Raw genomic sequence first — 58,216 nt, forward strand, 5'->3', positions numbered from 1 at the left:
TTGCTGATGCTGTCAGGAAGGTGTAATTTTTATATGAAACTATAGTGTGTGTGTGTGTGCGTGTGTGTATCTGGATGTGTGTATATATATATATATATATATATATATATATATATATATATATTGATAATAAAAATGGATTTTCTCTCAATGGCTCAGACAGGATCCATTACGTTTTTTTCCGAATTTCATAGTGACTCCCGGCTTCAAATTGTGGAATTGGGATTCTTCGGTTGGCCTTCAACTCAATTAAAGAGCTCTAAAGGGCCTTGAGTCAATAAGATTGGTCGCAGGTCCCAAAAGGCACACACTGCGATTTGTTGTTGACGCCCACTTTGGATGGTTCCTTCCTGTCATTGGAAGCCATTCGTCATAGATTGTGCAGCTTCCCCCCCCCCCCCCCCCCCCCCCCCCGGAGCCACAAATGGCCTTTCTTTAACCTCCATTACAACACAACCTAATACCTGTAAAATGACTTTCTGTTTGTGCCGGCTTCCGCAGAATATGTCTATGCTACAAATAACAGAATCTACATGAAATGAGGGTTGCACTTGTTTAATGCGCTGTACTGAAAGCAATGTGCGGAGTCAATGGCCTTTTGCCGTTCCATTTTAACTGGATTATAAAATCTATGTACTGTCAACATTTAGGCCTGGTCACTAAAATAATCCAGGGATAGAATTTTAGGTTTTTTATTTCATTCGTCTACTGAACGAAAAGGAAAATTCCCTTATGATCTCGTAATTGATAAATTTGCATGTTTAAAAAAATATACTGTATATCAATGAATTTTTGTTTGTACTGTTTTTTTAAATTCATAATTAGTCCAACAATATTTCTTTTCCTATGTAAAATATTTTTTTCTTTCGTTGAATCATTATTTACATATATTTGTAAGTACATTATTTATTGATTCGTGAGTGAAATTTGATGAGATTAAACAAACTTCATAGCACGGGTCTGTGCATCCGTCTCATAAGGGAAACGGATTAAATTGGTTCATGAAGCTTCCTGAATAAATGAGTTCATTTTATGATCATGTCCATCTGTAACACCTCTCGGCATGTTTTTTTTTTTTAAGATTTCATGCCATATTTTATCTTTTTTTTCTCCATTTTCTTTCCCTTCCTCTATGGATGCTATCCGATTTCCATTTTGGGACCCAAAGGCCTCTCGCCATGAAAATTTGTTATTCGGGGACAGTTTCATGAATGATTGATTCGTTTCTGTTGCAGGAATTTCATAAATGGGGGCGAAAAAAGGAAAGCTATGATATGATGTATCCTCTCCCCCAGACGATGTGCACGACAATACTATCAAATCCTTTTTTTTTTTAATATATATTTTTTTATCAGTCCCTTGAAGAGAACATTAATTTTTATCCATTCAACATTTGTGTCGATGCTTCCAGTCAGACAGTAGCAGTATTAGAATTGGGTCATAATTCATCCAGATGGAAATAAAATATATATGTTTTAGAAAAAAGGGACAGCACTGGCATGACATTAGGGAGCACCAAAACCTCTGGTTCTGCTAGGTGTGAATTTGATGTTTACCACAAAAACTTAAACGGTGGTAGCACGGTAATGACGAAAGGAAATCTAGTCGATTTGGATGTTATGTACAAGGAGTGTAATACTTAATATGTGTAGATTTATGGGTTTTATTTACATATGTTACACTGCTTTCTTGACGAAAGGTAAAAAAATAATCCTTGTTGAATTTGTGTAAATCAATGGACAACATAATGGGTTTTATTTCGGTAGGAAAAAATACATATTCTACATGATTCAAACTACTAGTAATATCATCTGGGCATTTTTTTTCTTTTTAGAAATGAAATATGAAGTCTTATTTTTGTGCTTTAAATCACAACTTGCAATTTACAACAAGCTTTGATTGTACATTAAGCTCCAAAAACAACAGTTAGATATAAATGTTATCTGCTGCTCTGAATGCATTCTCTCTCCAAATTGTTTTTTTGGTGTTTTTTTTTAACACATCTTTGAAAAAATTTGGTTCAGTTAGATGTTTAGATTGCCACTCTAGCAAACAAATCCAAATGATCTTTTATGAATGTGTATTATTCAAAAGTGAACCTAATGATGGCGCCTCAAGACATTTCACCTCTCAGCTCCATAAGCAAACTGAACAGGCACTTTTATTTCCATTTTTCAATTTCAGCATTCCAGTCCGGCGTGGGTAGTAAGGGGGGAAAAAGTGAATTAATTTGGTCAAGTTATTGGAAAACACATGGAATGCTTGTTCTGTCAATAGTGTTTTTGTCAGGTCTCATTCATAACTGTAAAAAAGAACCACATATCGGCGCTCTCACCGCAGCCCTTCGTCAATAACTATTGATCGGCTTGTCAACAATCAGGAAAAAACTCTATAACCATCTGGGGAAGTAAGTAAATGTCCTTTTCGCGCTATGTGCTTGCTTAACAACTGCACAGTGTTTTGCTAACCTTATGAATATTGAGTGTCTGACATTTTTTTGGTGAGGGTGCGGGGGGGGGGGGTGAATATAATGTAACTAGTCATGAACATGAGTAGAACAGAAGGAAACATTTGCGTGGGTGGATGTGGTGCTCCATCAGGACTTTTATTGCACCCGTGTATTTCTCTATGATTTGACCATCAAAACCTTCGCTTTATTGCCCATCTCGGAAATTGCTCTGCAGGAGCCAAAGCAATTCACAGCGCCGCGATACACTCGTGGGGTGGAGGGGGGGGGGGGGCGCCTTTGCAATAGAACTCATATTAGAACAGGAAAATTAATTTGGGTCGCTGATGAAATCGTAACATTTCCCGCCTCTGAAGTGCGCAAAAAAAACAAGACAGTTTGTGCGGTACCCGAACAGCACCACTCGACTGAAAGCGCTATCAAGAGAGTTTTATCAGGCCCGGACGTAGATAGCAGTGACCTCGGGTTCGAACTAAATGTGATCACACATACGGGAGGTCCTCGATTTACAACAGACCAAAGCTATAAATGTACGAAGGGCGCCCGATGATCTCGTTAGCATACTGTAAGAGTACAGGCACGGTCACTTTTCAACATATTGACTGTTATCCATTTACATGTTTCATATTCATGAAACATTCGTGTTTTGTTTGAATATTTGTTGTAATTACGACTGTGCTACCAAGCTAGCATAGATTGGTGACAGGCTACAGCGCGTAAACCGAGGACCCCACATAAATGTCTTGATGGTAAGCCGTTTATTTTCAAGGATAAAGGTGTGAATGTAGGTGTATTTATGTAGTTTAAAACAATTAATACGGGCAATTTCATGAAAGGGGAGGGGCGTCAATTGCGCACATATTTTAGCTATTTGCGTAAGGGGCGAGAAGGACAAAAATATGGAACACCTATGCCAACTCTGAAACAAATTGGGCTGTCCTGCCTCCAAGTGCCTTTTCACATGGATATTTTCAGTGATTTCAAAGTAACATTCTGTTTTTGTGAGGGAAATGATGAGTTTGTGCTTCTCAGTACCCACCATCACCCCACCATGTCGCCATTACCGATCCACTTCCAGGTTCATCTGTCTTCCGGCTCACTTTGGTTCGCTCTTATTCAAAGCGGAGAATCATTTGAGCGAGGTAACAGTACATACTCAGAGTGAGCGAGGAACTAAACGCACACACATACTACATACGTTACGTCAATAAGAGAACAGTCTGTTATTTTTTTTTTTTTTTTTTTTTAATGCTTCTTTCGAGCTTCAGTTTGTCGCTGTTCAACCAACTGGCATAATGGTGAATGATTGAGTTGAATTATCTTTGTCGCCAAAGTCTCGCTGGACAAAAGGTGTAAACAGATCCTTGGCCTCAGCAGCCGGTTTACTGCGTGCTCAGAGGCGGTACTTTCTCAACAAGTCCGCTTGCCACATGTACTTCCGCTCGGGAAACCTCTCGGGAATCTTGATCTTGCGAAAGTCCTGAATGCACCTATCTAGCTCTTCCTCCACCGTCAGCTTCTCTTTGGGTGGCCTCTTCTTGCACGTGTTGGAGTCGCGGGAGCCAGAGGTGAGCGTACGCAACAGGTCGCTTTTCCGCCGTTGTTCCGACTGCTGGAGCCTGGCGACCGGCCCCTTTTTTAGAGGCCTGTCCAAAGTTTGGATGTTAGTGTGGGGGTGCGGCTGGCGGCTGACTGGGCCGCAGATGACCGTCCCCTGCGGAGAGCCGGCCTCGGACTGGCTCTCTGAGCTGGAAGTGGAAAGCTCGTTGAAGGAGGTGCCGCTCTCGCCCTCATTGTCGCCCTTGTGGTTCTTGCAACAGCAGTCGCAGGGAGGCGACGACCAACGTGACGCGCCACCTGCCGAAAAACATACAACAACAAGAGGGGATGTTAAAAATGGTCAAGTCGAGTTTGTTTTATTCACATACCGTGTTTGCCAAGGTTATTATAGTTAACAGAAATCATAACGGCAAGTGGAACAAATGAAAATAAAAATGAAACAGCTATTACAAAAACGAAAAGTAACAAAATCTTGTTCCGACCGCAGGTTGTTGTGGCACCGGACGTTCAAGGTACCGCTGTATTCCTTTATAAAAAGCAAAGCAGCCAGTCGGAGAAAGCCAAAGGAAGGCTCTATGGCCAAAACCACACAATGGGGAAAAAAAGTCAGCCAGTTCCTGCTCTCAAACAAAGTGAACCAACATTGAAGACAACTGGCTTTCTTCCAGTTTAATCATAGAGGGGAGCTGGCTGACTAGATTGCATTGTTGAGAAAATTGCAATCATGTATCCACGCTGTCGATGGAAATGGGCGTCAAACACACAGCGCACGGGCCGTAAATGTACTGGAAGGCACCAGAGGCTAGTATGCGTCATGGAGCTGTGTTTGTATCGTACAAGTGGCAGCAATTTTAATGCTCCAGTCTGCAGTAATTTAACATAAAACACGAGCTTTGACATTATGGCTTGTGTCATTGCTATTACAGCACCAGATTGCCTACTTTAACCTACTGGCGAGGCAGCCGGGATGTCATTGTCCACGTTGAAATTACCGTATTTTCCGCACGGTTTTCATATGTAGGGTGCACCGCATTATAAGGCGCATAGTTACAATAGAGGCTGTGGTTGTGTTATGCATCCACTAGATGGAGCTACGCTAAAGGGAATACAATACAATACAGCTTGATTGACATCGAGCTTTCACAACCACTGCAGCTGTAACAAAGTGCTTAACAGAACATTTAAAATACTCCGTCCAAGAAATCAGAATATTAATTGAGATATAAGGTGCATCGGATTATAAGGCGCACTGTCAGCTTTTGAGAAAATGGAATGCTCTTATGTGCGCCTTATAGTACGGAAAATACGGTAACCTTTTAACTCTCCACCAGTTATATAACACCAAAGTGTTTTGCAAGTAAATTCATTAATACTTTTAGCTTGGGAACATGAATTTTGTCACATGAATTTCAGGAGAAAGAGCATAATTAAAGAAAGAACCATATCCTCCCATCTATTTAACTAGGTCATTGACTCACCCTCTTGCTAGACACACTGTGTTAAATGTTGGCTGTCTTTCCGCGCATGTCTAGTCCGGTAAGTGCAGCGTATATGATGGCCATTATTCGAGAAAACGCAGTTTGTTGCACCAATTGGCTCATCAGCATATGCAGCATGAAAATGAATTGAAGAAGATCCCCTAACTGCTGCTGTAACATCGTGAAAATGTCATTCTGACATATCCGTATGTGGTGCCTGGTTGGGTGAAATGTCACATGGGCTATCATCCAAATCGGTGGTTTGTGAGATGAAACCGGTTGAAGAGCTCAGTGTGAGCAAAAGGAACAATGAAGCACACCTGGCTCTCGGAAACAGCCATTTATTTTTCATACCAACCTCCTGCATAATTAAATGGGTATCTGCTGCTGATGGACTTCTCTGTTTAGTAAGGAAGTGGATCAAAACCATCACCCGCTACAATACCATCTGTACAAGCTTTTCATGCCGTCCACCGCTCAAATGTTCAATGGCGCCGTTGGTTCCTTTTTCATCTGTTGACGAACATTCACTTCAGTCAGAGTGACGCTATAAATAAACTTGCTCAAAATAAACACACCGCATGCACTACACCACCAAAGACCTCGCTTAAAGCTCCAAAGACATAATTCATCGCTCAAACAATATTATGTATATGGCTGGGGTCTTAATTAATTGTAGGGAGTCCTCGATTCACTGCCGATTGACCTTCCTAACACGATTATATGTCATTATGCCATCCGGGCATAAATACAAAACCATCAAATGAAAAACAGCAAGTATATTAGGAAGTGGACGCATCTTCTTTGTTTATTTGTGCACCGTTCATATGCTCCTAAAACCAATACCATCAAAGACCCTGGAAAGCGTCATTTGTCGATCAGGGGTTATTGGAGACCCCGAGGCGACGTTCAAGTGACACAATTCCAATTTCCCGGATGGACTCAAAAACAGGCCTCTTTCTTTTCGAAAAAGTTAATGGCCTGTGCAATTGCTGTCATTTTCGATTCATGCATTGACCGTATTTCTGCGTTATCCATCGCGGTTTTTGGATTACACCGAGCTCATGTTGACTGTATATCTGATCCGTGCATTGATGCAGAAGATTCTTTGCGGAAGAGCCCCGATTCTGATCTGAGGAAATCCATTTCCACCCCCCCCCCCCCCCCTTTGCCAGCCATGACCCATGTATGAATTGTCACTTGAACCTTGACGTGTGAATCCATTTGGACAATTGTGCACTTCCAACTCTGTGGCCACAGTTTGGAGAGAAGGCCTTTTGTGTTCCAGCATGACTGCGCCAATGTGCGAGGTCCATAAAAGGCATGCTTGAATGGTGTAGAAGAGCTCCAAAATCTTGTAGAAAGTCTCCCCAGAAGACGGGAATCTGCATTTTTTCCCCTATTCACTCAATAGTTTTGTTACAATGCCAATCAGTGCAACCCCCTGTGCAAGTTATAAGCCAGCAGCACTGTCGTGACTCGCTTTAATTACTACTGACACTGACAAGCAACCAGGAAACACTTCTGTGCACATTTCAGTGTCGGAGAAATCTGCAATTAAAAAAACATCAGTTCAGAGGTAAACAACACATTCATCATATATGTTACAAAGTATTATTAGTTTGTTGAAGTCGTACATGAGTTCATTATGTCAGCGTTGGGTGAAAAAGAGGCCCCGCGCTCGATGCGCTGCAGCCCAGTAATTGGGGTTTTGAAAAATGGCCCCGGACTCATGTGAATTGCTAAAACTGCCAGGAGCCAATTTGCGTGTCCAGACCAAATTAACAGGATGGGATCTGTCAAGCCTCGCTAACAAACTTGACGAACAATGCACTGAACAAGCCTCAGCGTCGTTTTAATTACGCTCACCTCGCTTTAACTTTTCACATCTCGGGTTCCGACCGCGCTACGCCACTCGAATCGTAAATGGACGGTCCACTCGTGGGGATCCGCTCGTATACGTTTTGGATTTTCCATCAAAGCTTTAGTGGATTCCTGACAAATTGACTGGAAATAAATTCAATTGAAGACATTTGTGGGGACATTAAATCTAATCAGCGCTAACTTAGACATGTTAAAAAAAAAGGGGGGGGAGTGCACATTGGTGTAATTAGGCTGTGGAGAAAAACGCATCATCAGTATGCGGTGTTGATACATCATCATAGCACGTCACGTCAGCGTTAAAAACAATTTACACAGCTAATTGAAGTGAATGTGTGCAGGCTTTCTCATTGCCATTCACACTATACATTCATAATGTCGGGCTAATTGAAGTGCAAATTAGGTTACTGTGTTTGCTTCAATTATTGAACTTTTACTTTCTGTATTTTTTTTCTTTGCGCCCGCGACTTATCAGCCACATTGATAAACCGTTAAATGGCTTTGGCGAACTTTTGCTTCTTGTCCACATACTCGCTCTACTTTAGCTCATTTTGTTCAGCCCCTAAGGGAAATGAAGTCCAGTTAGACTTGGGGGGGGGGGGGGGGGTGCGTTTACGGCTTGAGAACATCTCGGACCTGATTGCAAGAAATTAAATAAAAAGGTCCATCATATTTAGAGGGTGATTGACGGTTACATCTGATTAAACTATTGGTTAATTGTCTGCTGAAATGCATTAACAACACATACAATGAATTTTTTTGCCCTCATCATGTTCGGAATGTTACTTTCCAAATATTATGTCTTCTGTATTACTATTTATGAGAGTGTCAATGGCAATCAGACATCTGGTCCTAAGTACAACCAAAAAACAAAAAAGAGGCCAAGATGTTGATTATAGTATTCCAAAGTCACCAAATGCTTTATTTTTGGCTCGACCCAAAAATAATCAGTCTGTTTTTATGGAGGACAACACAAATCAGAGAGTGTTGACTGATGAGAGGCTGAAAATTTGAGGATTTAAGCAATTTTAAATTAGAAAAAGCTATCTAACCGATTCATTGTTTAAAAACAATGAATGAGAAGAGGAAGAAACAAAATCACCATTCGTTTACAAAATCATCCAGCCCAAGAGTAAGCGTACCTTTACCGGATGTGTGTGTGTGTGCGTGCCTGTGGCCAGCCCTCCGTGTGCATGTGACATTGGGTGCCCCGCTATTATCTGGATGGCTCTGAGCGCAGGGAAGGAGGCCGGTGTCAGTTAGACTTCCCGCTTGTGTCTGTCAAAGGTGCCAGAGTGTTGGCCACCCCTCTGGCCGCCATTTTTTTAGCATGTGCGTGTGTGTGTGTGTGTGTGTGTATGTGCAGCAGCTGATCTCATGTGATCTCATGTTGCTTCCCTCTCTATGTGGTGGGCAAGGGGCCTGATTGAAGTCGAAAGACTATAAAACGTTACACACAGGCACACAAAACCTCTGATGCTTCCTGACAGATGTATTGATCTGAGCTGTAAAATCTGCCATGTGCACTCCATCTTTTCCACAAGTGCCATAATAAAATGCAATCTGCACATCACCAATTTTTTTTTTGGAATCGGGAAAGGAATCCATCGTCCATTTATCAGTTTTAATCACACAACTCAAGAGCTTGTAAATGGTTTTGAATAAACAGGTGGGAAAGTAAAATGTCTTCCATTAAGTTAATGGGGTTTATTTATGCGAGCCATACAAAATATACTACTGCAGACATGTTTCCTTTTTGTAGATTTTTCCTCTCAGGCTAGTATCGATTGTCCGACTGCATCAGTAGAAGCATATGGACGATTGGCTTCTTGATTGATTTTTGTCATGCAGCCAGGCTCTGTTCACCGGGGATAAATGATGCCGCAATACTGAAAGCAAATAAATCCTCTGCCCATCTATCACCCCATTGAACATCCTTTTTCTTCAGCGTTTTCCTCGCTTCTCATCACTCTCATTGTCACTCTCCGTCTTCTTGAATCTTCCGTCAGGATTTATCGGCAATGTGTTTCGCATCGAGTTTATGCTCCGTTTTGGGGCTCGTTAGCCTCATTTGTACATTGTATGCACAAAAGTGAAGCAGAGCAAATTTTTTTTTGGTCTTGCCAGACATGAATCCTGATCTGCAGCAGTCTTTGGACCCACAGTCGTGTCCTATGAAACAAGATTTAACCTAAACAGGTTGCATTTGAAGTTAAGGCAAACAACGGCAAGGCTTTCGCAATCAGTGATTTGTTGTATCTGCTGCCTGTTTATTTAGAGCATAGGTGTCAAACTCAGGTCCTGGAGGGCCACTGTCCTGCATGTTTTCCAAGTCTCCCTGTTGCAACACACCTGATTCAAATGAACAGGTTCAATGTCAGGCTTCCACAGAGCTTGCTGATGATCTGGTCATTTGAATCAGGTGTGTTGCAACAGGGAGACTTGGAAAACATGCAGGACAGCGGCCCTCCAGGACCTGAGTTTGACATCCCTGATTTAGAGTGTCATTCCAGGCAGCCAATAGATCGGATTCTTCGAAAGAAGAAGAGCGAAAACAGGAAGTGCTTCAAGATCAGATGAGTTTTGGCTGAAGATTATTGAATGTGAAATCCTTTTTAATCCTGCGCTTTACGCCAACAGGAAGCAATGGCAGTGGGTTCATTTTGTAATGTACATCTTTGGACACGGTTAGTGATGTATTTTGTGAGATGACGAGCTAAAAAAAAATAATTGTACTTGTTTCCTGTCAACATATAGAGGGATCAGTGAACCGTTACACCGTGTCCGTTTTTATCTAATCCGTTGGTCTTGCTTGATTGACATCAACCCAGATCTCCACTCTGGCACAACTACTTTAGGTAGGATTGACTTTTGCCTTTGCTTTTGTCCTTTTCAAACTATCCATCCTGAATGAGTTTTAGTTACCCGCCTTGTTTTCCCACACCATCCAAAAATAAAGTCTCTATTTTCAGAGATGGGACAGGCTGGTTTCGAGGCACGTAAATCAGGGGCTCTAACTTACAAACTTAATTCCTCAATGGATGAAAATTGTAAGCCACAAGCTGTCTGCATAAGCCTCATTGTCAACACCACATAAGCTCGGGATCATTCACACTATGTCAACTTGGTGTTGCAATCAGACGAGTGGAAGATTTTCACTGGGGAGCTTGAAAATGTTGAAAATTGAGGTTGGTGCCCGTGGCCAAAGTGCTGCTTCACTTTGGTTGGTATGGAAACAAGGAAGTGGTCCCATTCAGTATTTTGATACAAAATATTTTCTGATCTTGTGTACCCTGCCGGTCAATGTTTTGGGAGCTTTTCCGATAAGTTGTCTATTGTAAACTGGCTTTGAAACACTCATCAGTCCCTCTTGTTGTTTAAGGTGCAGGAGCGCAACCCGATGCCACGGCAGGTTAAATGCATTGACAAAACACTAATGTGTTTATCCTTCCAAGGGCGCAGACCACTCGCTTACGAGAGGTTAAGGGAACCAAAATGAAAGTTGGCAGTGATTTGGCTTCTTGACCAAGGGCGCCAAAGCACAACAGACACGCCGCCTTTGTCTTGTCTCCGAGCTGTCAATGGTCAGATATCGATTTGGCGCTCCCCGGCCCAGGAAATGAGTTCTGGACAAAGATGTCAGCTGTCCGATAAAAAATTCCAAACGCGGTCGGCGTGATTGATGGCTTCGCGATATCTATGCAAGGGTGGTATAATTGATATTAAGAATGAGGCATTTATCCACCCCTCCCAGCTCTGATTTCTCTAGCGACCGCATAATTACGCCGTTGCGAGACACCGTGAAATTATGTGTTTAACAGTTGAGAGGCTAAAAGCTGCCACGTTTAATACGTCATCCCTGTGTTCAAGGAGCAGCATTAGTGTGTTTTGGCAGTCATCTGCTGGCTCCGTCGAGCAGCTTTTCAGGTATCCTAAACCCTTTAGGGGACAGCGGCTACTACAGTGGACATGTTAAATCATGTTTAAAAAAAAAAAAAAGATTATTTTATTATGATGGCATTTTGAGCCAAGAACTCAGTCATTCACTTATTGTAACGCTATTTTCCGTGGCAAAATCAGTTTTTCAATTAGAACAAACTTGGAAGTCAACCAGTGTCACAGATGGATTGATTTCGACTTTGGTGGTTGCACTGTACTGAGACAACAAACGTTAAAGGAGCCATTATTCATGTTTTGCACACTTGAAAACGGTTCCCACTTCCTGGATTTTTAATCTGCGCATCCAATAAAACTCAATGCGGCTCTGATTACAATTTGGCTTTGGTATGGTGTTCCAGTCTTTAGAAAGTGGCTCAGGATCATTCCCTCAGCCTGACTGCCAAATCATGGGTGGACAAAATCTGAATTATTATGTAAATTAGGTTATGTCCCCTTCAAATCCTTGGCAGAGGTTGATTCAGTCGGTTATGTTTTTTTCTCGAGTCAACAAAACTTCTTCCCCAAACTTTACACGTCAGAATTGGAGTTTGGCGACAGGTTGAATTTGAATCAGTACATTTCCATTTTCTCTCCTCTGTCCATTTGATTTTCTTCTTTTCTCCTTCTATGCTTGAGTCTGCACTGCAAGCCTGTGTTTTGTTTGAGGCAGCAGGGACCTAACCAATGTCAGCGTGCTTATATAGGAGGATGCCGAGACTGGGGTGCATGGTAAATGCAAATGTAAAACTAGCTTTCATGTTCGTAAGAAGCATAAGAAAACGAGAGCACTCACAGAGGAGTTTCTTCGACTAGCGATTGGAAATAAATATAAAATAGCGCATATTAAAAAGAGTTTCTCCGGCATGCCAGAGTTCTGAATAGTTTGGAGATGAATGAAAATGTCCAATTAACTATGAACCCGTTGCATTCCCCTCTTCACATATACAGTAGAAGCGAATGTGGCGTCTGAAAAACGGCTTCAATCTCTGCAGATGTTGATCGAGGCACTTACATTCTTTTCACAGCTGACTGTTAATCAAGCCTCTTTGCACCAGTGGGTTTTTTGTCTTCTTCTTTTTCTTTTTTTTTAAGTTAGCACTCTAATTCATCATCTTTCTGCTGGAGACAGCTCAACTGTTTTGCGTTCTGTTTTATCATCCATCACTCAGTCTAATGTCATTAGTGGAATGGCACTCAGTCGATCCCGGAACTCCATCAAGTGAGGCTGTTTAGACTGAAGAATATCCGAGACCTTTTATAAAGACACCTGGGAACGGTTTTAAATTGTGAAGAAAACCAAACAAACAATTAATGTCTGCTTGGACAAAGAGTGAAAAACAAATCTCAGCTGCGGTCACATTTTCATCTGGATCGCCTTATAAATTGCCACTGTATTGATTGAGAGATAATGCCTTGGAGGAGGTCATCAGAGTCTTACAGTATAAAACAATCCATCCCCTCCCCGTCTGATGACCGATGCCTTCTGCGTGCTGATTCATCCGTCGTCAGCGCACGCTGCATCGTCACACAAAAGGTGGCTCAGCGCACAGTGGCGACTGATGACTTATCTGCCGCGAGCGCAAACAACACCGAGTAATGGGCAAACAACCACACGGCCATTATCACTCCCCTGCAGAGCGCCTGCCAACCGCCATCTCGGCCTTTTCCGTCACACTGGTCCGCTAGCTCTATGCTTCTCTCACACACACAACACCACCGCCGGATTTGGATTAAGCTTAAAGGATAGCGAAGGTGTCCTGATGACTGCTGTGACCGCGATGGTGCGCTGATAATGGCATTCTTTCATTAAATCAACTTTCAATCCAAGATAATCTGATTCCTGTCATTTATTTTTGAACGCCACACCCCAATCCTGGGGGTCAGAGTTAAGGTTTCGGGTTTAAGTTAGCTACTAATGAATCTTATTAAGATTAGCGGCTAAACATAGCTAGCATAGCAAGGCTGACCGTGGTGATGTGGACCTCTTCAGACCGCACCATTGGGTTTGTAAGGTTAGGATACGTTTAAAAATGGATCTTGTCTACAGATACAATTAAAACAAACCAAGTGACACGGATTAGTCGACTCGTCTGTTCGGTCACTACTGCAGTCATCATATTTTCCACCAATATCAACACAAACAAAGAAAAACGATATCGATAGCAATAGATGTTGGTTGAATCTTAGAATTATTCATGTCATGTTCTCTACACATATAAGTTATCTACTAATTACATTTTTTTTTTTAAACTGCAAAACGCCTTGTGGAACGGCATCTTTTCTCTATGACGTTGGTGACTGAATCCACAGGTCTTGGAAGCTACTTGAGGTACCTCAGAATCCCTGAAGAAGCTTGCCACTTTATGAGTGGCGATGGAATTACCTTCTTCAGTTAATTAAGACGGCAATCTCATGCCACTAAATGTACTTTAAATGAGACTCAGCGGCGTGTGCGTCAATGACTTCATCACGAAGTCGATCGTAGCAACAAAGAGGCGTTATAAAGTGGTCACTTGGTTGATGAGCGTTTTCCCCTTTTTTTGACTTTTAGAAATAAGTGGATCAAACCTGAAAAAAAGAGAGGGCAAGTATTTCAAAGGGCTGCTTTTCGGGCCATCTTTAAAATGGAACGATCAGCAAACCTCACTAGACCTCATTTGGTTCAGCCAAAATCCAAGGATGAACTCCTGTGTGCCTTTTTCTTATTTTCAATGTGGGTTTTTGCAGGACCGCCTGCAATTTATATATATATATATATATATGCACCACGTTGGCAGATACATCGTGCCTAGACATCATGAAGGGGTCCAAGGCAGCCTCATGGATGTGACAATTCTGGGTACGGCTCCTGATTTCCCCAGTGGTATGTACCCGATGCATGGCTTCATCGTCACAGAAAGTGGATGCAGCTCTTCGAGGAGGAGGACTGCCGTGTCTGATCAGGCTGGACTCGATCAGACACTCTTTGGAAAACAAACATGAGCGGGGTGGGGGGTGGGATGGGATGGGGATGCCGGCCGGGGGACGGGTGGGCTGATGAAATGATTTCATGACACAAGCAGAGGCATGTTGAAAGGTGTCCGATCAATGCGGCCTGATACCGCCCGTTAAATTTACTCGCGCCCTGACGTGGCCTCTTTATCGCTCATTCAATCATGCTGTCTTTCTGCTCGATATTTGTGTCGTCTCTGTGGGTGGCTCACTTTTTATTATTTCATTACGGCGAAAAAAAAGAAAAAGCTTCATTGGGAGGTTTGGTGAGCTGGCAGCAAGGACCATCTCAGTATGGATGTTCAAGGAGCATTTTCCTCTTGCATCGTTTTGTAGGCTGTACGAGTGACATTCAGTCATTGCAGATTTTAGTGCATCTTTTGGTGGAGGATTAAAAAAAAAAGTGTATTATTGTTTCCGAGATGCATATCTCTAAGGGGTGTATAACAAAAAAAAAAAAAACGGTTTGAACTGGAAAATAGTTTTTGATTGAAAAGATGCGAGTGCATCGAATGGAACTGAATCGTTCCGCTTTGAAATATATCGAGATACACTGTACGTACTGAATCGTCTCGTTTGGGAGCGATGTATTGTCAAAGGAAATGGCACATATACATTATTGACGGGTTTATTCAAATGTACGTAAAATAACAAGAAAGAAAACATCATACTCTCTTGAACTGAGCCGGACCATATCGAATCGTAATCCTACTGAGTCTAACCGAATTTAATCGTCCCGCTTTTGAATATCTTCGATCTAGTAGGCCAATCGACCACCGCCACCGTTAGTTTTACAGCTATTTATTGTATTGTATTTTATTCTTTTTGAGTCATTAAAACGAATGGAGGATTACAGGGAAAACAACCCGAAGGACATGCAGGACAACTCCGAGGAGGGTTAACGTCATCAGACGTCAACTGTCATCGCGTCGATGAAGACGGCAAGGAGGGCGGACATCTGGCGGTTCAAAGGTGGCGCAGCCTTGAAGGCAACAGCTTTCCTTGCCCAAGCAGTGGAAGATGTGCAGAAGCTCCCTCCCGGCGGCTTCCCGTGGGCCTCATTAAGGACTTTCGCACGATAGGCTGGATAAAAGAAGTGGGCCACGGCTACACGCGACACGATAACTCAAACACTCACTTGCATACCGTACATATTTTTCCACGCGTTTCCATGCATGCTGTGATTCAGCACGAACAGGACGATAGCAGCAGGCTATTTTCTTGTTGTTTTGAATTTCCAAATTAGATGACCTGAGGGTTGTTCTATCATGGTCTCTATTTATGTTGACATTGTTGTGAATAGATTTTTTTGTTCACGTTTTGCCTGGGTCACTTTTTTTTCCCCATGTCCATTGATGAGGTTTTTACTTTCAGCTGTCTTCGTCAGCTGGGTTCCTTGTGTCGACCAATCAGCTCCCTCCAGCTACTCATGTCCAGGTGTACCTCGTTGACTCGTCACTCTGCTTGTGTTTAGTTCCCTGGTTTTGTTCAGTCGTTGTCAGTTTGTTGTCGCTGTCGAGGGTCACTGTTGTTAGTTACAATCATCTAGTCATGTGATGTTTCATTTTATGTTGCCTTGTTTCGACCTCTTTTTGCTTTGTTGGGTTGGACTGGACGCAAAATATTATTTACTTTAGTTGGAATGTTTTTTTTAAAGATAAATATGGCGCTAATAGGCGCTATATATTTGCCTCTGCTATGGTGTCAGTTAATTAGTTTCCCCGTTTTCTTCTTTGCGTCGGTTCGTTGGTTTTTGACTTTTGCGCGCATCTCATCGCTTGCAGACTGTGTCGTCAAGTCTTTTGCGACAGCTCGTGCTGAAACAAACTTTTACGTGTGTTTACATACAGATTGGCGCTATGACACCATAAATCACTTTTTTCCTTCATTTTTTTGTTTTTCCTCCAGCATGACAGCGCCATATGGCATCGCCCATTTCCCTACCTCAACCACCCATCCCATAACGTGATGTATGCTTATTTGATTACAGGCCACCTCTCACGCATTTATCATACCAGGAGCAGCTACTTATGAATGATGCAGTGAGAGAACGAAATGTTGCCACTTTCCTTACAATGTGTGGGCGCCTTAACAAAAATATAAATCCATAAGATAATGCGAGTGCGGGGGAGAAAGTAATCACAATGCCATATGTGTGACAGGGGGGAGATGTTTGGGCTCTAAAAGATGATGTTACGTGCCTCAAAAAGTCTCCAATCATCAACGTCAAATCAGGCCCCAAAAACAGCCGTGCTTGCAAATGCGTTGACGAATCCCTCGAAGCAGTTATTTCGAGAGACTCCCCGAAATGTCTTGTAATCAGCCGTGAGAGCCAAGGAGGATGATAAGAGTGTTGGCGGAATACACCTGGCAGCTGTAACACGGAGGAAGGCCACATGCAAATGTATCGTTTAACGCCAAAAAAGATTACACTGACAGCATCAACCTTTTGATGACCCTTTTCTGGAATATTCTGTTTCTAAGAGTGTTTCGAGCATAGTTTGTGCAAGGCGCGATGTTATGTCCACATCATGTCGCCTTCAAAATATCGCCGCATGAATTCTTGTCTTGTTTTTTATTGGTCTTCAATATCAATGGCGTAGAATAGTTTTGAACATTTTATTGCGATTCTCAGTCTCATATCCATGTCGGTTCCTCAAATGGGGCCATAGTGTGGACAATTTTGACGATGCGTGTGTATCGTGTGGGTGCCGTGTTGGTACAGTTTGCATGCTGTTGGAGAGGAAAACGGGCCCATTGTTTGCGGGCGCGTTTGCATGAGAGGCCCTGAAGGATTTCACATGCCAGATGCTAGCTCCCTTCAGGACACACGACTCAGAAATGTCCCTCAATCCCCCCCCCCCCCCCACCACTAATTATTAACCATATGTTGTTTTTCACGTTGGAGTCCCAATGTTTCAGGTCCGTATGGGCCTTAATCCCAAACACAATTCTCCTCCGCAGCTGCTTGAGTGAGATAGCCCCGGTCGCTAATCTTCTCTTCGCTAGGTGCTGTATGCTATTACCTCAGCGACCATTGGCTGGAATCAATCATAAGCGCAATCATAAACGGTGCGTCCCACAATTTCTCTTTCCTTCTGTTTTAAATCCTCCGTATCCAAGGTAGCAGCGGTCGGGTTGCGCCGCCGTGGTGAAATAAACAATCATTGAATTTGTTTTGACAATTTCCCAGGAGCTCTTTTTCCACGGAGGGAGAGCTGTGTCGAACGTTCACCACGATCGGTATAAGCTTCGAGATAAATCGATGATAACTTGTTTCCCAATCAATAGCGCTCATTTCCAGTTTGGAGGCGTCGTTCGACATGGAAGGCGCCTTTGTATTTTGCAACGTACACGTCGCTGCCTTTTTGAATAAACCGGTCCACGTATGTGGAAAATAAAGTCGCCCGCCTTGGGGCCACCTCTGGAAAATTTGCATGTGACACAAAAGCAGAAAATGACTCGACTCACCGTGGAGAATTAAGCGCCGGGTTTGAAAATCCCATTTGAAGCCCGCAGTGAGTGGTCTCGGCAGATTATGTTCCCTAAGCGGAGTCGCCAAAATGGTAACAATCAGTGATTTGGAGCTCGGGCGAGAACTTCATAAAGTGTCGTCGCGCTCTGGCAAATGGCAGTAAGCAGCAAAATAAGATGATGGATTCTCTCTTGCATGGCATCCAAATGGAAAACATGCAAGTGGAGGTGATGGGAAAATGTGAGGTAAACATTTATAAACTTTAGATTCGGGTTTGATGTCTTCAGATTTGTCAGTGTAGAATGAGTAAAATCCAGAAAATTGCGCGACACCATATTTTTCGAACATATGATACATATAAGTTTTTACCTTTGAGTACTCCTCGATACCAGGTATCAATACTTCTTTCGTTGTATTAAAAAAAATAATAATCAAAAACACAAACTTTTCTTGAACATATTTACGACAACAACTCGTCATCCCTGGCATTAAAACATCTAACGGCGTACTTTTCATCACACTATCGCCACACGTTTCGCTCCAACGTAGCCCGTCAAGGCATTTGAGTGATGCGGCGTCTCAGTCTCAACACTAGGGTGCGCTATTTAAAATGAAGACGATACATACAGTGGATAAGAGATGAAGAAGCCATGTTACCTCGGTGTAAAAAATGTCGTGTCAAGTCCTGCATGTCAGGCTGGTGAAAAGGTATCAGTGTATCGGATCATTTTAGGAATATGTGTACGAGATAGATATACAATATCAGGACAATTTTTTTTTTAACAGTAATAGAATCACAAATAGCATGAGCAGAGGGGACATTTTATCAGCAGAAAGTATAAAAGCGAGGAATTGAAGTGTCATGACACCGAATCAGTAAACAGGTGAGGACCAGCGTGCACATACAGGCAAGGTTGTTTTTTTTTCCCGTGCTGATGGATAAAATGGCCTGCAGAGGACACGAGTCCTCTGACATTGATGGACACTCTGATATTGCCTCACTCGTTTTTCCTCCCACTCCCCCCCCCCCCCCCCACACTTCCATCTTTCTCACTCTCTCAGCTCTGACTCATCCTTTTTGTCTCGGCTCGATCTCGTTTGCCTCGCGTGGTCATCTCCCACTTCTTCCACTCGTCTGTGGTAACACTCATTTTGGATTCCAACTCACATTTTCTCTTCTCTCAGTTTTTTTTTTTTTAAATTTAAATCTTGTACGCCGCTGATGCTGTGCTCTGTGTCCTTGTTTGCTCACATCAAGCGTATCCCGAGCACACACAGACCCCTGTGGTCATTTAAAAGATAAGTAGATAACGGAGACGCGTTAAATAAACCTGATTTGCAAAAGTGTATTTGGACTTTACAGCTTTGTATAATGTGGAATTAAAATCCATTCTAGGTTCAGTCGCCATTATAAAACCATTCTTAAGAGTACGCAGTAGCAACTTTCACGGCTAACCGTTTTGAAAGCAGAGTTCCCAATACTGCCAGCCTTTAAACTGATCTTTCAAGGACCCCCAGAATGTGTTCTGCGGCAATTTACTGTTTGCACCAAACCTGCCCAAGGAAAGAGTAGAACAAAGTTAGTTTCTACCTCTTTCCGTTCTTTAGTAATCAGCAGTCGAATAGTCAAAAGGGTTAAAAAAAAAAGAAGTTTTTTGATTCTGAGGCTATGATATCACTGCAGTACCTGCTGTATAAATGAGTGCAAATTTCCTGCAGCCGATGGCCGTTCCAAATCAGAACATGAAAGCTTCATATATAATTATGTTATTATAGTAATTTGCCAGCTACTGAGTAGAGGCACATTCACTACAGCGGCCGGAGTGACTCATCAACAATCCAAGCCCGCGGTTGATATTATGAGTCTGTTTCGACGCCATGTTGAAGGACACGACCGACTGTACTCCCAACATCTTTTGACGCCGAAACAGCTCGTGTCCAAAAATCTGCATGAACGCGATTGTCTGCCTTCACGATGGAGCCTAATTATGAATCCCTGCCCTTTTTTTTTTTCAAACCACAACTCTCTTGGCAGACATGGATGTCCACATTTATTATTCATGACCGTCATGAATAATGAATGCACACTCTCGTTTCTCCTCTCACGTAGGCCTAAATGAGCGCACCAAAATATTAGGAACACATCTCTGTACATTGCGGCGCACGACACTGACTATAACACTGAAAACTGCAGCGACAATAATTAGTATAGCGTGACAACTCAAAACGGGTATGTCTGTCTTTTTTTCGTGAAATTTAAAGTGATTCAAAAGACAGATTCATGTTGGCACCCGACGGATTAGTTCAGTTACTTTTGTGGTATACTTGATAGTGTTCAGAAAAATAGCAGTCTGTTCAAAATCCTTCAATGAGCTTTTGATGCTTTGGAAAGACTGCGTATTCTGCTTCAACTCAAAACATGCAGAAAAGGTCTCCAATTTGTTCTCTCTTATGCCAGTGATGAAAAGGGAATGTTAACCCACAGCATCTGCTTTTGTTTCTTTACAAAATGAAACATCACAGTGAGTTGCGAATGATGAAATATACGCAGATTTGTTTTCACAATTTAAGCTCAATAAAAGGCTGATGACTTTTTTTTTTAATGTCAAAATACACACGGATAATGAATCACAGTACACATTCGTTACCCTGACATCCGGGGGGCAGAGCAAAGCTTTTCTGACCCCTCTAGCAAACAATTTTTAAAGAAAGCAAGAAGCATTAAATTGAGTGAATATCAAATTCTATGTTACAAAAACAATACATTTTTTACACTTGAATGCTTGTTTGTGGTGTTAATGGAAACTTTGAGTTTTCTTCCAGAAACGTTCACACCTCCGTGCCCGGATTGCAAATAAAAAATGTGTGTGCATTGGCTGTTGTGACCATATTCAACCATACAAAAGATATATTTCAAGCCCAAATTACAATATTTGCCTTTTACTATGGGCCGGATCATCAACCGTTTTGCAATAATAAGAAATCCTGTAATAATGGGCAGGAAGTGAAGAGCAGCTCTCACCGAACCGTTTATTTTATTTTATTTATTTTTTAAATAGGCAGACAACAAAAGATTTACTTGGTTGTTTAATTTCACACTTGATTGGTGGGCAGGCGCTCCCGAGAAGCAATGATGTGTTGGCAAGCTATTAAAAAGCCAATTTTCCACACACGTACCCTCTAAAGGGTTGTGCATGTGTATAAATGCAGGCTACTGTATGTCCGTATATTTGCAGCTGCTTCGGGGGGCATGGCGTGTACAAATGATCACATGCACAACAAGACCAAGCAAGTAGTTGAGTCAGTGCAAAGCTACAAACAGCATATATAATAGATACAATGTCTGACGATGGGCCGTGCAGAACGCAACTTGCCGAGTTTTTTTTGTGGGGGTTTTTTTTGTGTTTTTTTGCAGTGAGCACCGTTAGAAAAAGCACTATTTAGCTGAAAGACAGCATCAGCCAAAAGTGCGACCTGCGGTTGAATGGAGTTTTGTCACCGCCTGCTCTCTGACTTCCTGTGGCCTGACCTGCAGCTCTTTGACAAGCCAATAACCTGTCACTGGTTTCGTTGTCTCTCTTGCCCTGGCTCCCTTCAAAAATCTTCGGCTCGGTCGGAAAAATGCGGTGCCATTCAATGAACACCGCCACGCCGTATTCGTTGGGCTATTTAATTCCAGCAAACCAAACGGATATGGAGTGTGCGCGTGTGTGTCCCGCGTGCGGCTCATTCAAAGCTAAACAATCACAAGGACCCTTCAACACACTTATCACGCCACTCGTGTGCTCTGCTGAAGATCTCGTGGGAAGAGAATGCTGCTTCCTCTAAGGACAAATTATTGACATGCCAACATGCTCCAGTCCATTCATCAGCATACATTTGGGTTTATACAGTCAGAGTAGTGTTTCACGTACACGTACAAAAAAAATTTCAATACTGTACTGAAATTAAGCTTCCATCGCCATTAATATAATGTATTAAAGAAAAAGTAAATTAGAAAAGGGGTTATAGAATGGTGCTCTGTTATTTTCACATTCGATATTTGACTTCTGTCTAAAACAAATATTGTTTAAGATTATATTCAAATTATCATGAAAATCTCTTGAGAGGAGGAATCCTGCCCCGAGGAATTACCAAGAGATTAGCATGGATGGAGCTCAATTTCCCAGAGGTGACACGTCAAGCTTTTTTTTTAAACAGCAAAAGTAATTGAAACTGACTCAGAAGCGCCTCTGCTGGTCACAGACCAGTAGTGCACTTTGTTTTGACTCAGTCACTTCATGACCTCAACACACATTTCCTAAACTTATCCAAGAAAGAAAACGTATCCTCATTTTTCTGTTTTTCCAAGTCTGAACAGTTCTGCCTTTTCAATTACCATTCTAATAATGTCGTAGAACGTAGAAGTGTATTATTCGTCCACAGGAAAGAAGCCCAAAAATTTCAGGATAATAACAATGCGTAGGTGTACCTAATGAAGTGTCCGATGCATTGACACCCTCCACCCAAAAGCTAAAATGACAAACAAAGTAACATTCACCTAAACTGCGACCTGGTTCAACGACCAGCCATTATGTCAGCACTAAATGGCTCAATTAGACATCCCTTTAGTGACACTTGAGGTCTCGCGTGGCGACGTAATCATTTTTCGCACTCTCATTATGCCCGCGGATCGACAAATACGGCGTCAATCAGCCGCGTTACCTTTGAACCCGTTAAATGCTCGCAGGCGTCGTCATTTGCATAAACGCTTTGCAAAAACTCTCTCGTAAACTAAACTATTGATGCGCAATCCGCTGCAGGTTTCTATGGAAGCACTTTGCTACGTTGAGGTGTGCACTTAAGATATTTTGTGCGCCGAGGCGAGACCAATAGTGGAAAATTCAAAGTTCAACTTGACTTTGCGTTGAAGAAGCGAACAACCTCATCACCTTCATTCTTCCTTTCCACCTCATCTTCCTCCTCCGCCTATATTATTTCCAATTACTCGCATAAGTCGATGCATCATCTCTACCTCTCCGTACTAAATTTAATAAATCACATGAAACTGGCCTGCTTATGTTAGCCGTCGAAGGAGCGGGAATAATTTACGCCTGCGCTCCCTCAGGAACGTGGCGACAAGCGGGCTTTTTGCACTCAATGTGGAGCTGACGTCCTCCCTCCAGGAGGGAGAAAACTTAAATGTGGAGAGGCGTGAGGCCAAAGATGAAAGTTTTATGATTCCTTGATGGAAAAAAAGTACAAGCGGCTATACGGTGCATATGTAATATTAAAAGAAGGCAATCAGTGAACAGATCTACGGGGGGATGTTGAACAGCCTAAAATGTTGCATTTTTAAAAGCGCTTTTGCTTTAAGGAGCGGCTGATGGGTTTACAAACAGAGTAGTCCAAACGTCGTACGGGGGAGAATCGTATTGGGGTGCTTGGGGATTTCCTGAAAATCGAAAAGAGACGAACGGGAGAAGACAAAATTGTCATTATAAAACGAATGCATGCGCCCCGAAAACATGATAAGATGTCCACTGTGGTAAGCACTGTCCCCGAGAGGGTTAAATCTTCATTTGTTGCAAAAATCACCCAACACCAAATCTCTGTCTAAGAAACCACATTCATTCAGAAGTTGGTAAGATGTGAAGAGATCGTTTGGGATAAGGAACAGTGTAAAATTAGAAGTAAGAGAAGTCAGGATTTGCTAGCTGTGAAGTCGAGTTCCATTGAAATCGAATCAGTTCCGCCTCAAACATAAACGTATGGATTTGACTGATGGACTTGCCAGATGTCAGTCAAATTTAAGTCAGTTTGTGCACTGAAAAAAAACCACGTTATTTTCCGACTAGAAGTCCCACATCTTTTCATAGTTTGGCTGGCCCTCAGCCTCAGGTGCAACTCATATGCATATGGTATTAAAATGAAAGCTTAGACAGGCACCCACAATCCCTGTTCCCTCGGTTGTGTTTGGAAATTCGTTCTGATGCCCAAACGCAACTCTGAGAACGGATGTGTTCGGAAATACTCCGACAGTGGGAAGCGTTGTTCAAAATGAACCGTGCAGTTATTCAGAGTGCCCCTAAAAAAAGAAGTGACAGAGCCCAGAATTTGTTAAAGATGGAGCAGTCCGGATTTGTTGACTGGGAAGTCAACGTGTTTTTGATCAGTCAATAGGGAACTGAAGAATGTTGTCATTAAAGGTGTAATGAAGATTTCGTTTGAAAGGAAATACTGCTGTCACAATGATTATCTATCCAGATAAAAATGTAATTGCGTGCGGGTCATAAGTCAAGAGACGTGTTGGGATTTAGAACAGCACAAAAAGTGTTGTTCTTGTTGTTGTTTTTTTAAGGTTTTGTTGCTTTTAATCGAAGGGGGAGAGCACAAGTACTTTTTCAAAACTTTGTTTCTAAAAGATCTCCATTTTATTCGTTGGAATAATGCAAAGTGTCAAATGGTATACGCGAGGTGAATATATAAAAAAAATCGGGCTGGGTTGCAAGATGCTGGCTGAAATGAAAAAAACAAAACAATCCTTTTTGGCAAGCAGATTTTCTTCAATCCTCTTCAGGTTTGCGTACTTCATTAAAAAAAACAACCCCCCCCCCCTCCCCCCGAAATATATAACTAAAGTTACAAGCTTAGTCAAAACTTCCCCAAAACTTGACGTCTAGGAAATGTTGATGCCAAAAGAGAAAACGTTGAAAATTAGCATAGCAAAGATGTCAATCAACGATCCCCGTGACGGCACACCCCATCTGAGTGTTGTCATGCTCACTGTGATTTATTTTATTTATTTTAAGTCATGGCAATGGCGGCGTCTCCGTGACAACACATAGCCTGTGGGAAGAGCTGCGGCTTTGAGGCCTCGCTCGTCACATATCGGCAGACGCGCCGAAATGGATGAGGAGGATAAGAATGGAAGTTTGGGATGAGGAGGAAAGAGGGCAAGATTTCAAAGAGGGGGCGGACAGGGAGACCTACCCGGTAAGGAGTATCTTTAACGAACCAGACGAGAGCATGGCCGCATACACGTTGCAGCCATTATCTTTATTATTAGTCTTTCATCTAATCCAATTGGCTGCCAGCCATCACAAAGCCCCCAAAATAGCCCCTTTCTTAAATTATGCACGGGAAATAGAAATAGATGGCATTGAAACAATTCTTCCACTGGAGCTGAATCGTTTTTTTAGCTTTTTTTTTCTGAGTAAGTAGAGCTTGATTTATTAATTTTTTTTTCACCATTCATCATGCATGACTTTGTTGCCGTCAAGGTGATTCAAATCATCAATTTGTCAAGTCACCTTCATTTACAGCCAATGGGGCAGAACCAACTGCCCGGTGAGCAACCCGACAACAGCCATGTGAGTGTGCGTGTGTGCGTGCGTGTTGATGAAGATGGCGGACATTCTGCGCGATTAGACTGAAGTCCTTCTCACATTGGTCTTCGTGCCCTTGAGGGAGTCGGAGTTGCAACCTTCTGCGGGCAATGCTGATATTAATACAAGTCGTTGAGAGTCTTCGACTGCAGCTAGCGAACTGGTGTCTGAGCACAAAAAAATAAAAATAAAAGCCGCGAGGATGCTGAGCGGGATGATGCTACCAAGACTGAATTGCACGTGGCTCAGCGTAGAGGAAAGGATCGACCTTGGATAACGGTTTCCTCGGTTATCTCTCTCTCTCTCTTTCCTCCTCCTGATCATCAGTATTCATTGCAGCTGAAAACAAACCCCTTGACGATTGTGTGTGTGTGTGTGTGTGTGTGTGTGTGTGTGTGTGTGTGTGTGTTTGTGTGTGTGTGTGTGTGTGTGTGTGTGTGTGTGTGTGTGTGTGTGTGTGTGTGTGTGTGTGTGTGTGTGTGTGTGACTTTCCTTACTAAAATACAAAGGCGATATCTAGTAACCCGTCACTTGATTTCATGACAGTCTGCATTACGATCCACGGGCTGGCTACTATGAGACATGGACAAAACGATTACAAATGTGGTTTGAATTAAAAAACAGCTGCTGACATGTTTGCATTTTCCACCAAGTACCATGTGAGGGCATATTGATGACAAAGTAGCAGTGCATCAAGGAACTCTCGTGGCGTGGAAAAACAGACAACTTGTATTTGGGGGAGTGGGGCTAAAAAAGTCATTTAAGTTTGGAAAACTTGACAATATAAATCGGTGACATTCCGAGCAACAATGTTACAAAAAGAAGGCAAGCAATAGTTGTTTGCTCCAAAAGAATGTGCCAAGGTTTTTTTTTGATTGATATATTGAAGTCGGGGGGGACAACACAAGGGACAATTATTTCTGTGAACTCTTTGTTGAAAATGCAGGAGAGACGATTTTGACAAACAAACAAACCGACAAAGCAACATGAACAGTAGCCGCCGTGGCTAAGCCTTTCCTCTGAAATCAGAGTCTGGATCCATTGTGAGGACATTTGAGAAAGAGAATGAGTAATTTCTTCGGTGGTCATTGATTCTTGTGAAGCACTTGGTGTGTGCTGGTTTGAGTGTGTGAACGTGTTTGTGTGTGTGTGTGTGTGTGCGCGTGTGTGTGTGTGTGTGTGTGTGTGTGTGTGTGTGTGTGTGTCAGTCAGCATGATAGATGACTTGGTGAAGGCCAATCGACTGGCTTCATAGGACTAAGTAAAGCTGCCACTGTGATCTTGTCTCCCCCCCCCCCCGAGTCATCTCTCCCCTGCTCTGTGCTCTCTCCAAAGACCTGTCCTGAATTCTTCAATCTCTGATCCGGCACACCTGCGTTCCAACAGCTGGCACCGCATCTACCTTGGAGGTGGGAAGGGCTCACTAGCAATGAAACCGTGAAAAATGATGGCGTTTTGCACATTTGTTAGTATGTAAATTCTGTCAAACAAAGCCACACTTTTGGTTTTGGAAAACAACAAACGTGCAGACAATCCTGCTCAGAGATGTTTTGACAATGTTAGGGAACTGCTTAGTGTTACTTAACCGATGATTTTGCCCGATGAAATGATATCCTCTCCTTCCAATTGCACAATGAATGTGTCATGATTCTGTTTGTGACCAACAGGTGGCACTGTAGGGTTCTCCCTGCAGCTGCACACCTGTTGGTCGTTATGCAATTATTGCTTTAAAAGGACTCCAGGCACGACCACTCGGTGTCGGGTCATTGTTTGTTTCTTTGCTGCTGTCACGTTTAGGTCATGTTTCTGTTACTATTAGTTTTGAGCTTCTGCCATGGTTTTTGTTTGATACTTTGGACTTTGTTTGTTTTGGATTTAGTTTTCTCTGTTTTAATACAATTTGTCAAATCCACCCTGCTCCTCCCTGCCTCCCTGCTTTTTAGGGTCCACCACCACCTCGCAACGTGACAGAATCTACATAGCACAACCCTTTTGGTAAGTTTCAAAAGTGCTTACAACTTACAGACATGATTTTGAAAGAAGACAAACTGTGTTACAGACCTTATGTGCTTGCCCGGTTTTGGAGTAGACAGCTCAGTTCCTTAACTGTACTTTATCCCCTTCAAAGCAAGCTAGCGTCTCCAGAGTAGTAGCCACACGGTCACCTGCCACTGTATCAAAACGGTCACCTCCGACTTGTACAGAGAAACATCCGAACCACACATCAATGACAAACCTCCTTATCGATGGCCTCAAAAGCATGCGGGGCATGTCAGAAACAAGAATGGCAGGAAGTGTTGGTGTAAAGGACGGAAATGGAAGAGGGCGGGGGGCTGTGCGCTAGGGGAAAAGAAGCAAACGTGTGACTGTGATTATATCGACCCAAACACCCGGAGAAAGAGCGATAGGGCGCTGAGTGCGTCTGACACTGGTGGAGCTGGATGAGGGGAAGGGAAGAGAGTGGAATGGAAGAAGCACATCACTTACAACATTTGTCTTGGTGCATCTTGGGGCGGGCCCTCACTTGTTTAGACCAATAATGGACAAATAAAGGTCTGGCTTGCAATCTTTGTTGGAGTTTATTCCGGAGGTGTTTGATGGGAATCTGTGCACATGATTTGTTTTTGGGCCGGTTCACCAAGGCGATGTTTTTGGTTGGTTTTTGAACCTGAGCTCACAAATATGAGGACAACATGAATAACTTCAAACAATAAATACAATTTCCACTGAAATGAATTCTCATCAAGGAGAGAAATTATTTTTACCACAAATCCACAAATTAAAACAGTCCCAGATGTCCAAATAATCTGTAACATGCCTAAATCAGAAAAATCACACATTTCAAGAATTACAAAATACATTCCTAGATTCTTAAAAGCAGATGCTTTTAGAAGGAGCTTCGACCTTATGCAAGTGAGCCACTGTTCACCTCCAAGCTGGTGACTTTAAAATGTTTTAACATGCAGGTTATCCGAGGCTCATGCTGATAACTCAGTTAGCTAACCTTTATCTGTGATTCCAAAATCACTGCAAATCTGTTGAACTTTTGTCATTGGCGTCATAATGTCTCTTTGTAGTTCACTCGCCGCTGGCAAAGAAAAGAAGACTGCGGATTGCTTCTGAAACGCAGGTGGAAAAAGGCGATGTGAAAAACATTCAACGCTGCTTGTATACAAATACATTTTCTGATAGAGGCGTCTCGCTGAAAAAAAAACTGTTGGTTGCGTAATTTTAGATTTGATGGATGGCCTGGCACTCTAGAGACCCGAATATTAATATGCAAGCAAGGAAAATGTCTGCTTTCCATACAACCGAATCTGTCCGACGTTTACCCTTTTGCGTCCGGGCCCTAAGTTGGTCTAGGGTAGACTCTATTTACAATGAATACAAAACAACCCCCGACCCCACCCCTACACCCCCCGCCCCCTCTGCAAAAACATGGTTTGCTCTTTCAGAGACCAGTTTTCCACTGCTCCACAGTTGAGTGGCAGAATAATTTACACAACCCATTTTGCTCGTGGCATTTGAAACACATGCAAATAAGCTTATTCAACCAAGTTCCTCAAAGGTTTCTTGCTTCCATTAAAAGTCAACATACACCATCATTACCTGGAGGCAGTTCTGACGCATCGAGCTTGCCGCCATTGTACCGTACTTAATGTTGTTGTCTTTGTATCATCGTTACTCAAACAATGTGCTAGCACATTAGCCACAGCGCAAAATCGCCCCGGTCCTAATTGGATGTGTATTGCCTCAGTAGAATTCAATAAGCTGCCGGAGACTGAAAGTTGAAAGGTCATCTCTGAACTTTGCAGAAATGATGGGAGGCAAGTGGGTTGGGTACTAGTTGCTAAATGCCACGCACTGACCGGACGGTGTTCCAATGCATAGCCAGAGGCGAGTTCACGAGATGTGATGAAAGTAAATCCATCACTTAACCAACCTGGTAAAAGGCCAGAACGCCGTTGGGCTTCAGCCGAGCCGCGAGCTGCCTCGACAAGCGAGAAGGATGGACGGGAATGAAAGGAGATGGGGGATGCGATTGTTTTGTTTTTTTTTATGCTGGGGGAGCGACGGTGAAACATGTCGGAGATGATTGGAAGAGGCAGCACGATGAGGGATGCAGGTGATCACAGCCTCTCCTGTCAGGGATCGGAGCTCTCTATCAACCTGACTCCAGGAAGAATGCTTTTCGCGGATCTTCACTCAGTATATTGCCAAAGAAATATGATTTTCTAGCGATCAATCGCGTACCCTAAACAGGCCAGTGTAAACTTAAATATGAGTGACATGTTCTATTGAATCGTCAAGCGCTACATTGAAGGACCTAAGTAGCCATCGCATTCCTCCTGGCTAGCATGCTAGCTAACATCAGCTCTACAGCACACTGTCCATTTCAACGTCAAAAGAATATGACCGTGCCGTTAACCAGTAAGAGTAGGAAATGTCATGTCAACAATGTCTGGATTTACACGAAGTCTGTTTCCGAATCAATTTACCTGTTGAAATTTAATTTACGGTTTACATGCTGCTTGATGAGTAATTTACCCCACATGACACGTTTTTCCACTGACACTTCACACATTGAAAGCAGTCACCATTCAAGCGATTTTCTCAACTGCTCCGCATATGACTTGTAAAGTTGTTTTATTAGTGGTACCGTCGGTTTGGACCACTTTTTCGGTTTGCGTCACTTTAAAATGGCGCACCCGATCTAGGGTTCCGTCTACAATGTCCACAATAATCCCCATTTCATTGCGTTGCATCATAGGGTGACAGCATCAGTCCGGTAAAAACTGGAAAATGAACTCAACCCTAATATAATGCAATAGAGACAAGAGTGGAAGGAATCCAAAATTGAATTTTTAAAGTGGGAAAAAAAACGAAGTGAACTGTCATATATTGTAGTAGCATGAGGAACGGGGAAGAAAAATCGAAGCGACAGAAAACCGGGGTGTAATTATAAAGCTCGAAAAGCCAGCGAGGCAAATAGGCCGTGTGGCGATGAAAGGAGCCAAGAATGGCTGCTGAGGGACGAGAGCAACCGCGAAAGCGCTAAGAGGGCTGAGTGGGAAAAGCAATTTGAAGCTCTGATCAGATTGCTATTGAATGTGCATGAATTAGACCTTGGCCCTGAAGTCATCTGGGCTACGTACTCAGCATCCGACACCGGGGCGCAGATCTGTTTTGGTCAGCCCACACATGCCAAAATCTAGAACGTGTGTGGGTATCTGAGTATTTTTGTAATTTCAGACTTTGTGTTTGTCTGTAAATTTGGTGTGGTCTGATCCCCTCGTTCTTATTACGACAACGAAACTTCAAGTTTCAGACTTTTAATTTTTTTTTTTTTTAACACCGGCTCAGCATCATTTGTTAGAGATCTTGTGGAGTTACTCTTCTGGAAAGAGTAAAAAATTAGTGTGCTTCTGCGCGAGCCTGAGAGGAAAATGCTGCTGCTTGGGGAGATTATTGAGGATTATATTAATGAGGTTTGCCTATTTGTAATAGCAAATTAGATAAGATACTTGTTGTGGAGGGCAATGTTCATCGTCATCAATATTAGGAAGGGAGCAAAAAGTACAATGTGCCATTCAAAAGGCAACAAATGTAAAGCATTGTTGGTACTTATCACAAAGAGCATTGTACATAATTGACACTGAACTAGCGCTCTTGAGCTGAACCAGAGCATCATGGGACACGGCGGAGGGGAGACACAGCGGGAGTAGACAAACGAATACAAAGAAAACCCACATTCCCACAAGCCCATCGGGGATGCATGAAAGATGGGAAATGTGCCATACGGAGGGCGACGTACCAGAATGCCCCGTTTGAAAACAATCTAAGAGTGCACCTATATAATCCTGGCAGCAGGACGCACCTATGAATCACTTTGTGGGCGGGACCTTCATGAAATACTTTTTACAACACCGAGCGGATCATCATTACGTATTTGATGATGTCATCAAACTTTATTGCCGCGCGCTGACAACACACTATGAGGAAAACACTTTAACATCCCCTATCTGTCTTGTATATCTATATCTATCCATACATTTTCTTTAACGCTTGTCCTGGTCCGGATTGCAGGGAGCTGGAGCCTATCCCAGCTGACTTGCGGCGAAAAGAAGATTACACCCTGAGCTAGTTGCGAGTCAATCACAAGGCACATAGAGAGACTGACAATCTTTCACGCTCACATTCACACTGTCACCGGGTGGGAATTGAATCCGCACTACCTGTACGGAAGTAAGGCAAGTGATCCATTACCACCGGCGTCTCTCTGTCTCGAGAACAAAAAAATCGAGGGGTAGTTCATATTTGAAGACCCCTTCAAATGGCGAAAATGAATTTAACATGACCGCTTCAAATTGCAAATATCCTGTGTCTTTGCGGGAGCAGGTTCTTGAGACTTTTTGTGGGTTTCCTTATGGTAGACAAGCCTGCCAAAGTTTTATATCATTTGGAGCGGAGAGAGGTCCTACCTACTCCTACCTATACAATGCATTTTATTATATTTTTTTTTACAAGGATGAAAAAGCCCTTAAAACAAACATCAGTTGTTGATTTCAACATCCAAAATGTCTTTTTTTTTCTGCTTGCAAAGCACGCAACAGACTTGACGGGTATGAGGGATGGGATGGCACAAGCTTTCCAATGTGTTTGATGACTTGCAAATGCGTTTTCATGTGGATAAGTTAATTGAAAACACTTTGGATGGAACTATGGAAAAACTGTTACAAAAAAAAAAAAAGTATTTCGAAAGCGAGTTTAAAACACACACTTTTAATACTTCCGCTCCAGTGAAGCAGAGCCGTGCCAGTGGTTGGAGAAGCTTGTACACTGTGGCGGTGGCTGTCATAACTGTCACACAAAACCCAGTGGTGGGAACTTTTGAGTTTAATGCCAAACCGGTAATGTCAGAGTGCATTGCACCTGAGTTTGGGGCTAAACGTACTTGTCCTTTAAGGGGAATTACACCAAGTCACCTTGCGTCTGTTGAGGACAGATTTGCCATATGCCATCTTCATGTCCCGGTCGATTTATTGCACTTCCTGACAACATCAAGAAGGGCTGTCAGTGGAGAACGCATTTTGTGCACCCCTGTCAATCCCCGGCGGCTTCGGGCATTTGTAAATCACCAGTCAGCTTGGCAACTCAGCACCAACTTTCATTGCTTTTATAGCTCAAAGTACAACTTGAAATTGATTTCAATCAAAATTAGAGCAGCAGACTGGCTCCTATGTCCCCATTTTCATGGTGAGTCCTCAAAATGATCATATTACATGGCATAGGCAAAAAAAAAAAAAACCTTCATAATTTAGCATTGCCTATCTGTCTGATATATCTGTTTCCAAATGAGGATCTTGGGGGGGGGGGGGGGGGTTGACGTTGGTGACACTTGGGAGGCGAACACTAATTGTCTATAGGACAGAAAAATATATGGGTTGAAGACCACTGCTTTAAACCAACTTGACTGCTTTATTTCAAGCATTGTTCTTTGAGACTTTTTCGTACGTCCTACCAGGGACGTACTTACATTTAAGTTTGGCTCAAGGAATATTCGTTGACGGGGGCGGGGTGTGCGGCGGCCACATTAGGTGAAATGTTTTTGTCGATGGGTGGGTGTTGGATGGTGGGCTAACCTGCCCTGATGCAAGGCAATTTCGGCAGTGAATGGACCCGCCCTTTGGGAATCTTCCAAAATTCCCACTGGCGTCCTGTTAAACAGATGGTGAGGGGTCATTTTATCAAAATGTTCCAGAGTAAGTTTTGGGGAAATTGTGTTCCAGACTTGCAAAACACAATTTCAATAGGATACTGCGGCATGCAAAAAATATATATATTCAGACATAATGAGGCACCTCACAAGGGAAATTAATAATAAATGGCAATTTCAGGATGCCCTTTTGCTTGGTCACTTTTACAATTCTTATCTGTAACCCGGAAAATTAAAACCAGGTATAAAGGTTGGCCATCACTCTTACCGATTGATTCAACAGTGTAATTACCCCCTCGCCCACAGTAATTTTATTTGATTAAGAATGTGTCTTTGCGATCTACTCCCCAAAGTAGCGACGTCCGCAGAATGCAAGGACATCCATGACAAGAGAGCCGTAAAGTCATATTGTTCTTAGTCAGTGCAAAATTCTAACCGGATCGCCCGCACTAAACGATATCTGACAGTCAACCATTAATGAAGATTGTTTATGTTGTTATGATTAGATGAGTGCAGGTGGTCATAAAGTTGAGCATGTGGTCACAAATGTTTTCACTTTTAATGAATATGCTGAGAAGGAGACACTTTTAAAGCCCCACATAATAAAGAAGACATTTTTAGTCATGACCAGCCCATTTCACTTCCATCTGCAAATGTTAGGATCCATTCCATTGGCGACATTGTGATAATGAAGTCAAATTGCACAAATAGAGAAAAAGAACACATTGACGGAAAACAAAAGAATAACTTGGCAAAGTTCCTAATGGGATTTTGTGTGCGGTGGCTTGCTATTTTGCTGCCGTGTTTGCATTCACGGCGTGTCAGCTGGCGGTGCAGCCTGAAGGTGAGCGTCGGGGGCCGCGTGCGCACTCGACGTGCCCTTGAGCAAACGACAGCCTATAATTACGCCGATGAAGCGGTTTGGTTGACGCGACAGTGCTGGAGAAGTCCCCGAGGTGACTGGAAGATTCCAAACAGGAGCAACATTCGAATTAATTTCCGGGATAAATGACGGGATAACAGCCTCGCTGCTCCTTAGAGAGGATTTGCCCCAACCAAGAACAACAAGATAAAATTAAAATACATAAACAAGTCTCTCTAACGGTGACGTGCCACTTCTTATCTCTCGCCGCATTGGAATTCGGGACCCCATGCTCGAGATGAAGCCCATACATCACCTTACGTCTTTCATACGGTGCTCTATAAAGTTTGCCGACGCGCTCACACAAATTGAATTCAATGAAGAATTCCATCTGGGAGCGGGCGGCTCCTGCGGCTATCAAAGCCCGGTCTCGTCGTGTACAAAGGCACGTTTTGCGGCCCTAACAGCCGTGACTTCAAAGCAAACCGCAAAGATGTATTTTTCAAGGTCTAGGCGAGAGTTTCTAGGATGTCCTTAAAATGTGATGTCCAATGTCACCTTAAACAACCCTCATCAATTTAAACTTCTCATGTGAGGATGCAAGAATTGCCTCCCAGAGTTACGCTTTGGAGGTATACTGCCATCCTCTCTCCAAGATGTTCTTTTTAAGAATGCTTTGCGGGTTCTCAATGGGGCTGTAATCAGGAGAGAATGGGGTTTCCCTCACTTTAGACCTCAGCGGTTTATAAAAAGCCCCAACGAAACCGCTCGTGGATCGCTATTCATGAATTATCTTTCCTGTTTGCTGGGCCTTCTCCGTCATGCCCTATGATGTCACAACCCCCCCCCCCCCCCCCAAAAAAACAACCCTCAATAATCTGGAAGCCATTTTTTATGCAAAAGCTGTACGACAACTTTGATGATATTTAAGTTTTTCAGGATCTTCGATTGTGGCATAGTAACCGTTTGTACAATTAATTTAGACAATTAGACGTTTGACTCTCCTGCCATCCAACCTCATAGATCTTCATATTAAGGATGCGCCACAGGTTCTCAATCGGTTTGAAATTGGGGGATGGTGGTGACCACACCATTTTTTACAGCCATGGCATCTTAAGTTTCAGAGGTACTTTCTGCAGCATGGGATGGCGTGTTGACTTGCATGCAGAAGGCAGTTCTTTTGATAACATGGCGGCCAATTGTAATTGTAATTGACATCTTTGGGCAGCCATGGCGGGCCTGCCATCTCATTTGTGGTCAAAGCATCACCCCTTCCTGGCGTTGCAACATCGTTGGCTGGCCAGTAACCATCGTGATTCAGAACTTCTTCTATTTGGGCCTAGGGATGTTTGATTTGGGGGGATTACATCAAGTCTGGTTTGAATATGGTTGAACAGATTCCTAATTTCACAGAAAGCTAATGAATTTTATCTGTGCGATGAATTGAAAACAACAAAAATGACAAGAACAAAAGACTTGTGTTAAGACTGTGTTTCGCATAAAAGCTTCAAAACAACTACCGTACTCTTACAAAATGCTAAAGGAGCAAACGAATGGAATGTAAAACTTGTTGCAAGGACAGGTTGATAAACACTTTACGCCCATTTTGTCCTAAATTAAAAAGGTGCTATTGTAAAAAATGAAAAGCATCTACCGAGCTTGTACACTCTCGGTGTTTAATGGACCTCGCAGTAGAGCTCAGTCAGGTCGAGGCGATTGTCCACTTTATGGCCCGTGCGCCGCATCCTCGCTCTTTGCTGAGCCAGCACTTCTCTCAGCTCGTTTGCCGCTAGGAAAAAAAGAAAAAGCCAAACTTTCTATTTAACAGGCAAATGAACAGTCAAGGTCGGTGACTTTTCGGGGACGGAAGAAAAGAGTGACATGAAATTGTCGCTGCGCAATCTGCAGAAATGCTTTCAAGTTAAAAGACGCTGACGGGACAACTTTGATGGGGGCGATGCTTGTGTCATTGCCTTGATGGTCACACGTGAGATTTGATCCTGAACGCAAGCAACAGTCACAAATATTTTAATGACATTTTTATGCGATTAATTTGATGATCGATTAGTTGTTGATTTATTGTTGCGCCTCACTAAATAACCCGGCATTGGCTCTGTCCCTTTAGGACCCAGCAATGGGTTCGCTATTTCAGCCCATTTGGGTTACTTTTACCTAAGGCTGTCACGAGTGAATATTTTTAGAATCAATTATTCTTTTAAATATTCCTTTGATTAATCGAATAAATGCAGTTTTATTTTGTATCTAAGTGTGGTACAAAACAATTTTTCTCAATTAATGTGTATTAACCAGTTGTTATCTGGTATTTTTTTCCATAATAAACCCCCCCCCCCTCGATAATTTAGCAATAATCACACGAAAGGAGTTGATATTGTACTCAACAAACTTTCTGATCAGATTCAGTTACTAGTTCGAACGCTGCTTTAAAGATTTTTTTTTTTTTTTTTTATCCTGAGGAAAGCTCCACGTGACATTGCAATTTAAAGCACGGATCATGTGATGGCAATGCCACTTGGACGTCCACTCTGAAGATATTCTGGGCACATCTACCTGATTTAAATCCCCAAAACCTGCCCAGGAACATCCAGAAGGGATTACAAATCCTGGAAAATGTTCCATGATCACCCCCCACAAAGCTCCCCAAGAACATGGGAGTGGAGAAGGGTGTCCGGAGGCATAATTTGCTTCTGCCTCATTTTACTCAACGAGATTTATGCATGTTATGCGTGAGAGAGAATTCTCCCATCATGCACTGTTTGTGCCAAGGCGAAATGACCGCGGCAAGTTCAAGGGTCATGGGGGGGTCATGTTTTTCTGAACTCGACAATGAAGGCTGATTTGTGTCTTCCGGGACAATAGCTACTCAGAAAGGATTTGATGGGTTTTGCTGTGTAATTTGCCTTTAGGGCCCAACGAGGCTTCTTTCAGCTAATGAAGAACAAGAGAGGCCATCAGATGGAGACAAGCAAGACAGACAAATAATTTAATTATATGCCCCTTTTTTGCCACTGGATAACATGAAGAGAAGCAGTACAGTACTGCGAATGGCTGGCAACCAGTCCACAGTGTACTCCACCCTTTGGCCAAAGTCAACGTATCCGTCAACTAGAGCATGTTCTGAAGTTCCTTTGTTCAACAGCAGAATTATCCCAATTCTGCGTTCGGGTGGGATTTTATTTTTTGTAATTTCTCAGGGAATCAGCTATAAAAGAGACAAAATCAAAAACCGTCAGCAGGAAATATTTGGATGCCACGAGGACGTTGAAGGAAACGGGACTAAATGGCAGCCTTTTCACAACACTAAAATTACTATGCTGGACTGAAATAACTATATGATGACATTTAGGGCATATTAATTCCACTTTCACAGCTAAATAATGGGATTCTTTTTTTTTATTTTTTATGAGGCTTAACAAACTCGATTTTCTTTCTCATGTGTCTCCTGGGCAATGGCTCCTAACCGGGCAGCCAATCTCACTGAAACATGGCTCAAATCCTTTCCCTTGTCATGTTTCTGCTTTTGTGTGTCAGGTGGCAGAGGAGGGCTTTGCCTTCGGTATGCGCACCTGCTGCACATCTCAATTAGCCATGTATTTAAGGACTGTCAACCCCTCAAGCCTTTGTCGGATTCTTCTTCATCTTGCTCATGACTTTGTCTCTAAGTGTTGAATTCTCTAGACGTTCTTTCTGTATCATGCCACGTAGTTCCTCGTCTTGTTTTTGCATTTCGATCGTATTTTTTGTGTAAATATAGTCTCGGTTTTGTGTCTGTCGCCTTTTCACTTACTGTATTTCTTGTCATTTTACGAGAAGCTATTTATGTTATACTTTGCTTTAGGTTTAATATATTTTGCCTGTTTTTTTTTTTTTTAAACCAGCGTCATTGGTTGTATTTTGTTTGGATCTTTTGTATTTTTGATGATTTGTATCACAAACTCTCTGAATAATCTCGCGCCACCTTACCTCTCTGAGCTCATCCGCCCCTACACACCTGCCCGGCGCCTCAGGTCTGTGGACCAGACTTTATTAGAAGTACCAAGAACTAAACTGAGGCTCAGAGGGGATCGAGCCTTTTCTGTTGCTGGTCCCTCTCTCTGGAATGACCTCCCACTAAACATTCGGCAAGCCTCCTCGCTGCCCATCTTCAAAACCCTCCTCAAAACTCACTTGTATTCTTTGGCATTCGACTCAGCATGACTTAGATTTGTTCTTGGTTTTACTGTTTGGTGCTTTCTACCGCCTTTATTACCGATTTGTCTTACTGTTTATTGTGCATGTTAAATTGCTCCATGTACAGCACTTTGTATGCAGCGATGGCTGTTTGAAAGTGCTCTATAAATACTGTTGACTTGACTTGACAAACTATTTTTGTTCAATCCCTTCTGAGTCCATGTTTCGAGGGTCCAATTTTGTTACAGAACTGTTACATCCCTGCTCCCCATTTTACATTCGTTTGGATGAGCCACGTGTCCACTCAGTTAGGCCGCATATTTATCTTATGTCTGTTTAACAGAGCAGCAGTACAGCCAAGAGGATTTTTCCCTCCGTGCTCCCATTGCTTAGACCTGTGGAAAATGGAAATACATCGAACGTGGCAACCGTGTACACTAAAAAAAAGACATTGGTCTCAGCCAGTCGTCGGGAAAGGAGAGGTTGTGGGGGCGGGGGGGGGGGGGAGCAAGACAAAGACGGAACATTGAAAGAAAATAATAATAAAATAATGCAGGAGCACAGCAGCTCTTGCCGCAGGAGGGAAAAAAAGGCAAATGGGCAGATAGAGAAAGGATGGACAGAAATAGACAGAGGCCTGGAGCGGTGGAAATAGCACGGTTCACTCTCGCTGTTGTTGAAAGGGAGACAAAGGGAAGTGGAGAGAGAGTCATGGATGAGAGTTCGTAAGAGATAAGGCTGAAGGGCAGATGACAACCAGTAGTAGGAGCAGGAGGATACTGCAGAAAGCAACAAATGGTGGTCACCGGCGACCTTCCTGTGTAACAGTTTGACTTCCTCCTGTGGGCCCTCGTTGGTGATTGAAGCACACAAAATGTGACCCAAAGTTTCGAGGAAAACACGTCAAACAAATGTCCGAGTCGAGGCAGGTTGAGCCAGAGTTATTCAACCCCCTTGACTACCTCACTACTGGTCAAAAACGGTCAGACTTAGTAGAGAGTAGAAGTGGATGAGAGGATAAAAAGGTAATAAAGATGACAGAATAGAGCTGGATGACTGAATAGAACACCAGTGGTTGCTGTTTGGTGAAAATGTTTGTCCTTGACCCACAGACCTCATAGATGATCTCAATGGCTTCCGCCACATCTGGTCAAGGTTTATTTTTAACAGGAAAGCATGAAATTCATATTGGACATAATTGAGGTGCATGGCATGACTTGAACCGGAGCACAATATTCAATTTTCAGTCCTCATGCGCACCGGCGCAGCGATTATGTGCAGCCCTGACAATAGGATAAAAATGTAATGTCGACAATAGAATAGTTACGGATGATGGGGTAAAAATGGAAATCTTGACAACTGAGCAGGAATGGAACCCATTTAACCATGCTAAAATTGTAATCTTTTGATTTTTGTATTTATTACAAGCAACATTGACAGCACCCCCCCCCCCCAACCCCCCACCCCCACCGCCCCCCAAATCAAATGTATTTTTAATACAAAAATTAAATGATCAGGCTCTGATAGTGAAACGGACTGTGTGTTTGCCTTGGCTGTAGATGGTGCATCTTTACCAAGGCCAATCATATCCATCGATGTTTCCAAACACTTGAAATCAATTGCACAAAAGCAATACCGGATTGTACCTCTTAAGCCCCAATGATGTACCATTTTCCCCCCATGAAAGCATTTGAAGGAGGGAGGAGAGTCTATGACATATCCCACTTCATGTGTGTGAAGAATGGAGTGACTGCAAAGTTCTGATTTACGACTGATTGGTCTGAACCTAAAGTGGTCATAAATCAGCAACTATCTGTCTGACAGCGGCTCCCCCAAGCCCCAGCAAATGAGATGTTCAGAATCGGCCATGCAATCAGCGATCCATTCTTTAAGGGAGAGACGGGAAGCTCTCAGAAGAACACCTCCATGCTTCAAACACTCCGCAAGAAATATAAAAGATGGGAAGAGAAAAAAAACACTCTGGCAGAAGCAAATATGGAACAGGAAGGTGAGACCTACAAAGCAAGAAATAACATTTTCATAGAAAAACTCCCACTCGTAAGTTGTTATCCAAAACACATTATCAGGATGTCACCGAGCCAAAATTTTGTGCCTGCATGCATGTGTGTGTGTGTGTGTGTGCATCCTTTGTTGCTCTTCTTCTGCGCACATCATCTTTCGAGCTCATGTTTTAAATGTTAACCCTTCTTAGAGATCAGAGTGTGCCATTTTAATGTGTTACGTGAAGTGAGGAGCATACTTAATGAATGCATGCCAGTCAGGCTCGTGTGCGGTGAGGAGACATGAACATCATTGGATTACCATTAACGAGAATTATCCACATCGGAATGAGCAGAAAAATGCGGTTGCATGTATGAAGGTTTGAATCCTTGATACTATTTGTCAGGTTAATCCAATTTGACACTCAGGAATAAAACACAAGGACGAGACAGGAGACTCGATTCTGGTACCAGGAGGGAACGAGGAGAAGCATTCGGTTTCAGTTCTCGGCACGTCACCCCTCACGATCTCCCCCTTCCCTCCTCATTTATTGGGAAAGCTACTACATAGGTGTGTCCAACCTAAAGGGCAGGGGCTGTTGAACACACACTGAACTTGTTTGACTATGTGTGTGTATGTGAGTGCAATTTACGTACATGTGTGCAAATGTCACAAAAACATCACGTTGCAGCTGGTGTTGATGTCTCCATTCACTGTTCACCCTTGCTCACTGTTTAGTCTTAACAGTTATCTCTTCCCAACCACGTCCTCGGAAAGGTGGTTGCGTCCCTAACCTTTCGCACAGTGCACCAAGCATTCTTGATTATAAAAGTGAGTACATAATGAAGAATATGTAATGATTATAGATGTGAGTAAATAATAAAGGCAACTAATGATTGCAAGCATAAGCGTTCTTCTTTGCAAGCAAAATCAAATTATCATGGCAAGCAGAAGCATTCTTCTTTGCGAGCATAAATAGCCTTTGCGAGAATCAATCGAATAATATGCGAATGTATGATTACTAAAAATAATAAATCCAACACTATTTATTGTATTTTTTAAAAATATTAAGACTAATGGAAGTGTTTATGTCCAAATAACCAAACATGACAAGAACCCCAGTTCAAGGGACTTTTGCCAATGTCACCTTTACAAGTGAGAATTACAATGGAATCCTCATCATAAAAAGTGTGAAACAAGGCTCCGAAAGGTAACAGCGCTGGCGCTCTACCAATAAATAACTTTTTCGAATGTTTATGTACGAAAAGGTGGAAGGGTTTGCGTGCTTTATTTGGATTCAGAGGATGCACCGATAAAACGACTATACAGCTTGTCACTCGTTGGGAAAAAAAAAGAGCTGCTAAAGGGTTGGGGAAGTCACTAAATATCTAAGTGCCAACTGTCTTCATTTTTATGGCAACCGGTAGTTTTGAAAAATGTTTGCAAGCCTTCACGAACCCTATAAAACGACACGGAGGGGCTAATCTGGCCTTCAGTTTGACATCCGTGCACGATGCCAACCATAAAACAAATCAATCAATACATCTGAGAGGTTCGAATCAGAGTTGAGCATTATTATCTTCCAATAAAGCTCTCATGTTGAATTTTGGAGGCGTAACTTATGTTTTGTCTGGCATGTGCTTGTCAGGGGAAATGGAAGTGGAGAAGAGGTGCGATGGAGAAAGGTGACAGACAGTTGCTGTTATTGAGTGGAATGACAAAGTGTGACCTGGACAAGACGTGTGTCCTTTCTATGCACCGCGCTGATGCTTCGAGACATGTACAGTCCCCACATACACACACTGGAGGCTCTCATCAAAATGAATGGCAAGTGCTCTTCAAGGTCATTAGAATATGAGACAACTCCATCATTACACTGATCCCACTGTAATGCGGCAAAGAGCAAACCTTGATAATTAACGGGGACTGCTGCGTCCGAATGCCAGCCTGGATGCATTTTAATTGGTTAAATGGCTTCCTGAGGTGACGGATGCTGATAATCGTCATATTCCGTTTGCCTCCCGGCGCACAGCGAGCCAGCACATGCATGCAAAAATGGATCTGCAAAACTGAGCATTGGACACATGAAGTGCAGCAATCCCCTCAGACGTTTGGCAGGGTTAATCTTGTTGGGCGTGAGTGTGTGTGGCAGTATGCACCGTTCCGATCATATCCGAATGTGTTTGTGTAGCTTCTCAGCCCAGTAAATCATCCTGCGGTTGCTTTGTACAGCAAGCGTGCGTGCATGTAAGCAGCACATCATTACGTTGGCAAACAAGCAGCAACGCCGTGCGCGAGTCGGGTTAGCCATCCGCACGGTTCTCGGCGTGCGGCACTCAATAATTCATTACGCAGCGAATAACAAACAGCCGCCGAGACGGGACGATAGCGGATTGACGTCGGCGCCGGCGACAAATCATCGTCTCGGGGCGACAGAAGACAGTCGGGCCGTCACAAAACTCTTCATATTGAAATGATTAAACGTGACAGGGAGGATGCCATCTCCTTTCAAAACTCTTATAGGGATACTCGGTTTTTATGCTTTGCACTCAGATCTTGCTCCAAAAGGGTCTGCGGGCCTTGGCTCAAAGTGTCAAAAAGTGTATCAGACTTTGCTTTTTTCCGTCACTGAGCCTCTTACCCAATTTATTTATAGTAGAATGTTGTGATGAGGAGTTAAGTAGGTTTATAAAAGTGTCCGTACTATAGGTAGTGTAGCATTCGTGTTACTGTATCTGCTTTGCTTGCGTGACCGAAACCATGCAGACTGGGTTCATTTTAGAGTATAAATTGGTGTGAATTTCAGTGTGGATGGTTGTTAGTCAATAAAATTAGCTGGCCATCAGTTCAGAGCGGACCCCACCTATCACCCCCACAGCCTGCTGGGATAGGTTCCAGCTTTCCCACCAATGAAGTAGACAGCGAAGTCTCTCTGATTCATTCATCCACTTTGCACGCTAAAGGCTGCTCAAGTCAGAATCACAGTTGAGCAGATCAAGTTGGACTGACTTTTAGGTTCGAGTTGCAGCCTTGTGTGCTTTGCTGTGTAAATCATTGCCATCAGTTTAGGCTGAATCCATATCTGCTCGATCCAAATCATATTTTGCTTGTCTTGGTTTTTTTTCCCTTCTTTTAATCTATCAGCAAGATGTGAATATGAGTTCGCCTTCATTGAGCGGGTGCGATAGTAGGGGCACAATGTACCACATCGAGTAAATGAAATGTCAGCTTTTTATCCATTTCCCAGTAAACGTAAGAGCAAATTTTCTTCCGAGGTCGTTTGATTTGTGGGACGACTTGGGCTCCCCATGCCATGTGAGTGCCTTTTATGCACAGAAGCCAAAAAGGCAGCAGAATTCCACTTTTTACAAGTAGAGTAAAAGATGGTGATTCTAAAACTTGATACGCCTGTTCCGGCATTATGTTCTGTCGATGTTTTACAGCCAGAGCAAAAGGGGCTATTGGCACTAAAACAGCAGTTTGAATATTTAGAAATTTAAAAATGGAACTGAGAGATATTATTATTCCGATGTTTGATATTTAGGCCAGCACGGTAAAGTAGTGTTAGGGTGTTAGGTTTATTGAAGACTTGGAGACTAAATTATCCAGAGGTGTGAAAATAAGCGTGAGTGGCTGTTATGGGTTTATTATGTGTAGGGGCTAAGAAAAAAAGTTAACCATATGGAACAAGTCGACCAATTTTGCATTTCCTGCACCGCCGTAAATACTCACACACGTTTCCAAGCCACATAAATGTCCATTCTACACTATATATTAGTCGCCTCTATTGGCTGAAAGTTCACCCTGGGCTCAATGAGATTTTTCATGTTAGGGGTACGTCTCATCGGGTGTCGCCACGGTGATTGCATGTTTTGCATAGCTGAGGTGGGGAGCGAAACCACCCGAGTGGTTGATGATATGATGAAATAATGAGTACCGTAGTGGATAGGATAATGGATTTGAAAAAGATTCGATAGTGACAGATCAAATGATGTGCCATACAATTGGCTGGATGGGCACCAGCTCACATGCAACCCTAATACGGACAAGTGCCAAAGAAATGGATCAATGGATAATCATTTGAAATTTCCTCACAGTCAGTTTAGGAAATTCAGTCAAATGCCCATTCCAATGGAGAACCATCAGTAATGTCAGGAATCAGAAACGTGATTTCTCCCAAGACGCTTGTCTAAACACTAAGACACTAAAGGATGTCCATCCAAGATGAAAACAAATACATTAAAAGCCATTGCTAGCACTTTCAATCAGAAAAAAAAGCCATTATAAATTTCCATGAGCCATCAACATGACTGGTTCCAGCCATTTCCTTTGGAGATAATTTCCCCTGGAGTTAATTTCCTCTGGAGTTGCCACATTAGTGCCCCTCGGTTTGTTCAGGGACATAAAGACGTGCAAATGAAACGCTGCTGATATGCTCATGCACCGCGAAGCTATAACCCACTGTGGAATGAACACACGCGGCCATATGTCGGTTCAAGCTGTGGGATACTGCTGCGTGAGTGACAATGTGGGAATCTAATGAGGAAATCGGAGTGATTTGAGACGTGCTCGAACCGGGTGGGGGCGGGGGCCGCTCATCTTGAAGTTGGAGTACTAATGGATTGAGGACTGACCAGCTGTTTCATCAGGCAAAAGTTTGGCTGTTTAAAAAGTTTCGAGACACACTAAGAACACCCGTGGGAGCGAGTTCTATACGACGGCTTGATGCTCAGCAGACAACCCAAGTAAGGATTTTGATGGTTATGTTCTTGTACCACATGTTTCTTCCGACTTCTCCGCGCTTGCTCATTTGTGCCTCTTGCGGCCCACGAGAGCATTTGAGCCCAACCTGCCGTGCAATTCTGAAAACAAATAAAACCTCAGAAGAACTATTACGAAATTCCCCTAAAACATTGCGCCCATATACGCTCATAATAAATCATAAAAGCATTTTGTTCAATTGCCGGTCAGAAATTTTGTATGCTCCCCCGAAGGACCATAGATAGAAAAAGTGTGTTCTCATATACCGGTACTGTATCGAGCCTGGTACATCTAGAACTACTTTTAACATCTTAACTTTTTTACATGTGAAAGACCTCACACTGGATGAGGAAACAAAATCGACACGGGTGTTCTTATTGTTCTTATCAAGAGTAGTGTCCTCGAGACGACCAACAGCACCCCACACAATTAAAACAATATCTCCACTTACAATCACGGGTTTGCCATAGAACCAAGACTGACCAAGATTTGACAAAGTAAACCTTGAATAAGTTTCACATTTATAAATATTCCCGAAAGATAATCATTCAGGAATTTCGAGGCGAGCTATCCAACACTTCAGCATTTGATGACTTTATTCGAAAAGGGAAAACCTGAATGATTATCGGGACGTGTGCACCCTCCTTTAGTCACATGATTCCTGAACCTGCTCTACTAAGAAAGTGTGCCTTGAGAGTTATTGCCTTTTGCTAGGTTCAAATAGCTTCCAAATAAACAAATCCACTGAGCGTATGCAACACAGCGGATGAGCGCTAAGTGAACCGTGCACCGTATATAATTTTGTGCTTCCATCCAGACTGTAGGATCAAATTAAAAAAGGGCCGTAATACAGAGTCCGGTTGATAAAACCTTGTTGCCACGATTTCTCTCCCCACATTACTGCCACGTGGAGCACACATGTAAATAACAATGTTGACTTATAATATGTTACTCTCCCATACCTGTCAACTTGTACGTTTTTCCCGTATTTTATGCGTTTATCATTTCAAATCATGTACGGCGTATTACAACTTTTATACGGGAAAAAACAAAACAAAACAATTGTGAACCGATCTCACAAAGACCATTTTGGCTCAAATCCAGATCGTCTCACCTGCTGGTATTAACGACAATGCCGTCGTTGATCGCTACTATTGCCACGGCAAACCAGCAAAACTAATCCTCAATCGTATATATTTTTTCAATGCTGCGTACGGTCTGATTGATAAAGCATGATGTGCGCATGCGCGGTAAGCCGTTGTATGGGTTTTTGTTGCTTTGTATGGGGAATCGTAATCATTTATAAGGGCAGCTATTAGCCGAGGTTGACAGGCATGCTCTCCATTGTCTTTATGTACACACAGCGGTACAATTTAAAAAAAGTTGTGTTCTAGATATTTTCCTGACTTCAGTTACATATGGTATATATTTTTCTTTCGCGGTATTGATTATTGCACCGTCGTATCAGTTGGCAAGGTAAAACTGCCCCGGCTTCGAAGAAAGTATCGACGATGCGTCACATGGTGTTTTATAGAAAAGTATATAATGCATGTTAAATACGTTGATGCTTCTTGATCTGAAATCCAAACGACACCACTTTTGTGGCATTCAACTTTTGGAGGTTTGAAGTACTTCTTCAGTACTGCTCCAAAGTTATTTCTCACATTTAAATGTCTTCTTTTGCATCAAAATTTGGATTTGAGTAGTATTGCTGCATACGCGGCTAAAGCACGGAAAGAAGAAGCCGCAGTAATTACAGCAGCTCTTGTAACAACCTCACTTCGGACCCCGACAGGGGAAGCGCATCGACCACCTTAGAGAGAATAGAGAGTCAATAGTCAAAAGATTAGTAGAAAACGGGTTGATGGATGGCGGGCGCAGGAGCTTGTCACCCAGGGCTTAAGGGGGAAGCTTGTTGTTGATTTTTACTCCCCTTCCCTCCACCTCCAGATCTCTGCGGCTGCACGTATCCTCCAGGGTGCGGGGATTATGGGAATCTACACTACCTAGCTACACTAAGCTTCCAGGGGAGAAGGTCAAGAGGAGCGAAGACAAAAACAATCTTCTCTCCTTATGACCTACTTAGCTTGTACCATTTTTTGCATCTCTGTCGGGCAAGGCCGAATTTCATGTAGCCGCACCTTCACATGCCACTGCAGTGACCTTGCATGTGAAAATCGATGAAAAACATCAATACAAATGCAAGCTAATATTAGAGAGTATGTAATATAAGCTAATTGCAGCACCTGGAAAAAAAAACATGGACGTCATTTTTTTAAACTCCTTTCTTTCCTTCAGTCTGACTCTATTTATAGTTCCGATCTTGCTTTTAATTGCCCAACCTTTTGTTTCTATTCATTTATAACCTACCAGACAATACTGAACTCCTTGGACATTACAACCCTAGTCGATTATCGGAGAACATTACAAGACTTGGGTGGCTGGAGCAAGCAGTGTTCTTGTAATAGCTTTGTTTCGTTGTCGTTATTAGTTTTGGGCTGAAAAAATTCAACCATTAAAGCCATTTGAGAGTGATTTGGGCTGGTTTCTGAGGGTCCTTCTAAGACAAATTATGTCGTTGTGATTTTCTCTAATTGCGACCAGATCGGAACCACGTACAGAGGCGTCCTTAGATGATGGTGACAAAGTCCGACTTGTGTTCAAATTCGGACATCAGAGCTCTGTCGAGGAGCCCCCAAATTTGAATTAGCCGATCCCAGTTTGAGAAAAATGTGAAAATCCACCATTGCTAGTGGTCGAAGCATGAGAGTGAACTTTGAGAAGTGCCATAAAACACAAAACACAACCAAATTCTTCCCCAGCATCATGGGATGTTTTATTCTTTTCGATTCTCGAGCGTCCGACTTGTATACTCATTATTGTATTTCACCGGATTAGCGTAATCACCACCTGAGTTATTTTTATATTCAGAACACAGTTCACAGTTTTATTTGGATTACATTCAAATTTTGTACACGTATAACTGGACTTGAGATCGCCACAGGCGCCCAAAATGTTAACACTCTCTGGACTTTTGATGAATTGTGATCCTCATCGATCCACTGTCAAGCAAGAGAACTTACAGTTTATTTACCCTTATAACCAGAATGGAACCAGATTTTTCTTTTTTACAGAACAAATCTCATGGTGAATCTACATATACAGTGTCACAAACAATGGAAGGATGCCTGGTGGGTTATACTATGGTCTTTTACGACCAACCATGAGAGTTAGCTCTGGCAGAGACAGCCTGTTGCATTGTATTTCTAATTGGATAGTAAAAATCGCACGGTTCTACTGCTGCATGAGATCTATTTTAAACCCCCAAACAGGTTAGCAAATGTAGTTCCTTGCCCTATAAAGCATCACAGTGGTGCTAGTAATGGTTCCGCAGCAGTAAAACTTAGATTAATGACACAAGTAGTCGCGGTGCTGTGAGGATAATTGGTCGCTCTTGTTTTAGCAGCGCCGCAGAATTCCGTAGCCACCGCAACCATAGCATTAGCGAGAAGAGCGATCTAACCCTCGCTCTGCTTCGTAACCTGAATAATGCAGAGTTGCCGTGTGGTGCGTTAAACTCCCCTGCTGAGATGAGTCCAGGGTAGCAGCTGTACCTATCAAGACTCTCTTCAGAGCTGTCACGGCCTGTCTGCTCCTCAGCTAATCACTTGCTACAGGCCTGCAGCGTGGGACCGCCACTGCTAATGTCGTCAGCCCCTTGGGCCAGGGAGAGATCACACGAATCTGGGTTTAGTCGCTTACCAACATGACAAGACTAGGAATTTCCTTGATCAACCAAGGGCGAAATGAACAATTAATCGATTAAAATGCCCCGCCCCCTCACTATATCGCGGTTCATTGTCGGCGGAATAGCGCAGATTTTTAAGCGATCATTTTCGAGGGTTTTTACAAAATACAAGCAAGTCAGAATTTAGTGGTGCACTAAATAGTGGTTAGTGCAGAATCACGTCGTGCCTCGACATGCCGGGCAGAAAACTTCGAAGTCCCTCAGGAATATTCATGCTCTCCAGCAGCTGGAATAAAGCCTGCGTCTCACATGTCAACTGGCAGACTAAAAAATGTTTTGGGCGGGTGAAGCAATGTTTTGTTGTTGGTATCCACTGGTTCAGCACTGTCAGGCCCCGCGGTGAACACGGCTGAACCGACTGTCAGCGGAGATGATAAATTATAAGTCAGACCGGCCGTGCAGCACATTGATGAATACGCGTGTCTGCCCTCTTGGGGTTGAGCGGCATTTTGAACAGTCACACACATTGTGAGAGCGGGAGCAGATAACTAACGCAAGGGGATTGACAAAGATAATGGAGGTCCCGAATAAAGCTGAAAGGTATAAAACTCGGAATGATTAAGGATCGACTCTGCGTCTCTCTCTATCCAAAACGCCTTCCCTGACTTTTCCTTAAGCATATCTACTTCAGCTACCTGGAAAATAATAGAAGATCTTGCGGAACAAAAGTCGGAGCTTTTCGACAGTATCTGCATTTCTCAACAAATCCAAACAATCCAACAGTTGAAATGCAATTTGAATTTATGATTTAACAAAAACATATTCACTCATTGCTTGCTCTCTTGAATCAAAGGTTGCGGGTTTTTTGGGGTCATCAATTGTCGGAATAAAACACCCGCAATCAATTGTATTGACCATCAAGCAGGCACACCATTTCTCAGCAAAGGTTTCTTGCTCTTGCTGTAAAAGATCCATATCCTGTATACTGAGTTATATAGAGGCGGTATGTACAGTATATATGTAAGCCTGGGTTCCAGGGAGAAAAGTTCAGCTTCTTCTATCAGGCCATTCAGGAGCCAACTGGTAGACAAACTAGCTCAAAATGTGACTGATGTAGAAATGAAGGTGAACAAATGAATGAAGACGTCCAAGCGCGCAGACAAAAACATGATTAAGGAGAAGGCGGGTTGCAAAATAGAGCACTGAAGCATCTCAAAACAACTGTCTCACTGCATACTGAGATGTGGCTTGGGAAGCAGACAGGTGGATTTTAAGACGTATAACTGACAGAAACCAAACGAGAATGCACAGGAACAAGACGAATAGAGCACAGCACGTTCTGTTAAAGGCTAGGGGACAGCTGAAGGAGTTCTAATCAACAACCCCTGTCCTACATCCACAGTCGTGAATACATCGTTACAGAAAAGATGTGGTATTCAAATACACCGTTTTATGTCGGAACATAAATTAGCTCTCATAAGCGTGTGTATCTGCCCAGACATCTGAAGAACCAAGCACCAAAATAATGTCCTCCTTTTTTTTTTTTGATCCGTAAAACGTTTTTTTCCCCCCATGAATATGAAAGAGCAGCACCACTTCAATACATTTGCTAAAAGTAGCAGAAACATCCCACCTCGTCGTGCAATCCGAAATGACTTTGCGGAGCGAGAACGGAATAGGAATTGGAAATTTGCATAGCTGCTGCAGAAAACTGCCAAGTGTTTTAACATGGGTGTTGTCAGGTTTGGGGGCCACAGTGGTTGTTGTTAAAAGCTAATCGAATGTAAAGGATAATGAAAGCTACAACCAGTGACGAACAGGCTGCTCGTTTCTTGTTGAATGTTCCTTTTGATCGTCATCCTTCCTAGAACTAGGCCTGATTTATGATAGCCATGATAACAATTTGTTTTAGCAAATTTGGTGCCGATTGGTGAGACTGCTGTCTGGCGCAGAATTTTTTCTAACTTTCCCCTCTATGCCACTTTATAGGTTGGCGGTGGCTTGTTCTGGAACCCTAGAATTTGTACACATTCACCCAGAAATGCTTTCAGAAGCTTCTAATTTAAACAGTTATAAATATTTTCAAGGAAGTGAGTTACTTACGTTTTTTTGCTTTTCGTACCCGGCCTAAGTCATCATCCCCGACGAAAAGTGTGGGTTTAACACTCATTTGACTGTAATTGGGAATGTAATGTGTGAAACACTCACTAATAACTTCAAAAAGACGGTCTGCTAAGAAATTAGGGCATTGTTCCCCAGATCGATAAATCCCCTTCAGTGACGAATTGACAGGATATTAAAAACTTTTACAAAGGCATCACCCGCCTGACATTTTCATGATAGCCGGTATTTAAGGGCGTCATAAATTATTCCTCGGGGTGGGGGTTAGTGGATGTGGATTATTGTGTCGCGTCATTAACTCTTACGGGCCGGTTAAGGTTGCGGCACTGTCTTCATGGTCAGTTGTCTTAGTCCTCTGCCAAAAAGTGGAAGGATGCCAACAGAGGAGCCGGAGCCAGAAGGAATTGCTAGAAAGCTAAAAGGAGACCATGCTGAACACAAAAGAATGCAATGACTATGGAGAAATATAATACATTGTAACTCTTACATTTCTTTGCCCTTCAGCCTTGTCCATCCCAAAAGGACTGAAGTTGTTTTCAGGTTCTATAGGACCAGGTCTAGCTGAACCCAAACGGCCATTAAGAACCTGGGCCAACCCAAAATTAGCAAACTTTTTGACTGTCAACCCATATAAATGTACGTAACAAAGTATCATCACCTTATGCGATCACATATACACAACAAATGGTTATGTAACTAGCAGAAGTCAGCAAATAATTGTTTCCAATTTTATTTTAAAATAGGGATTGGTAACACAAAATGCTTGCAATATCTCATAAATCAGTGTTGTTAAAACAATTTGCAAGAAATATGTAGTCAACGCACATGATTGCCTTCGCGGGCCACGTAAAATGATGTTGCGGGTCAGATCTGGCCCCTGGGCCTTGAGTTTGACACCATTGAGTTCGACCATATAACCAGATATAACATGAAAGGATCAAACTTGAGTTCGGATAGACAGACCCAGAACCGTTTCTAAACCCTAGTTTCAGCCGAAAAGGACCAGTTGGACTATACAGAATCAGGTCCAACCCAAATGGGGCAGACTTGTGCAACAAAGACGCAGAACCCACTGGATGACTTACGGTAGAAGACGTATTCTGTGTAGCTGGACCAGAACTTGTCCTCCGTGTGCTGGCTGACAAACGAGGCGGTGACGGACGAGTTGCACGCCACCATGTGAAAGCCACACTCTGACAGCATGTCGAAGGCCCTCTCCAGGTGTCTGAACTTGAGATAGAAACGGGATGTGTAGCGATCCGGGGTCCGGTTCGGATCCCGGCTCTCGTTCAGGGTCTCCCCGAAGACCTCCTTGGCCAGGGCCACTCGGCCGCAGATGAGGATGCGGGGCACGCGGCGGAACTTGGCGTCGCTCTGTGCCTCGCGGGCCACGGTGCACGACCCCCGGTAGCCCACCGTGACGAAGCCGCTCTTCCTATCCGCGGGGACGAGCGAGGGCGGCGGGCAGTGGCGCGGCTCGCTTCCCTGGGAGCCGTCCTCGTAATCACTGTGGAACAAGTCATCCGGGCTTTGCTTCCCCTCATCCGGACTGAGAAGCTTCACCAAGTCGGGCAGCTGGAAGTACTCCGCTTCTTTGCGGAGCCGACCTTTCTCCGGGAAGTGGTCAGGGAGGACGACCTGCTTGTCCCGCAGGTAGTCCAACACGTAGCGGAAGAGGAAACCGTCGCGGTCGATGAAGTAGCGACCTTTTGGGTCTCGGGCTAAGTCGTTGGAGGCGTCCTTTTTGGAGAACAACTTGGCGAGGAGAGAACTCGGGCTGCTCACCAGCGTGCAGTAGCGCGTGTAGTACACCTGGCCGCCCACGTTGAGCTCCAGGACGTCGGGGAGACTATTCTGGATCGACACCTGCTCTTTGGGGTTAGTCCTGCAGTTTCCGCTCAGCGCCATTGTACTGAAAAAGCCCCGAGAACGCTGCTCACTTTTATATTACACTATTAGAATGTTATGAAAAAAATCACACGAGTGAGTGGCAAAAGTTCCATGAAAACGCTCCTATATCATCGATCCATAGTTGAATTGAAGACACTTATATATGCCTCATAAAGAGGATATTAACTCGTTCTGTCGGCTCCATCCCAAACACAACATAAAAAGAGGAATCCAGGTGCGTACAGAAAATGCGCACAAAACAGTAAGAAGCCTGTCCAGAATCGTACAAGGAAACTCCTCATAAAAACTTAAGGTCCAAACAGGAGTCTAAAACGTTCTTGCTTACTCGTGCTGAATGAAGATGAACAGGAGGTAAAAGTCATCAATAGATCAATGACATCACTGCGCTGTCTCATTTCAGAAAAATGTCTTTTCGCACGCAAAAATACTCATCTCAGGTCCGTGAAGGAGAGGAATGCAAGCCAAGCGTGCGTCTACCAGAGAGCTGTCTATGGTACTGACCCAGCCCCCCACTTTCATCTCCACCCCCACCGCCCCTCGTGCACAGAGCAGATTGGTGTCTTCACTCCCTTGCTTGTGTGTGTGTGTATATCCCACTGTCGGACTCACTATGCTGAATTTTTTTAACACTATCCCCATAATAGCCAAATAATGACATAAAATGGCTCCAGAAAGCAGCACAGTAATTTCACGCATGGGGAGGGAAAAAAGCGTTGAGGAGTTTCTGCTTTTGTAAAGTAAGCAGCAGCGCCACCTTCTGTGCGTAAATCAAAGCTTTTTTTTGTCCCTTGCGTGTCAAAGCTGTTAAGATGCATTAAATTTAATGTTTAATGGCAGCTGTTTGTCAGTGCACGCAATTAAATGATCGTTGAAGTCAATAGCACGCGGCAGGTCAAACCATTAGGTACTCTTGCACATTAAAATCAGATCCAAAGATGATAATAATGAATCTCAATACATCAGAACGGTGGATTTGTTTTTTTAATTGCTCAATTACAAAAGTGATATCGATTTACGACACAGAGCCTGAAATATTGCATAGTTAGGCACCAATTTAATATTGGTCAATTTTTGTCGTATGGTCCATATATTATGTAATGTTGATATATTGTGTTTGCATATTCGATCATTTAATTACAAAGAATTGTCATGTTTATTGAATGCATATATTAGATTTAACTTGCTTAAAAAATACAAAGATACAGAATGGTAAAATATCTCTATGTTGGAACTATTTTTGAGAGTGTCACGTAACTGGTGAGAGTGTGTAGTTAAGTGGGAGTGAGCTGGACTTTAGAGAGATGAGGTCAGCTCATGATAGAAGCAACATCGTTTTTTGAACAAATCAAACAAAGAAACATATATATGTATTTGTTTTGGCTCATGCAAATTCTTAACACTGGGGCAGAGCTAGAACATGAGATGAAGTGAGGGCTACTTAGTGTAGGAGCAACACATCAACTTGAGTGCGTGTGTGTTATTGAAGACTTGTGGAGACCCCGAGACTCCGTCTATCGATGGAGATGTTCACCCGTCCATGTCCAGACTGCAAATGAATGCCATTTGCACGAAGTCACCACTGGCTAATTGAACAGCCCCCTCCGCCCTCCCCCTTACATCAGACAGCACAGTCAGGCAGAAGAGCTGAATGGCTCCATTATGGCTACATATTCAGAAATAGGCAGGAATAAAATAAAAGGAACAAAGGTTTTAATTGGCTGTTTAATTTCACTCCTGATGGATGCGCACGCACCTCAGAGAGGCAACTCTCTGTAGACAAATGATTAAAAAGTAACTTTTTGAATGTAGTGTCTGGAAAAAGAAAACATTCACATAATGCGTAGATAAATGGATCACAAAATTTTGTATTCGATCTCATAACCAGATAAAATAAGGCTGTTATAAAAGTAGGTGTGTAATATATTCTTATCAAGCAGTGTTTCTTATTTATGCAACGAGTCAAATTGGACTTTTCTGGAAATGGGCTAAAAAAAATGGAGCAAAAGTGAACAATAGACACAATGAGGAGTTGCTTTCGTTGCCCGGGACCTGAGCAGTCACCCAGAAGTAGGCCACGTCAGTAGCTTCATCATAAATACATGGAGCCTCAGCACTGCACTACACTTCACTTGCTGCTATTTAAAGAGCACACCACGAACCTGTTCGGGTCGACACCATTCCTGCCAGCTTGCCCCCCCCCCCCCCCCCCCCGTTTAAACAGCATCTGCTTTAGCAGCGAAGAGTGCATGTCCGCCAATGATTGAGCAATATGTTTATCAATATGGTTGAAGTGAGGTAGAATTAGGTTGCATGGTACTGTGATTACGTACTTTCTACTCCCTTGCAAACAATCTTGTTCAGGATGCCGGTCGACCTCCAATTTGTCTGGATTTCAAAACGGTTTTCAGGGTCAGGAAACAGGGACATTGCAGGCCAGTCAAAGAAAACATCTCAACACAGAAGACATTTGATCCTGGGACCTCGCTCGTGTGATGCAGACATGTAAACCACTAGGTCCACTGTGCTGCCCACAAAGAACATAGCACTTTAGGCCACATAAAATAAAATAAAATATATTTTTCTTTCATTGGCAATCTGTAAAACTGTTTCCAACAAATCTGTATTCACTGGACAGGTAACATTTTAAGTAACACTTTAGTTTAATTTTCCCTGTCATGCAAATGTATGGAAATAGAATACATAGCTGGGATGAGCTCCTGCTCTCATCAACCCAGAACACGATAAGTGTTAAAAATAAGGACGGTTTGACTTTCCAGGAATATCCAACCCAAAATGTCAATTGAATTCTGAATTGTGCAACCTGCATTTGAGTAAAAACAACTCTCAGAATGAAGCAGTGCAGTTTTACCCCAACGCAATCATGACAAAATACGTATCGTGAAATATTTACTCCAGCAAGCGCCCCATGTATTATTCAGCCATTTTTGGAAGAAGGATGCAAATCAGATCATTTATTATTTTACTGCCTGGCACAAAATTACTTGGTGTGTTTCGGGGACGGATCAGGAGAGCGTCGACTTGCCTGACATACATTAAGTCGCTGTGGCAGCATTTGCCGCAGCGCAGATAAAACTATCCGTCTTTTTTCCACTTTGTCGCTGTTGATTGAAATGAAGAGCACACGTCCCCCAGCTTCGTCTCTCGAGACAATCTGACTGAGTGATGTCGGGGAGGAGACATGGATAAATTCAATAGACTCACTTTGGGTGAGGGTCTTTTATTTACAAAACAACTTTGTGAATACGCCTCAGTAATCAACTTTTAATGCTGCCATCCATCATAAGTACAAAGCGAAATGTGAACTGTGAAACACTTTGCGACATGTTTACTCTCCTGAGTTCGTTTACGTGACAGTCATACATTCACCCGTTTGAAATGCAGTTTGTCTCAAGATTCTTAGGTTCTGGGTTCGAATCTTGGCTTTTCTGCGTGGAGTTTGCGTCTTATTTTTGCTTGCTTTTCTCTCCAAGTACTTTCATCATCGTAAATTTTTTGGTGACTTTCATTGTTATTAATTCAGTTAGAATTTTTTTGGTGTGTTTGTTTATTAGCTTTTATTAAATTCTTTTGGTGCAAGGGTGCCGAAAGGCTTTATTTTAGTCAGGGTCATTTAGTCTTAGAATTAGTTTTAGTTTTCTTTCCATTTGTGGAATATTTGTGTTACTTGTGGAATGCAAAATGAAAAAAAAAAACAGGTGACTAAATATTTTGTGATAAAGTAAAGAAAACTACAATCGACTCGCATCTCATCCAAGGTGTACGCCGCTCCTCGTCCAAAAACAGCTCACCCACCACCCCAACAAGCATTACATACATTAAATGGATGGATAACCAAACATTTGTTACGTAGTCAAATTTGGGAAAGGAAGAAAAATTAATTACTGGAAAAGGAGACTTTTTCAGTAATAATTCACTTTTGATTGACACTGTCAGAGAGCTATCAACAATGTTTTCTTTTGTGTTGTTGTTGTAGTTGTGGTTTGCAATGGTGTACAAATCCACTGTGTCATGCCGAGAGCAAAGTTCCTAAATCAAAATTCAATTTTTCACACTCCTTCAACCTTTTTTTTTTTTGGTGCCGAGCTTACATGGATGAAAAGTGATGATAATAACCGCCATACTTTCTCATATCCGGTCACTTATTTCATCACGGGTATAAGACCATTTGCACACTCGTCACTCAGTCAGTCAGACGGTCGGTCGGTAGCTGGCGCCTGATTCACTTTGCAGCATGTGGGCCTCAGGAAGCAGTTGGCCAGGATGAAGTAGTGGGTGTCGTGGAAGCATTGGAATGGAGGAGGCGGTGCGGAATTTAACAGATTCATAGTGAGGAGGATCAAGTCTTCAGTGTTTATTTGAAGAAGGAACAAAAATGGAGATGAGACATTACTTTCCCGTCTGGTGCGTGACAATTTATCCCGCATAAAATAGCATACAACCTCCAATAAAATGGTCGTTTGTGTCAGCATTAGGTTTAATGGCACCTGCGGATGCTTTCATAAAAGCACATTAAAGATGAAGTCGGTCCCGAGTGAGCTGCATTTCAAGCCGAATTTTAATTGCATTGCGTTTGCATCCTCGTGTCATGTAAAAAGACGGAAAAATCAGTCGGCGCCATCACACAAACATTTAATAATAATCCTTTTTAAAAAGGATTTTTTCATTGTGAAGTAGAGATAAGCTCAATTTGATATGAATATTGAGAAAAGTAAAACCAGTCAGACAGCCCCCGCATCACCATGCATTTCAGTGAGAGTTGTGATCACCGAGAACATGAAATCAACAAGATAGGTGATTTTATTAGCTTGAGCCTCCTGTTACCCGCATGTTACATTTGGCAATACCAGCCTGGCACAGAGGTGGAAGAAGCCTCAAGGGATGTTGACCTTGTTGACTTGGCAACGGGAGCAGATGGGATATTGCTAAGCAGCCATTCTCCATTATACCGGAGAGGAAAGGCCACGCGGGAACACTGTGGAAAGCCAACTAGCCGTGTAGCTCAGCCCTTTGCATTCTACGTGTGTGTGCGTGTGCGTGTGTGTGCGTGTGTGTGTGTGTGTGAGCACGCTTGTGTGTGCATGTTGACATACTTATGACGTTCAATTGCGACAAAGGTTGATGATGGTGTTGACATTGAGTTCATCATGCAGGTTTACAATTTTGTCCTTGTCTAACTTTTTCATTGTCAGAAAACTATACTTTTTTTTCTCCTCATGTGACTTTGTTCTTGAAATATTACGGGTTAATTCTCGTAGAATAACTAAAAACGTTCCCTCAGAATATGAGGACTTGATTCACTTATTTGTGTTCCGGTATTGTTGCAACTTGTTTCTTTCCGCTTTCATAATTATAAGAATGAAGGTTTTTGTAAGTTACAGTTCGGAGTGTCATGATGATATGACGTTATTATAAATCTATTGCTTTTCTTGCAATATTATTTTCTCTGAGAAAACTTATAAAAGTTTATCCTCAAATTATTACAACCTTTTTCTTGCTAAATTTTGATAACCTTTCTCATAATAACAATATAATGTATAGATTATTTTTTTAAACAATATATTTCTTCTAATAATTTTTATTTATGTAAAGTATTGTCTCATAATATTACGAGTTCTTCTACTTGCATTATATTAGAAAAAACTAAAAATAAATGTTAATGCAATTATGACTTTTTCTCATGAGTTAAGTTTTTTTGTAGAATACTACATTAACAAACATTACAGTTTTT

General features: G+C 42.7%; 1 protein-coding gene across 1 annotated transcript; it reads right to left on the reverse strand.

Moving 5' to 3' along the window:
* Positions 1–435: 435 nt before the first annotated feature.
* kctd16b (potassium channel tetramerization domain containing 16b) lies at positions 436–52,941 on the reverse strand. Its single transcript, XM_086131773.1, has 2 exons — positions 51,642–52,941; positions 436–4,324 (listed from the first exon to the last, which is right to left on the reverse strand). Exons 1-2 carry the CDS (start codon positions 52,462–52,464, stop codon positions 3,861–3,863), a joined length of 1,287 nt encoding a protein of 428 aa, XP_085987899.1. The 5' UTR covers positions 52,465–52,941; the 3' UTR covers positions 436–3,860.
* Between the last annotated feature and the right edge of the window lie 5,275 nt (positions 52,942–58,216).

Source organism: Hippocampus guttulatus, chromosome 15, assembly GCF_054856545.1.
Source record: "Hippocampus guttulatus isolate MCC_2025c chromosome 15, RoL_Hgut_1.0, whole genome shotgun sequence".
NCBI lineage: Eukaryota > Metazoa > Chordata > Actinopteri > Syngnathiformes > Syngnathidae > Hippocampus > Hippocampus guttulatus.

Excerpts from the sequence above, each read along its gene's own strand:
- kctd16b (XM_086131773.1), bottom strand. The coding sequence starts at position 52,464 with ATGGCGCTGAGCGGAAACTGCAGGACTAACCCCAAAGAGCAGGTGTCG. Across the intron at positions 4,325-51,641 it reads CACAGAATACGTCTTCTACC|GTGGCGCGTCACGTTGGTCG; the intron begins GTAAGTCATCCA and ends GTTTTTCGGCAG.